Below are 70,178 nucleotides of genomic sequence, written 5' to 3'. Positions count from 1 at the left end.
GTTTAGATTTCGGCAACCGATGTATGCAGCGGCTGAAGGATGTGTTTTACTCAATTGGAGTCAGCTCTGATAAGTTTACACCTTCAGCTGAAAACCTGCCAAGCACCTTTGAATACATTGAGGGCGAAGTTGATGCACTTGATGAAGTTATCGCTGGGCATGCCGATTTCTGCGCCCTGTTAGCTTCTCGAGGCACGACTACTGCTTTCCTGAAGGCTGGCTACACGCACGGGAAAATTGTTAACAGGCCAAACTTCAGTTTGTCGCCAACAGATTTAATTGACATCCCCAGCCTAGCTCGAAGCATAGGAAACAGGTTTATGACCCAGATTTGGATAAACGGCGGGCGAAAAATGGCTGGTGACGAAGCTCGGAGCCACCTTAAGCCAGTGAGAAACTTATACTTGTTACTTTTACCTTCTTCTTGAACTCTGCGCTTTCCTCATTCCGTTTTAATATGTATAGGATGATGAAGCTAAAGAATGACGAGCTGAAGCCTTAACAAATGTTCCGAAATACTTTGCTGCATAAGATTCTAGAGAAAATTTTGTAATATGATTGTAAAGAGACTTATGTAAATTTGTGCGTACCTTGTAATATATCTTTTCGCCTTTGTCCATGTACAATCTACTTTGCTGTGGACGAAATTTTATTTTTGAGCCGAAGGCAAAAAACACCTTCCCTTCTTTTCGTACACAACGAAGCATAAAAATTTCTTCTTTCTGTTTTTCTGTGAAGCTTTATCCTTATAGCCGAAGCATCTGCCTTTTCTGTATGATATGATGATAATGATCCTATGTATGTCTAAATGAATATTTATGAATGCAAATGTCATGATGTGATGTATCGTGCAAATGAATGTCCAAATATATATTCGAAGCCATAATCATAGCCTTCATTCCCTTAGGAATGACTCAAATCTTTTTGCCGCTTATTTTTCGGCTTCACCGTTTATTTTTCGGTGTATCAGCGTTGACTTTTCGCTGTAAGCCTCCCTTAGGAGCTTCTTCGCCTTTTACTTCAGCGGAATCAGCGTTTATTTTTCGCTGTAAGCCTCCCTTAGGAGCTTCTTCGCCTTTTACTTCGGCGGAATCAACGTTTATTTTTTGCTGCAAGCTCTGCATTCCCTTAGGAACGACTTTTGAGCTTCTCCCTGTTTTCTTTTCTTTTTCCTTTGCTCTCGATGGTGCGTTCTCATCTTTTACATTTACATCTTTGGGGGATATTGCTCTTATAGAGTTGAAAAAAGAAAAAGAAAAATTACATGTTGTGGCCCCATTAAAAACCTTTCTCCCCCTTTGGAAAGGAAAAGGGTGCCACAAGAAAGAATAGAAAAAATTACATCAAGCTAAATATAATACCACCGAAGCTCATCCGCATTCCATGATCTAGGAATGTCGTTGCCGTCCATATCCTTCAATCTGTAGGAACCGGGTCTTAACGAAGATACTACCAGAAAAGGTCCTTCCCACTTCAGCTGTAGCTTGCCTACTGTCTCTGGATTGGCTACTCTTCGAAGCACCAAATGTCCTGGCTCAATATTCTTTAGCCGAACCTTTCTATCACGCCATTTTATTGTTTCGGCTTGGTATTTATGGATGTTTTCCACAGCTTGAAGTCTGATCCCTTCTATAGCATCTTTTTCCACAGAGTAATCAGCTTCAGCTTCATCTTCTATCGAAGCTACTATTCTTATTGATCCCGCTTTTGCTTCTTCCGGAGTTATTGCTTCGTCACCAAACAACAATTTGAATGGTGTAAAACCTGTTGATCTTGATATTGTTGTGTTGTGGCTCCACACTACTTTGATTAATTCATCTGGCCACTTTCCTCTGGGCTGATTGAAGATTAACTTCATTATTCTTGTCATTATGATGCCATTAGCCCTTTCAACAAGTCCATTTGACTCCGGATGCCGAACTGATGCAAAATGGATCTTCGTGCCAATTTGTTCACAAAATTCTCTGAAAGCTTCAGAATCAAACTGCGTTTCATTGTCACAGTGATGTCCTTCGGCACTCCGAAGCGACAGACAATATTTTGCCAAAAAAACTTTTGAATAGTAACTGAAGTTATTGTGGCTAAAGGCTTTGCCTCAATCCATTTAGAAAAATATTCCACGGCCACTACAACATATCTTAAGTTCCCTTGTGTTGGTGGTAGCGGACCTAACAAATCAAGGCCCCATCTTTGCAATGCCCAAGTGGGTTGTATTAACTAGGTTAGAGACAAAGGTTGTTTTTGATCTCTTGCACATTTTTGACAGCCTTCGCACTTTTGGACTAACTCCGCTGCATCCGAAGCTGCCTTTGGCCAATAAAATCCTTGACGAAAAACTTTTCCCAGCAAAGGCCTAGATCCAATGTGAGATCCACACAGGCCTGCATGTATTTCCTTCATCAATTCTATACCTTCGGCTCTGGATAAACATTTGAGTAACGGAGAACAGACCCCATGCTTGTATAGCTCCCCTTCTATTATTACATATGGACGAGCTCTTGCCTCTATTCTCTTGTTATAAGCTTCATCATCTGAAAGGAAGTTACCCTGAAGGTAAGAGATGATCTCAGTTCTCCAGTCTTCATTATAAACAGGAGATATATTGAGGACTGCTCTTTCAAGGAGTTCAACTGAAGGTGCTTTTATTGTTTCAAAAAATACTTCCGAAGGTAAGGGCAGCCCCTGTGCTGCTGACTTGGCTAGCAAATCAGCATGTTCATTTTCTCCTCGAGGAATATTTTTTACAGAAAACCCTTCAAAGGAAGCTTCAATCCTTCGGACCATGTCTAAATATTTCTCCAGCTTCGGGTCTCTTGCCTTGCAACTCTTGTCAATATGACCAGAAATAACCTAGGAATCAGTTTTAAGAACCGCCCTTCTAATTCCCATTGCCTTTAACTTCCGAAGACCCAAAAGTAAAGCTTCGTACTCAGCGATGTTATTTGTGCAGCTGAAATCAAGTCTTGCTGCGTAGCAAGTTTTAACTTTGGATGGTGCGACCAACACAACGGCTGCTCCTGCCCCGAAGGTTCCCCAAGAACCATCGCAGAATATTGTCCAAGCTTCAGCATCTTTACTCACTTCTTCTTCCTGAGCCCCTGGCGTCCAGTCAGCAATGAAGTCTGCTAGCGCTTGAGACTGAATCGAAGATCTATGCACATAATCGATGCAAAACTCATTGAGTTCCGCAGCCCATTTTCCAACCCTTCCAGTAGCTTCTCTATTTCTCATAATATCCTTCAATGGTTGTGAAGAAGGGACAATTATATTGTATGCTTGAAAATAGTGCCGAAGCTTCCTGGAAGCCATCAAAACAGCATATAGCACCTTCTCCAATTCTGTATAATTTTTCTTTGATAAACTAAGAACTTCGGATACAAAGTATATTGGGGCTTGCTTTTTGACTTGCCCTTCAAGCTTCTCTTGGACAAGTGCCGCACTTACCGCTGAGTGCGAGGCTGCCACATATAACAACAGAGGAGCCCCTGGCGTTGGTGGAGTTAACATCGTTAAGTCTATCAAATATTGCTTCAGCTCTTCGAAGGCTCTCTACTGAACTGGTCCCCATTAAAAAACTTTGGCTGATTTCAGCACTTCGAAGAATGGTAAATTTCTCTCTGCTGATCTAGATATGAATCTGTTGAGAGATGCCAATCTTCCTGTCAATCGTTGAGCCCCCTTCTTTGTGCTTGGTGGTTCCATTCGAAGAATAGCTTCGATTTTATTTGGATTAGCTTCAATCCCTTTTGTTGAAACTAGGCAACCAAGGAATTTTCCCTTCTTTACTCCGAAAACACACTTTTCTGGATTCAGTTTTAGACCGGACTGTCTAAAATTAGCGAAAGTCTCCTGCAGATCAGCAATGTGATTTTCTTGCTTCGTGCTTTTTACAATGATATCATCGACATAAGTTAGCACATTTCTGCCTATCTGAGAATGAAGAACCTTTGCTGTCATTCTGTTGAAGCTTCCTCCAGCATTTTTAAGCCCTTCAGGCATCCGAAGGTAACAATATGTTCCGCTAGGGGTTATGAAGCTGGTTTTTGGCTCATCCTCCTTCTTCATCCAAATCTGATGATAGCCTGAATAACAGTCCAAGAGACTCATGAGTTCTGATGAAGATGCTGCATCAACTAGGGAGTCTATCCTTGGCAAAGGAAACTCATCCTTCGGACAAGCCTTGTTGAGATCAGTGAAATCAATACACATCCTCCATTTGGCATTGGCCTTTTTTACCATAACAGTGTTAGCCAGCCATTCTGGATACTTCACTTCTCTGATGACTCCGGCACTGAGGAGTCTTTTTACTTCATTTCGAGCACCTTCGGCCTTGTCATCAGACATCTTTCGAAGCCTCTGCTTTCTGGGCCTGAAGGATGGATCAACATTGAGCGAGTGTTCAATAACATCCCTGTTGACACCACAGAGATCGTTAGCCGACCATGCAAAGACATCTTTGTTGTTGAACAAAAACCTTATCAGGGTTTTCTCTTGTTCCTTGGACAATTGAGATCCCAGCAGCACCTTCTGCTCTGCGATATCTTCGCATAAAAGCATGGGTTTCGGCTGATCGGCTGAAGCAGCCTTCTCCCTTCTGTACTTGTACTGCTCACAAGCTTCGACTTCATCTATATTGTGGATTGCCTTTGAATCAGTCCAATTCCCCTTGGCCTTTCTGGCAGCTTCCTGACTCCCATGAATAGCAATAGGTCCCCGATCCGAAGGTATCTTCATGCAAAGATATGCTGGATGAAGAATTGCTTCGAAAGCATTGAGTGTTCCACGACCAATGATAGCATTGTAAGGATACTCCATGTCAACAATGTCAAACACAACTTGCTCAGTCCTTGTATTGTTGACGAATCCGAAGGTCACTGGCATGGTAATCTTGCCAAGCGCTACAATCTGTCTTCCTCCGAAGCCACAAAGAGGGTGCGTAGCATCATGAATCTTGTCTTCGGGCTCTTGCATTTGTCTGAAGGCCTTAGCAAATATAATATCCGCTGCACTGCCTGTATCAACCAAAACATTGTGGACCAGAAATCCTTTGATCACACAAGAGATAACCATAGCATCATTATGTGGGTAATCCTTGAGTTGAAGATCCTCTTGAGAGAAGGTAATTGAGATGTGAGACCATCTTGACTTGATGAAGGGTCCTTGTACCCCTACATGTTGTACTCTTCTTTGCGCCTCCTTCTTCTGTTTCTTGTTAGCCGGCTCTGAGCATGAACCGCCTGTTATCGGGAGAATCAGCTTCGGAGCCGAAGCAGTTCCAGCTTGGTTCTTGAACGAAGCCATCAGCTCAAAAAGTGGAAGTGAGTTCACCGGAGGTGGGCGCCAATGTTGGGGACTTGTTCTCAAACGCTTCGAGTTAAGAACAAGGCAACATAAAAGTGTTAAATGTTAAAGTCCTTCGTCCTTCGAAGCATTATCTCCTTTTGGATATAATGAATTCCGGACGAAGGTCATGAAAGACAAACCTTCATGATCACAATAAATGATGAAGAAGGATTCATACACAAGATATGAAAAAATAATATAAACACTTTAAATGTTATTATAAACTTATTTTTATTTGCGTTATTGTATCCACAATGATAGATTATAAATGTACCTTCGTCTCGAAGGAAAGCAGGGGTACAAGCGCGATGTGAGAATAAATGCCAAGTCAGCGTGAACAGTACGGGAGTACCGTTCACCTATTTATAGGCACAGGACGCAGCCTGTAAGAAATTACAATCATGCCCCTTACAGAAGATCACAATTATAACTCAGACCCTTATGGACTAAAAAGTCATTCCATCTTTAAGTCGGTTCGATCCTTCGTCTTTGGATACGCTATAGTGTCGAAGCTTTTTGAGCGGTAGCTTCGGTATCACGTATAAACAGATTTGTCGAAGATGTTTCTTCCTGCAGGACCTTCGGCGACGAAGCATGATCCCAACAACGGGCTTCACGCCGTTCTTTTTAGTCTATGGAGCCGAGGCCGTCCTCCCCACGGACTTAGAATATGGTTCCCCGAGGACGAAGGCGTACGACGACCGAAGCAACCAGATCAGCAGAGAGGACTTGCTGGACCAGCTCGAAGAAGCTCGGGACGTTGTCTTACTACATTCGGCGCGGTATCAGCAGTCTCTGCGACGTTACCACGCCCGAAGGGTTCGGCCCCGAGGCTTCCAAGTGGGAGACTTGGTGCTTCGGCTACGACAGGACGCCCGAGGGCGCCACAAGATTACTCCCCCCTGGGAAGGGCCATTCATCATCGCTAAGATCTTGAAACCCGGAACATACAAGCTGGCCAACGATTAAGGCGAGGTCTACAGCAACGCTTGGAACATCGAACAGCTACGTCGCTTCTACCCTTAAAATGTTTCAAGTCGTTCATGTTCCTCGTTTTTACGCACTTAAATAAAGTCTAACCGTCAAGGAAGGGTCAGCCTTGCCTCGGCCAAGCCCGACCCTCCCTCGGGGGCTAGAAGGCCCCCCTCTACGTCAAAATTTTCCTCGAAAAAGTTTCCTACAGAAAAACAACTTTCGTGCTTTCGACTATGTCGATAGCAGGGCCCTAAAAACGACGAGAGTACACGTAAGCGGCAAGGCCGACTGAGCCGAGGGACTCCTACGCCTTCGGGATACGAATACCTCACTCATCACCTTCCGCGGGAAGTAACTCTCGCTCGGATAAGCGGTTCTGCTACCGACGAACAAGTCCTGGTACTCGACACAAGAGGAAAGAAAACGCAGCTTTATAACACGACGATAAAATGTTTAGGCCTCGGTGGCCGCGAAAAGCATTCGCATGCTTCGGGCAAATCATTCCTACAAGATTCAGGCATCGGCAGGAGGAGGAGGAGCGCCCTCGACGACGTTTCCACCCTCGGCGGAATCTGGCCTGGCCTCAGACGGCGACTCAGGCGAGAGGATCTCCACCTCAAAGGAGGACGCCAACACCGCGCTTGGGCCAGCGATGGCCGCGTCAAGCCTCTGGACCTCGGCTAAGGCGGCCTCATCCTCGTCGGGTAGGCAGTACCCCTCGCTGACCCGCTCCAGATCCACGTCATAGTGGGAGGCGAGCACGTCGAAGGCCCGCCTAACACCGTGATGTGGCCACCCAAGGCCCGCAGGTGACTCTGGGGGAGCTACTCGAGGGGACGTCATCGAGGTCGAAGGCCCAGCAAAAGGCCGAGATAGTCTTGGACATGGCCGCACGGTCGGTCTCCTTCTGCTCAGCCGCCTGGGCAAGCGCCTTGGCGGACTCGTTGAGAGCCGTCTCGAACTCTGCAGACAGCCGAATAAAATTCTTCAGACACGAGTTGAAGAATGAAGCTGGATCGAAGTCACAAAGCGGGTGAAACATACCTTCGGCTCGGGCACGTTGCTTCGAGGCTAAGGCTTGGGTGGATTCGGCAGACTTGACAGCCATGGCCAGGCCCTCCGCAAGGGCCCCGGCCCTAGCGGACGCGAAAAGCATTCACATGCTTTGGGCAAACCATTCCTACAAGATTCAGGCATCGGCAGGAGGAGGAGCGGCGCCCTCGGCGACGTTTCCACCCTCGGTGGAATCTGGCCTGGCCTCAGACGGCAACTCGGGCGAGAGGATCTCCACCTCAAAGGAGGACGCCAGCACCGAGCTTGGGCCAGCGACGGCCGCGTCAAGCCTCTGGACCTCGGCTAAGGCGGCCTCATCCTCGTCGGGTAGGCAGTACCCCTCGCTGACCTGCTCCAAATCCATGTCATAGTGGGAAGCGAGCACGGCGAAGGCCCGCCTAACGCCATGATGCAGCGCCCCGCGGAGTCTACCGCGCACATGGCCACCCAAGGCCCGCAGGTGACTCTAGGGGGAGCTACCCAAGGGGATGTCATCGAGGTCGAAGGCCCGGCAAAAGGCCAAGATAGCCTCGGACATGGCCGCACGGTTGGCCTCCTTCTGCTCAGCCGCCTGGGCAAGCGCCTTGGCGGACTCATTGAGAGCCGTCTCGAACTCTGCAGATAGCCGAACAAAATTCTTCAGACACGAGTTGAAGAATGAAGCTGGATCGAAGTCACAAAGCAGGCGAAACATACCTCCGGCTCGGGCACGTTGCTCCGAGGCCACGACTTGGGCGGATTCGACAGACTTGACAGCCATGGCCAGGCCCTCCGTAAGGGTCTCGGCCCGAGCGGACGCCTCGGCTAGCCGCTCCGTAGCCTCAGCCAGCTGACCCCTAAGGGCCTCATCTTGGCCCACGGCTTCGGCAGCTTGGCTCCAAAATTGGTCTCGCTCGCCGAAGACCTGGCCGAGTTCCAGCTGCCGCTGCCACACTTTCGTCCATGCCAATGCCGCCTCTGCCCGCGCCACCGCCGCTTCCAACTTTTGCTCATCACAGAACAGCCGAAGGTCTGCCACCTCGGCGCTCCGTTGGGCGAGACGTGCATTAGCCTCGACAAGCGCGGCCCTCTGGGACCGCAGCGAAGCCCAGACGTCGCTCTCACGGCGAATGAACAACGACTTGGCGGTGCTTACATCTGCGAGTTCCTGAGGAAGGAAAACAGGCCATTACAAAGAATGCCCCGGTCACACAGGGTATACGCCTAACATCCTTACCTGGAAGACCCTGGGAATGTCCCTGGAAAGGATCTCCATGGTCGACCCCATCGCCGCCTCAGCATACTCACGGAGCTCATCCCGAGACTGCTCCTCCTGCTCGTCATTAAGAAGGAGGAGGGGTTCCGAGGCGTCGCGGCTCCATAATCGGAGCGCCTGCCCGCACCACTCATTGGGGTTGCGTCGTGCGGGGATAAGGCCGCTACTCCCCGAAACGGGCCGCGGTTCTGCGCGCCCTTCCACCGAGGCGTCAGGTCCCCTGCGGTCGACGCGCCAGGCACCGTCGTCGTCGACATACTGGGCCTCCCTCGGCTGAGGTGATGGGCCTCCGATCACTGATCTCGGCGACGGCGGCAGCCCCCTCCTCATGACCAAGAATGGGGAGGTTGGGGACGACCTCGAGCGGCGACGCCACGACCGTCCCGACGTCGGAAGCGACAGGCGGTTCCGCGGGCGAATCAGTAACGGCCCCGACGGGAGACGACGCCAACGCCGGTAACAAGTCAGGCGGGCTTGTGGCCACGACCGCGTCAACGGCCTCCCCTAGCACGATGACCGTCCCGATAGAAGGGTCAGCCTAGGGGGCTAGCCCCATGGGAGCTCGTGCTGCCTGGGCCCCCCGCTCGGGGGCATCTTGTGCGGAAGCCAGCCAACCGGCATGGCACGCCGCGGCATCAGCGGCGGAGGTCAGCCCCGTCTTAAGGGCCTTCCGGGGGGCCAGACCAGCCGAGCCCTGCCTCCGCTTGCTGAAAAGAAAGAGGGAGAGAGCAAGATCAAGACACGCAGGGAAAAAATCAAAACAGAGGTATTCTCAGATACCTACCCGCTCCGGACCAAGGCCAGTCGGCCCTGCGGGGAGGCCCCTCGGGCCCCAGCCCCCACAGGCGCTACCGAAAGTTGCCTCGACACCGGCTTCGGTGCCGCTTCCGCCTCGGACGCTCGAGGCGCCGAAGGGGAGGCCTGCCCAGGCGTCGCCACGGCCAAAGGGCCGACCTCCTGTACAGCCAGCACGGGCGCTTGCTCGTGGAAGACAGGCGGATCGGCCCGACCCCTCGGCGTCGCCTCGGTTACCTCGGCCAAGGGGTCAAGTACCCCCTCGGTCTGCCCCCGCTCCTCGGGCTGGGATCGTGATGTCCCGGCTCCGAGCACCGATGGTGCCGACCCACTTGGAGGCTGGCTCGGCGACCCCTGGCTCGGCCTCGGGTCCGGGCTGAGGCCGAGACGGGCCGCCATGTCGTCACTCTCGTCGTCATCGTTGTCGGGCGTCTCCGGCGACGGCTCCCTCGGGAGCCCGTCCCTCTCCTGCGTCCGACGATGCTTCTCCAATGCGTCCCGAGCTCGCATCCGTTTGTGAGCCCGGGCCTTCTCCGCGTCCTTTTTCTCCTTCTTCTTCTCTGCGACGACCCTCCGCGTGGCTCGGTCCACCGCATCCTCCGGGACCGGTGGCAGGGCGGGTTTATAAAACCTCAACCCCTAGGGACGGACAAAAATCCCAACAATGAAGATCAAAGACAACTTAGCGCAAAACGGGAGAAGGATCGGACACTCACCAGGGACATGTACCCATGGTCGGGACGCATCGCTGGTTGGGTAAGGGCGCCGGCATCCAGCCTCCCTACCGTACCCACTACCCGCTTGCGGAGGTCGTCGTCGGGGAGGGAGACCGAGGACATCTGCGAGCCCTCCAAGTTAACCCCTGGCCTCAGCTCTGAGAGCTGCAACCACCGCTCTGCCAAGGGAAGCACCCTCCGGCGATGGATGGCGGCAACAACCCCCGCAGCGGTAAGCCCCTCATCTCTTAACTTCTGCAAGGCATGCAGAAGGGGCTGGAGCTTCTCTTGTTTCTCGCGCGTGGCCCCCCAGCGCCAGTTAGCGCCGGCGGCGGTCACCACTCGTTGAGAAAACGACGGAAGCCTCCCGTCGTCGTTCCGAAGATAAAACCACCGGCGCTACCACCCCTTGTTCGAAGACACAAGGGTGGCGGGGATGTATAGCTGCGTGCGCCCCGACCTCAGCTGAAGGGTGCAGCCTCCGGCCCACACCGCCATACAGACCTTCTTCACCTCCGTCATCGAGGCAAAGAGCTCCGCGGAGAAGAGATGGGTCCACAGGTCCCAATGAACGTCGATCCCCAAATAACCCTCACAAACCGCCACGAAGATGGCCGCTTGCGCAATGGAGTTAGGGTTGAAGTTGTGCAGCTCCACCCCGTAATAGTGCAGGAGCGCCCGCATGAAGTGGCTCGCTAGTACTCTAAACCCACGCTCATGGAAGGAGATAAAGCTGACCACATACCCCGGCGGTGGAGTCGGGACGACCTCGCTCGGGGCCATCCACTCCGGCTGCGGTCCATCGGAGAGGGGACAGAGCAAACCATCGGCAACAAGGGCCTCCAGATCCCCCACAACGACAGTGGAGGAAGGCCACGGGTCGCGCAGCAGGACGATGGTCACCTTGTCGGCCATCACCGAACGAAGGTGGTGGAGGCGGAGGGGATAAGGCGTGCGGTTTTCTTTTCCCTGGCTATTCTCTTAGGTTGAGGGAACCAAAGCAGAAGGCAGGCATAGATGGCAGGGTAAAGAACCAACGCCGGCCCCTCTCCCTGGTATATAAAGACCCAGGCAAAGAGCCGTTCAAGACTTCGCCCGAACCCACCGTGAAATTCAAACTCGAAGGTGAAACGCCTGCCCCTCGAATGGCTCGCGCACGCACGACGGCCGCCCCGCGAATCACCCGTCTCGTCGCATTAACTCCCTGGCAGGGCAAGCGACACCGCTGGCGGGCGAAGCGGGCAACGTTTCACCTCCGCCATAAAGGTCGTGTCAAAAAAGGTGTGCCACGATTTTCAAATTCATATCCTTTTCTATTTCCTCTCTCTCTCTTGACACAGGGACCGAGAAAGGGGATATTTTGAAAGGGATCCTTCCCCACGAAGGAGGCGGGCCCCCGAGCCCTCCTACTGATCAGGGGTTCGAAGGCTGGCCCCTCGGAAGGGTTCGACAGCCGCCCTAGAGCACCCAGGCTCCGCGCCCATTACTGATCAGGGGTTTGAAGGCTGACCCCTCGGAAGGGTTCGACAGCCGCCCTAGAGCACTCGGGCTCCACGCCCACTATTGATCAGGGTTTCGTAGGCTGGCCCCTCGAAGGGGTTCGACAGCCACCCCAGAACACGCAGAGTGAGGGATGACCTTGGGTATGTCCGATACATGACCGAGGCTCGGGCTACACCCCCGAGGTACCCTAGGACATTTTCGAGACCAGCGGGAACGACTCGTAATGGAATCCCACCGGAAGGAGGCATCGAGCCCTCGGACCCTATCGAAAAGGGGTCGGGTCCAGTGAATCACCTGCACGTACTTTTGGAGCGCGCCTCTAGGCCACTAGCCGACCCTTAACGAACGGGGCATGGGCGTCCACTCGGATCACCCGTTAGCAGCTCGTCGGAAACACCATGATCGGTGCCCTCCGAGGGTAACATGGCGCTTTCCCCCCTTCCTCCTTGCGGAAAGGCGACGAAGGGGCGTATAATAAAATTCGAGACAATCCTTGATCGTCCTCTCGCTCCGTGCAGAGGCTCGAGGCTGCTCTCGCACCCGGCTACGGCCAAACTGTTGACAGCGTCAACAAACTAGCTCAAAAACTCGGAACCTGATCGTGCACCCGGGCTATGGCCAAGCCGCATGAGGGAACGACAGGACCGGCCAAAACATCCCGAAAAGCGTTAAGACCTCAGAGGAGTCAAACCACTCCTCTGAGGCCTCGGGGGCTACACCCGGCGGTTGCGCTCGCGCGCACCCGTCGGAACAAAGTATAACCGAGAAAGGCTGGTCCCCTCACCAAGAATGCGGCAGAGCCTCGAAGCGAGCATCACCACTCCCCTCGAGGCTCGGGGGCTACTGTCGGGTACCGAAATTAGGGGTACCCCCAACATTCCTAATCACGACTGGTAAACACCTTCAGAGCAAACCATAAAGGCTTACGGCTCAGGTCAAAGTCAAAGCTTTGTCTACCAAGGGACGCGGTCTCACCTCGCCCGAGCCCGGCCTCGGGCGGAACAGTGGTCCTGGACGAGTCCACGCCTCGCCGGAGGGTCTCTTCGGACAGTGAGTGCACCCTTGGTTCCGCCAAAGACAAGCCTTGTCGTGCAAGCGACTTTGGCCAAATCGTCTTACCAGCCGACCGTGTTACATGCGCACTTAATGCTGGGGTCACCTGACACCTTATCCTGACACGCGCACCTCAGTCGGCAAGGTCAAAGTGACCGCAGTCACTTTGCCCTTTCACTGACCGATCTGACAGGAAAACAGCGCCGCCCGCCCTGCTCCGGCTGCTGTGCCAACCACCCGGGCGAAACCGACAAAGGTCAAGTTCAGCCTCGGGCGCAACAAGAAGCTCCGTCTCGCCCGACCCCAGGGCTCGGCCTCGGCCTCGGCCTCGGGAAGAATCAAGTCCTCGCTCGACCCTGGGTCTCGGCCCCAACCTCGGCCTCGGAGGAGTCGCCGCCTCGCCCGACCTCAGGCTCGGATCAACCACGCCACGAGGGATGCATCATTACCCTACTCCTAGCTAGTTCAGGCTACGAAGGAACAAGACTGGTGTCCCATCAAGCTTACCCGGTAACAGGCGATGGTGGTTTCCCGCATGCAACCATGACGTCGGTGGTCCTCAAGCCCCGTACGGAAGCAAGGAGACGTCAGCAAGATCCACGCAGCGCCAACAACTGTACTGCTACAGGGTCCAAGGCACTTCTCCGACGGCCACAATACTACCTCTACAGGACTCGAGACGTCCCCCCGACGGCCACGTTGTAATCTGTACAGGGCTCAGGGCACTTCCCTGCCAGCCACGTTAGCTCCCAGCTACACCCCATTGTACAGCTGGGCATCTCCTTACGTCTATAAAAGGGGGTGTCCAGGGCCCCATGAGGGGGAGGATGTGAGGGGAAAAAGGAGAGAGAGGGATAGAGGGACGAGCATACGAACATACGTACGCACGAGCACGACAAAGGGACGGGAGAAGACGAGTAGGGGCCGGACCCTCTCTCTCGCGCGCGCTCTCGCTCTCTCCTACTCGCTCTCTCTCGCCCTCGCTCTCTCGCAATGCTTGTAACCCCTACTATGAGCACCCCGGTGCAGGATAATACAAGGCCCATTGAAAGGGAATTAGGCTTACACCTATTTACTAAACTAATTTTGGTGGTTGAATTGCCCAACACAAATAATTGGACTAACTAGTTTGCCCAAGTTTATAAGTTCTACAGGTACCAAAGGTTCACAGTAAGCCAATAAAAAGATCAAGAGAAAGGGTTCAAACAAAGGAGCAAAGGGACAACCGGAGGCACCCTGGTCTGGCGCACGGGACAATGTCCGGTGCACCAAGGGAGTCCAACGCAAACTTCGCACCTTCGGGAATTCTCAGAGACGCCGCGCTATAATTCACCTGACTGTCCGGTGTACACCGGACAGTGTCCGGTGCTCCAAGAATGAAGCGACTCTGAACTCGCTAGCTTCGGGAATTCGCTCCGCTATAATTCACCGGACATGTCCGGTGTAACTGCGGAGCAACGGCTACTTCGGCGCCAACGGTCACCTGCAGGCGCATTAAATGCGCGCCAGAGCGCGCAGAAGTCAGGCACGCGCGAAGAGGTGCACCGGACACTCTACAGTACATGTCCGATGCGCCACCAGACATCCAGGCGGGCCCAGCAGTCAGAGCTCCAACGATCGGAACCCTAACGGCCTGGTGACGTGGTTGTCGCACCAGACATGTCCGGTGTGCACCGGACTGTCCGGTGCACCGGACTGTCCGGTGCACCGGACTGTCCGGTGCACCATACGATAGACAGCCTCCACCAAACGACTAGTTTGGTTGTTGGGGCTATAAATACCCCCAACCACCCCACATTCAAGTCATCCAAGTTTTCCACCTCTCAACCACTTACAAGAGCTAGGCATTCAATACAAGACACACCCAAGTAATCAAATCCTCTCCAATTCCACACAAGGCTTTAGTGATTAGCGAGAGAGATTTGTTGTGTTCTTTTGAGCTCTTGCGCTTGGATTGCTTCTTTCTTTCTCATTTGTTCTTGTGATCAAAACTCCATTGTAACCGAGGCAAGAGACACCAATTGTGTGGTGGTCCTTGCGGGGAAGTTTTGTTCCCGGTTTGATTTGAGAAAGCTCACTCGGTCCGAGGGGCCGTTTGAGAGAGGGAAAGGGTTGAGATAAACCTGACCTTTGTGGCCTCCTCAACGGGGAGTAGGTTTGAGAGAACCGAACCTCGGTAAAACAAATCATCGTGTCTCACTCTTTATTTGCTCACGATTTGTTTTGCGCCCTCTCTTTCGGACTCGTTTCTATTTCTAACGCTAACCCGGCTTGTAGTTGTGTTTAAGTTGTTAAATTTCAGATTCGCCCTATTCACCCCCCTCTAGGCGACTTTCACCCATTCCTCCACTTGTGTTCCATCCTGCGCCAACCCATCTGGGCAGGGGCACGCAGCGACAATTTTACTCGTCGGTCCAGGGACCCCCCGGGTCCGAAACGCCGACATATGATCTCATTTTAATGTTTAGATTATTACTGTGTATTTCATTTACATGTTTGGTGTAATGTTAATTTTTGCTATATTATGTATGTATTGTGTTGATGCGAGTAGACGAGCAAGCTACAGAGGATTCTGAGGTTCAGCTGGTAGAGACTGCTGAGCAGGAGCTCGTGGAAGGCAAGTTGTGCCCTTGATCACTTCCTTTTACCCATTCATGTTCTTATTAATCATAATTGTCGGCGTTTCGAAACCCGGGGGGTTCCTGGACCGACGAGTAAATTGTCGCCGCGTGCCCCAGCCCAGATGGGTCAGCGCGAGGCGGAACGCGAAGGGGGGAGAGCAGCCGGAGGGAGACAGGTGTGGGAGGTGGAACCCGCGGCCTTCATGTTAGCCCCGCGCCGAGGTCGGGTGCGCTTGCAGTAGGGGGTTACAAGCGTCCACGCGGGAGAGGGAGCGAGCGGCCTTGCACGAGCGTCGTCCCGTCCTTCCCCGCGCGGCCAACCCTCTGTAAGAGGGCCCTGGACCTCCCTTTTATAGGCGTAAGGAGAGGATCCAGGTGTACAATGGGGGGTGTAGCAGTGTGCTAACGTGTCTAGCGGAGGAGAGCTAGCGCCCTAAGTACATGCCATCGTGGCAGCCGGAGAGGTTTTGGCACCCAGTTCGTGTGGTGTCGTGGCCGTCGGAGGAGCGCTGGAGCCTGGCGGAAGGACAGCTGTCGGGCCTGTCGAGTCCTTGCTGACGTTCTCTTGCTTCCGTAAGGGGGCTGAGAGTCGCCATCGTCACAGGGCATGCGGGGCGCCATCATGACTCGTATAGTGGAGCGAGCCAGATGGGACGCCGGTCTTGTTCCCTGTAGCCTGAGTCAGCTCGGGGTAGGGTAATGATGGCGCCTCCTGTCGACGTGGTCGGTCCGTGCCCTAGGTTGGGCGAGGTGGAGGCTCCTCCGAGGTCGAGGTCGAGTCTGTCTCCCAAGGTCGAGGTTGAGTCCGAGCCCCGAGGTCGGACAAGGCGGAGACCGTCGGCTGAGGCCAGGGCTGAGTCCGAGCCCTGGGGTCGGGCGAAGCGGAGTTCGTCGTCTTCCGGGGTTGAGCCCGAGTCCGAGCCCTGGGGTCGGGCGAAGCGGAGTTTGTCGTCTTCCGGGGCAGAGCCCGAGTCCGAGCCTTGGGGTCGGGCGAAGCGGAGTTCGTTGTCTTCCGGGGCTGAGCCCGAGTCCGAGCCCTAGGGTTAGGCGAAGCGGAGTTCGTCGTCTTCCGGGGCTGAGCCCGAGTCCGAGCCCTGGGGTCGGGCGAAGTGGAGTTCGTCGTCTTCCGGGGCTGAGCCCGAGTCCGAGCCCTGGGGTCGGGCGAAGCGGAGTTCATCGTCTTCCGGGGCTGAGCCCGAGTCCGAGCCCTGGGTCGGGCGAAGCGGAGTTCGTCGTCTTCCGGGGCTGAGCCCAAGTCCGAGCCTTGGGGTCGGGCGAAGCGGAGTTTCCTATGACGCCTGAGGTCGGACTTAGCTGCTGTCGGCCTCACTCTGTCGAGTGGCTCAGCCGTCGGAGCGGCGCAGGCGGCGCTGTCCTCTTGTCAAACCAGTCAGTGGAGCGGCGAGGTGACTGCAGTCACTTTGGCTCTGTCGACTGGAGGGCGTGCGTCAGGATAAAGGTGTCAGGCCACCTTTGCATTAAATGTCACTGCGGTTTGATCGGCTGGCGTGGCGATTTGGCCAAGGTTGCTTCTTGGTGAAGACTGGGCCTCGGGCGAGCCGAAGGTGTGTCCGTTGCTGGAGGGGGTCCTCGGGCGAGACGTAGATCCTCCGGGGTCGGCTTCCCTTGCCTGAGGCTGTGCTCGGGCGAGGCGTGATCGCGTCCCTCGAATGGACCGATCCTTGACTTAATCGCACCCATCAGGCCTTTGCAGCTTTGTGCTGATGGGGATTACCAGCTGAGATTTAGGAGTCTTGAGGATACCCCTAATTATGGTCCCCGACAGTAGCCCCCGAGCCTCGAAGGGAGTGGTAATACTCGCTTGGAGGCTTTTGCCGCACTTTTTTGCAAGGGGACCAGCCTTTTTTGGTTGCATTTTGTTCCGGTGGGTGCGCGCGAGCGCACCCGCCGGGTGTAGCCCCCGAGGCCTCGGAGGAGTAATTTGACTCCTTCGAGGTCTTAGTGTGTTTCGCAACACTTCGGCTGGTCTTGTTGTTCCCTCATGCGAGCTGGCCGTAGCCCGGGTGCACGGTCGGGTCCCAAGTTCTCGGGCTGGTATGTTGACGCTGTCAACGGTTTGGCCGAAGCCGGGTTTGCGAGAGCAGCCCCCGAGCCTCTGCATAGGACGAGAGGACGGTCAAGGACAGACTCGACTTTTTTACATACGCCCCTGCGTCGCCTTTCCGCAAGGAGGAGGGGGGAAAGCGCCATGTTGCCCTCGGAGGGCGCCGAACATGGTGTCTCCGGTGAGATGCTGGCGGGTAATCCGAGTGGACGCCCGTGCCCCATTTGTTAGGGGTCGGCTAGAGGCCCGGAGGCGCGCTCCAAAAGTACCTGCGGATGATCTGCCGGACCCGGTCCCCTTTTGACGGGGTCCAAGGGCTCGATGCCTCCCTCTGATGGGATTCCGTTACAAGATCGTTCCCGCTGGTCTCAGAAATGTCCTAGGGTACCTCGGGAGCGTAGCCCGAGCCTTGGTTATGTATCGAACGTACCCAGGGTCATCCCTCGCTCTGTGTCTGAGGCGACTGTGAACCCTTCGAGGGACAGCCTACGAACCCCTGATCAGTAGTGGGCGCGGAGCCCGAGTGGCCTGAGGCGGCCGTTGAACCCTTCCGAGGGGCCGGCCATCAAACCTCTGACCAGTAGTGGGCGCAGAACCCAAGCGCTCTGAGGCGGCCGTTGAACCCCTCCGAGGGGCCAGCCTTTGAACCTCTTATCAGTAGGGAGGCTCAGGGCCTATTTCCTTCACGGAGAAGGATCCTTTTCGGGGTATCCCCCTTTCCCGGTCCCTGTTGTAAGAGAGAGAAAGAGGAAAAGGAAAAGGATACGAAATCGAATGACGCGGCGTACCTTTTTTGACGCGGTCATTATGGCGAAGGCGAAGCATCGCTTGCTTCTCCTGCCTGAGGCGCCGCCTGTCCCGCCACGGAGTTAATGCGACAGGGCGAGTGGTTCGCGAGGCGACCGTTGCGCGTGTGCGAGCCGTTCGAGGAACGGAACAGGGGCGCGTCGTCTTCACGCCGTGAGAGAGGGTTTTCTCGCTGCCCCTGGATGGGACGTAACCTTGGCTGACGATGTGACCGCTGCTCCTGCCCGCCTGCCACCGCCATTACTGCCGGCCCATTGGTGGCCGCATCGACCGTCGCGCCTTCTCCCGCGGCTGACCGGCCCGTGATTGATGCGCCTGGCTGGCAATGTTGGGTCATGCGCAGGGTTGCCTCGAGTCGCGGTACTGGTTCCGCAGTCGAGGAGGCGCGGTTGTGGCGCGAGGGGAGGTGCAGTTGCTCGCACGTAGCAACCGGCGCGCCGTTTGCATGACGTGTGGGCCTGGGCATCCATGCTGGGTGCGTTGGAAGTCGGAGGGGCGCGCCCACTTGGCACGGTTGCATGCCGCCTGCATGGCTGTCCACCCTTTCACCCGCTGGTCTGGGCGAAAGTGGAGGAATGCTTGTAACCGCTGGGCAGTTGCATGCCCTGCGCGCGGTGGTTTGGCTCCTTCTGCCTTGGACCAGCTTGCATGACACGTGGGACCCAGCCCCCGCGCCGTAGGGGGAGGACCTTGGAGCGTGTTGGAGAAGACTCAGCCCGCAACGGCTGAGGACGCAAGTAGGGAGAGTCGCCTTTAAAAGGAGGGTGACCTCCTTGAAAGGCGACCGTGTCTTCGCGCTCCCTTATGCACCGTGTCTTTCCACCTTCCGAGCCCCCGGATGGGGGACGCCCGCAATCCTTCTGCCTTGTCGTCGGAGGGACGCAACTTCGAGGAAGTTGATACCTTTCAGCCATCGTTCGGCTTCAAGGATTTTCATCAGGCAGTCCGGCCGCATCCCCTCACCGGTGGTCACCCAAGACGGTGACCTCTAGTTTGATGGTGGGAAGAAGCGAACCGGGCTGCGGCCTCCGCCCCGCCCTCAGCTTCAAGGATCTTCATCATCCTTGCTGGGGCGGAGGGTGAGGCGAGCCGGGGGGCTGCCTCCGTGTGGGTCGGTAACCCTTTTCTTCCCCCGGCGTCTGGGGGAGAAAGGCATCTTCTAGCTCCGTGGAGGCTTCCCTCAGCCACACCGGGGAAGGCGGACCGCCGCTGCCCAGCCAGGGTGCAGCATTTCGTACTCCGTCCAGACGATGGTCACGCCGCGTACGGGCCGGCCACGTCCAGGCCTTCCTCGCGCCGACAGCCGTGCCAGAGGGTCGCCCAGCACGTCGTGCGCCGCGAGGGCGGCACTCATGTTCTGGGTGGCCCCGGCGAGGGCGAGGACTTGCCGGTGCGTCTTGAGGCGCCTGGCGCCCGCTGGGGCGGTGTTGAGGTGGTGGCAGCCGGAGAAGGCTTCTCTGCCAACGAGATTGCGAACTCTGCCTGCACCCCCGGGCCTCCGTCCCTCGGCTTGAATGGCTGGTTCTCGTCCTTCGTGGGCGAGAGCCATCCTGCTGCAGCACCCGCCCGGAAGTCGTTGCTGCAGCTGTTTCGCCACCCGGGGCGGAGGTCGTTGTCGCTGCTGTCCGAGTGGGTGGCGGTGAGCCAGCTGGAGCCTTGTCGCCCCGCGGGTCCTCCAGTGTGAGGGGTTGTTCATACCCGCGGGGGCGGAACCGAAGTTCCGTTTGTAATGGCACTTTGAGTGCCGGTCTTTTGTTCATTGTGGCTGTCGGGGCCTGAAGATGTATGTATTTTTGGCGCGGAGCCGTGTTTTTTCCTCATTTTCGAGCACTAATACTCGCCTGTTGGTTATCTGAACCGCTTCACCAAGCGTGAGTCGCCTCGTGCGAAGGTGACGAGTGAGGTATCTGTATCCCGGAGGCGTAGGAGTCCCTCGGCTCGGTCGGCCTTGCTGTCCGAGGCTTCTCTTGCTTAGTTAAAGGAACCCCTCGGCCGCTCTTCGATGAGCCGAAGCCAGAGGTAGCGGTGTCAGCACGGATAGAGGCGGAGTTGGCTCGAAAAGAAGATTTGGTCGGCCGGAGCCTGGCCGGGTCGTCCACTGGCGGGACCGACGCCGGAGTTGAGCTGCCGAGGCCACAAGCCGGGCTGATGTCTTCGGGGGACAGCTGGCCGAGGCCTCGGGGTGGCCGGCCGAGCCGTCTGCTCGAGCCGGATTCCTGGAGAAGACCTTGGCGGCGATGGTCCGGGTGTGGTGCTGATGTCGTCCTTCGGGGTGAAGATCCTCCAACCGTGTCGCCGTCCAAGGCTCGGTCAGACTTCGCCGAAGGTGTAGTTGATGCCGAGGGTGCTGCTGCCCCCTTCGACTGTCGACGTCCGAGCCTGTAGGATCGGGTTGTCATGTAGTGTGTGTATGTTTTTCTGCGGCCGCCAAGGCCCAAACACACTGTCGTCGTGTTGTAAAGCTGCGTCCCTTTTCCTCTTGTTTCGAGTATCTGGACTTACTTGTCGGTAACAAAATTGTTTGTCCGAGCGAGAGTTACTTTTCACGGAAGGTGATGAGTGAGGTATCCGTATCCTGGAGGCGTAGGAATCCCTCGGCTCGGTCGGCCTTGCCGCTTACGTGTACTCTTACTCGTCCATAGGGTTCTGTCACCGACGCAGTCGAGAAGGCCCGAAAAATCGTTCCGGCAGAGGAGCTTTCGAGCGTGAAGACTTGTTCGGTCCGCGGAATCACTTATCCGAGCGCGAGTTACTTATCGCAGAAGGTGATGAGTGAGGTATCCGTATCCTGGAGGCGTAGGAGTCCCTCGGCTCGGTCAGCCTTGCCTGCTTACGTGTACTCCGTCGTTTTCAGGATCCACTTTCAAAGTAGTCGAAAAGCACGAAAGGCATTCTGGCAGAAAAGATTTTTTTTGAGGAAAATTTCGACGCGGAGGGGGTTCCCCCTTCTAGCCCCCGAGGGAGGGTCGGGTTTTGCCGAGGCAAGGCTGACCCTTCCTTGACGACCAGACTTTGTGTGTGAACGGGGTGTATGAATAACTTGGAAACATCTTAAGGATAGAAGCGACGTAGCTGTTGGATGTTCCAAGCATTGCTGTATACCTCGCCTTGACTGTTGGCCAGCTTGTATGTTCTGGGCTTCAGAACCTTGGCGACGACGAACGGCCCTTCCCAGGGAGGCGTCATTTTGTGCCGCCCTCGGGCGTCTTGTCGCAGCCGAAGCACCAGGTCGCCCACCTGGAGGTCTCGGGACCGAACCCCTCGGGCGTGGTAGCGTCGCAGGGACTGCTGGTACCGCGCCGAGTGTAGTAAGGCCATGTCCCGAGCCTCCTCCAGCTGGTCCAGTGAGTCTTCTCGATTAGCTTGATTGCTTTGGTCGGCGTAGGCCCTCGTCCTCGGGGAACCGTATTCTATGTCTGTGGGCAAGATGGCCTCGGCCCCATAGACTAGAAAGAACGGTGTGAAGCCCGTGGCTTGGCTCGGCGTTGTCCTCAGACTCCAGACCACCGAGGGGAGCTCCTTCATCCACCGCTTGCCGAACTTGTTGAGGTTGTTGTAGACCCGAGGCTTAAGTCCTTGCAGGATCATGTCGTTAGCCCGCTCTACTTGCCCATTCGTCATGGGTTGAGCCATGGCGGCCCAGTCCACCCGGATGTGGTGATCCTCGTAGAAGTCCAGGAACTTTCTGTCGGTGAACTGGGTGCCGTTGTCGGTGATGATGGAGTTTGAGACCCCAAAGCGATGGATGATGTTGGTGAAGAAGGCCACCGCCTGTTCGGACCTGATGCTGTTTAGGGGTCGAACCTCGATCCACTTGGAGAATTTGTCGATGGCAACCAACATGTGCGTGTAGCCCCCGAGTGCCTTCTGCAAGGGGCCGACGAGGTCCAGACCCCACACAGCAAATGGCCAGGTGATGGGTATGGTCTGCAGAGCCTGAGCGGGCAGGTGGGTCTGCCTCGCGTAGAACTGACACCCTTCGCAGGTGCGGACAATTCTAGTGGCGTCGGCCACCGCCGTCGGCCAGTAGAAACCTTGTCGGAAGGCGTTTCCAACAAGGGCTCGAGGTGCTGCGTGATGGCCGCAAGCCCCGGAGTGTATCTCTTGTAGGAGCTCCTGACCTTCGGCGATGGAAATGCATCGCTGGAGGATGCCCGAGGGGCTGCGGTGGTAGAACTCCTTCCCATCTCCCAGCAAGACGAACGACTTGGCGCGCCGCGCCAACTGCCGAGCTTCGGCTTGGTCGAGGGGTAGCTCTCCTCGGTGGAGATATTGCAGGTACGAGGTCTGCCAGTTTCGATTAGGCGTGACCTCGCTCCGCTCCCCCTCGACGCGCAGTGCCTCACCCTCGAGGGCCGAGGGTACCTCGGGCTGAGCCGAGGGTGCCTCGGGCCGAGCCTAGGGTGCCTCGGGCCGAGCCGAGGGTACCTCGGACTGTGCCGAGGGTACCTCGGACTGAGCCGAGGGTGCCTCGGGCTGGGCCGAGGCCTTCTCGGGCTCGGGCGTGTCGTCGGTCTTGACGGAGGGTTGATGCAGGTCTCGGGAGAATACTTCCGGGGGAACAGTTGTTCGCCCCGAGGCTATTTTAGCCAGCTCATCTGCAGTCTCGTTGTAGCGTCGGGCGATGTGGTTAAGCTCGAGCCCGTAGAACTTGTCTTCCAGGCGCCGAACCTCATCGCAGTTGGCTTCCATCTTCGGGTCGCGGCAGTGGGAGTTCTTCATGACTTGGTCGATGACGAGCTGCGAGTCACCACGAGCGTCGAGGCGTCGGACCCCTAGCTCGATGGCGATTCGCAACCCGTTTACCAGAGCCTCGTACTCAGCCACGTTGTTGGACGCCGGGAAGTGGAGGCGTAGCACGTAGCGTAGGTGCTTCCCGAGGGGCGAGATGAAGAGCAGGTCCGCGTCTGCCCCCGTCTTCATCAGCGACCCGTCGAAAAACAAGGTCCAGAGTTCCGGTTGGATCAGAGCTGTTGGGAGCTGGGTGTCGACCCATTCGGCCACAAACTCTGCCAAGACCTGGGACTTGATGGCTTTCCGGGGGGGCGAACAAGATCGTCTCGCCCATGATCTCCACCGCCCACTTTGCAATTCTACCCGAGGCCTCTCGGGACTGGATGATCTCCCCCAGGGGGAAGGATGACACCAGTTACCAGATGAGACTCGAAGTAGTGTCGCAACTTCCGCCGCGTCAGGATCACCACGTACAGCAGCTTCTGAATTTGTGGGTAGCGGATCTTGGTCTCGGACAGTACCTCACTGATGAAGTAGACTGGCCTCTGGACAGGCAATGCATGCCCCTCTTCTTGTCTCTCAACCACAATCGCGGCGCTAACCACCTGAGTGGTAGCGGCGATGTAGATCAAGAGGGCTTCTCTGGCAGCGGGGGGCACCAAGATGGGCGCATTCGTGAGGAGCGCCTTCAGGTTCCCGAGGGCTTCCTCGGCCTCAGGGGTCCAAGCGAAGCACTCGGCCTTCCTTAAGAGGCGGTACAGAGGCAGGCCTCTTTCGCCGAGGCGCGAGATGAAACGGCTCAGAGCCGCGAGGCATCCCATGACCCTTTGTACGCCTTTCAAGTCCTTGATGGGCCCCATGCTGGTGATGGCCGCGATCTCCTTCGGGTTGGCCTTGATGCCCCGCTCGGAGACGATGAACCCCAAGAGCATGCCTCGGGGGACCCCGAAGACACACTTTTCGGGATTGAGCTTCACGCCTTTCGCCTTGAGACATCGGAATGTCACTTCAAGGTCGGAAAGGAGGTAGGAGGCTTTCCTCGTCTTGACTATGATGTCATCGACGTAGGCCTCAACCGTTCGGCCAATGTGTTCGCCGAACACATGGTTCATGAACCGTTGGTACGTTGCACCCGCATTCCTCAAGCCGAACGGCATGGTAACATAGCAGTACATGCCGAAGGGTGTGATGAAAGAAGTCGCGAGCTGGTCGGACTCTTTCATCCTGATCTGGTGATACCCTGAGTAGGCATCGAGAAAAGACAGGGTTTCGCACCCAGCAGTGGAATCCATGATTTGATCGATGCGAGGCAGAGGGTAGGGAACTTTCGGACATGCTTTGTTTAGACCAGTGTAGTCTACACACATCCGCCATTTCCCCCCTTTCTTTCTCACAAGCACAGGGTTGGCAAGCCATTCGGGATGGAATACCTCTTTAATGAACCCTGCCGCCATTAGCTTGTGGATCTCCTCGCCTATGGCTCTGCGCTTTTCTTCGTCGAATCGGCGCAGAGGCTGCTTCACGGGTCGGGCTCCAGCTCGGATATCCAGCGAGTGCTCGGCGACTTCCCTCGGTATGCCGGGCATGTCCGAGGGACTCCACGCGAAAACGTCGACGTTTGCGCGGAGAAAGTCGACGAGCACTGCTTCCTATTTGGGGTCGAGCTCGGAGCCGATCCGGATCTGCTTGGAGGCGTCGTTGCAGGGGTCGAGAGGGACAGACTTAACCGTCTCCGCTGGCTCGAAGTTGCCGGCGTGGCGCTTCACGTCTGGCGCCTCCCTAGAGAGGTTCTCCAGGTCGGCGATGAGGGCCTCGGACTCGGCGAGGGCCTCGGCGTACTCCACGCACTCCACGTCGCATTCGTACGCGTGTCGGTACGTGGGCCCGACGGTGATGACCCCGTTGGGGCCCGACATCTTGAGCTTGAGGTAGGTGTAGTTGGGGACGACCATGAACTTGGCGTAGCATGGCCTCCCCAGCACTGCGTGGTAGGTTCCTCGGAACCCGACCACCTCGAACGTGAGGGTCTCCCTTCGGAAGTTGGAGGGCGTCCCAAAGCAGACGGGTAGATCGAGTTGTCCGAGGGGTTGGACGCGCTTCCCGGGGATGATCCTGTGGAAAGGCGCAGCGCCCGTCCGGACCGAGGACAGATTGATCCGCAGGAGCCCGAGGGTCTCGGCGTAGATGATGTTGAGGCTGCTGCCTCCGTCCATGAGGACCTTGGTGAGCCTGACGTTGCCGATGATGGGGTCGACAACGAGCGGGTATTTCCCCGGGCTCGGCACATGGTCGGGATGGTCGCCCTGGTCGAAGGTGATGGGCTTGTCGGACCAGTCTAGGTAGACTGGCGCCGCCACCTTTACCGAGTAGACCTCCCGACGCTCTTGCTTGCAGTGCCGAGCCGAGGCGTTTGCCACTTGCCCACCGTAGATCATGAAGCAGTCGCGGACCTCGGGGAACTCTCCTGCCTTGTGATCTTCCTTTTTAGCGTCGTCGAGAGCCTTGTGAAAGTGGCGTCGAAGCATGGCACACTCCTCAAGGGTGTGCTTGACGGGCCCCTGATGATAGGGGCACGGCTCCTTGAGCATCTTGTCGAAGAGGTTGGCACCTCCGGGAGGTTTCCGAGGGTTCTTGTACTCGGCAGCGGCGACAAGGTCCGCGTCGGCGGCGTCGCGTTTCGCTTGCGACTTCTTCTTGCCTTTCTTCTTGGTGCCGCGCTGAGTTGACGCCTCGGGGACATCTTCCGGTGGGCGGCCCTGGGGCTGCTTGTCCTTCCGAAAGATGGCCTCAACCGCCTCCTGACCAGAGGCGAACTTGGTGGCGATGTCCATCAGCTCGCTCGCCCTGGTGGGGGTCTTGCGACCCAGCTTGCTCACTAGGTCGCGGCAGGTGGTGCCGGTGAGGAACGCGCCGATGACATCTGAATCGGTGACGTTGGGCAGCTCGGTGCGCTGCTTCGAGAATCGCCGGATGTAGTCCCGAAGAGACTCTCCCGGCTGCTGGCGGCAGCTTCGGAGATCCCAAGAGTTTCCAGGGCGCACGTACGTGCCTTGGAAATTGTCGGCGAAGGCTTGGACCAGGTCATCCCAGTTGGAGATCTGCCCCGGAGGCAGGTGCTCCAGCCAGGCTCGAGCGGTGTCGGAGAGGAACAGGGGGAGGTTGCGGATGATGAGATTATCATCGTCCGTTCCACCCAGTTGGCAGGCCAGCGGATAGTCCACGAGCCACAGTTCCGGTCTCGTCTCCCCCGAGTACTTTGTGATAGTAGTCGGGGTTCAGAACCGGGTCGGGAACGGTGCCCGTCGTATGGCGCGGCTGAAAGCCTGTGGACCAGGTGGTTCGGGCGAAGGACTCCGATCCTCCCCGATGTCGTAGCGTCCCCCACGCCTGGGGTGGTAGCCTCGGCGCACCTTCTCGTCGAGGTGGGCCCGACGGCTGTGGTGATGGTGCTCGCTGCCGAGGCGACCCGGGGCCGCAGGCGCTGTGTTGCGTGTGCGCCCGGTGTGGACCGAGGCTTCCCGCATGAATCGGGAAGTCGCGGCGCGATGTTCCGAGGGGTACCCCTGCCTTCGGGAGGCAGAGCTCTCGGCCCGTCGGACCACGGCGTCCTCCAGGAGGTTCTTGAGCTCTCCCTAGATACACCGCCCCTCGGTGGTTGATGGCTCCGGCATCGCGCGGAGAAGTATTGCTGCTGCGGCCAGGTTTTGGCCGACTCCACTGGAAACCGGTGGCGGCCTTACCCTGACGTCGTCGGCGATGCGGTGCTGGATGCCCTAGGGGAGATGACGCGCTTCTCCGGCCGGAGGTTGGCCCGCCCATTCCTGCCCGATGTCCCGGCGGATCGGCTCAAGCGTTCCTGCTCCCTCGTCGAGCCTGGCCTGCATCTCGCGGATTTGCTCGAGCTGTGGGGCATGACCCCCCCGCCGGGACGGGGACCACAGCTAGCTCCCGAAGGGTGTCAACACGAGGCACGGGCCTAGGGGGATCACCGTTCTCCGGTATACCAAGATGGTTGCCTTCGCCGGGACCCCCTAGATCGACGTGGAAACATTCGCGACTTGGGCCGCAGTCCTCGTCGCCGAGGCTGCGACTACCGTTGGAACAGTCGGAAAGGCAGTAGTCGCATGCGGTCATGAAGCCCCGCACGACACTGGGTTACCAAGTCCGGAGAAATCCCAACATAGGTCGGGCTCGCCATCTTCCTCGGACCCCGAGGGCCCGTAGGTCGAGACGGCCGTCAGCCGGTCCCAGGGTGACCGCACACGATACCCCAGAGGGTTTGGACTTGCCTCTATGAGAATGTCACCGAAGCGGAGTCGCTTGGTGGGTCGAGTCCGAATCCAAAAGGCGCGAGATGGGAATCGGTCGGTACCTTTTGGTCGACGGGCGGTGACGAAGTCACGTCAGGGACTGACTGCACCGTCGTCTCAGGTACGAGGGTGACACCCAACAAGTCCTTCGCGAGCGTGCTGGCGTCGTCCGTTTGCTTGAGGTTGATGTGTTGCGGGGAGACGGTGCTCGTCTTCGTCTCAGACGCGAGGCCGAAGCCCGACGCGCTCTCCGTTGGGGCACCGGCGCCGTCGACTCGCTCGACAGCCAACGAGGTGCCGCCTCTTTCTTGGCCTTGGTTGCCCCGCCTCCTCCTCCATCGGCGGGGGAGGGGACGGGACAAGCCCGAATGTCGTCCTTCCACCATTTGGGGAAGGCGTCGTCGATTTCCCCGCCGGCAGGCGGGTTGTCAACCGCCATTATCGCTGTCGTGCGGCGGGGAAAGGAGTATCATGTCGTAGCTGCCGTCGAGGGACATGAACTCAAGACTCCCGAAACGGAGCACCGTCCCGGGCTGGAGAGGTTGCTGCAGACTGCCCATCTGGAGCTTGACGGGAAGCTGTTCGTCAACACGCAGTAGGCCCCTACCTGGCGCGCCAACTGTCGGCGTTTCGAAACCCAGGGGGTCCCTGGACCGACGAGTAAATTTTCACCGCGTGCCCCAGCCCAGATGGGTCGGCGCGAGGCGGAACACGAAGGGGGGAGAGCAGCCGGAGGGAGACAGGCGTGGGAGGTGGAACCCGCGGCCTTCGTGTTAGCCCCGCGCCCAGGTCGGGTGCGCTTGCAGTAGGGGGTTACAAGCGTCCACGTGGGAGAGGGAGCGAGCGGCCTTACGCGAGCGCCGTCCCGTCCTTCCCCACGCGGCCAACCCTCTGTAAGAGGGCCCTAGACCTCCCTTTTATAGGCATAAGGAGAGGATCCAGGTGTACAATGGGGGGTGTAGCAGTGTGCTAACGTGTCTAGCGGAGGAGAGCTAGCGCCCTAAGTACATGCCATCGTGGCAGCTAGAGAGGTTTTGGCACCCAGTTCGTGTGGTGTCGTGGCCGTCGGAGGAGCACTCGAGCCTGGCGGAAGGACAACTGTCGGGGCTGTCGAGTCCTTGCTGACGTCCTCTTGCTTCCGTAAGGGGGCTGAGAGTCGCCATCGTCACAGGGCATGCGGGGCGCCATCATTACTCGTATAGTGGAGCGAGCCAGATGGGACGCCGGTCTTGTTCCCCGTAGCCTGAGTCAGCTCGGGGTAGGGTAATGATGGCGCCTCCTGTCGACATGGTCGGTCCGTGCCCTAGGTTGGGCGAGGTGGAGGCTCCTCCGAGGTCGAGGTCGAGTCTGTCTCCCAAGGTCGAGGTCAAGTCCGAGCCCCCGGGTCGAACAAGGCAGAGACCGTCGGCTGAGACCAGGGCTGAGTCTGAGCCTTGGGGTCGGGCGAAGCGGAGTTCGTCGTCTTCCGGGGTTGAGCCCGAGTCCGAGCCCTGGGGTCGGGCGAAGCGGAGTTCGTCGTCTTCCGGGGCTGAGCCCGAGTCCGAGCCCTGGGGTCGGGCGAAGCGGAGTTCGTCGTCTTCTGGGGCTGAGCCCGAGTCCGAGCCCTGGGGTCGGGCGAAGCGGAGTTCGTCGTCTTCCCGGGCTGAGCCCGAGTCCGAGCCCTGGGGTTTGGCGAAGTGGAGTTTCCTATGACGCCTGAGGCCGGACTTGGCTGCTGTCGGCCTCACTCTGTCGAGTGGCTCAGCCGTCGGAGCGGCGCAGGCGGCGTTGTCCTCTTGTCAGACCGGTCAGTGGAGCGGCGAGGTGACTGCAGTCACTTCGGCTCTGTCGACTAGAGGGCGTGCGTCAGGATAAAGGTGTCAGGCCACCTTTGCATTAAATGCCCCTACGGTTTGGTCGGCTGGCGTGGCGATTTGGCCAAGGTTGCTTCTTGGTGAAGACTGGGCCTCGGGCGAGCCTAAGGTGTGTCCGTTGCTGGAGGGGGTCCTCGGGCGAGACGTAGATCCTCTGGGGTCGGCTTCCCTTGCCTGAGGCTGTGCTCGGGCGAGGCGTGATCGCGTCCCTCGAATGGACCGATCCTTGACTTAATCGCACCCATCAGGCCTTTGCATTTACTGTTCATGATAAGATCATTATGTTAATGGGAACATGAAGAACCACCCGGGAAAACAGTGCTACCACAAGGGTTTAATGGGACGCCCTTGGCTGATTAACTAGGAAAGCTAGTGGATGACTACCTTACCCGAAAGGGGCAAGGGCAGTAGGGGAGTGGTCAGTGTAGGGAGGTCCTTGTGTTGATTTTGCTGCGATGGCGGTCAGGCGAGGGATTCCTGCACTAGAGCTTCCTATAAACTGTAGCGGGTTTTCTGAAGCTAGTGGAACTTTGTAAAGGCCTCGTAGTGGTACCCTGCCTCGCTTCCTTGGTAGAGGTGTATGGGGTCTGATCAACTCCGTGGCAAATGGGTAACACGACTTATGGGTAAAGATGTGCAACCTCTGCAGAGTGTAAAACTGGTATACTAGCCGTGCTCATGGTCATGAGCGGCTCGGACACTCACATGATTAATTTATGGAACTTAAACTTAATCTGTCATTTCATTGCATTTGGGATTATTTTATTATTACTTATATTTATTATTTCTAAGGTTTGGTATTTACTTACACTTAGTAACTGCTAATAAAACTTTGACCAACTTATAAAAGCAATGCTCAGCTTCAGCCTTTATTTCATTGATCAGCCTTACACTTCATGAACTCCCACCTTTGGTGAGTTCATACAACACTATTCCCCACAACTTGTTGAGCGATGAACATATGTGAGCTCACTCTTGCTGTCTCACACCCCCCACAGGAGAAGAACAGGTGGTCGAAGAGGAGTCGCCTAACACCGAGGCTTTCGATTTGATCTAGGTGGCGTCTCCTAGTCAGCTTTCTAGCGCCAAGGATAGATTTAGTTCCTGTTTTATTCATCTTTTATTTTGTAAGACTTCCGCTATGTAATAAGTACTCTGATTTTATTGTGACATTTATCTCTATACACTCTGTTATTATATATGTTGTCTTCTTTGGCGCATGTATGAGATGCACCCGGCTTTATTCCTTAAAGTCCGGGTGTGACACTCTGCTCTTCGCATAATATTTTTTATGAACGCACGGGTACCATAGGCAGCAAATCAGATATCCTCATCCTCCGTCTCCCCTACTTCCAAGGTTTCGTAGAGCACGAGGGAAAGGAAAGAGGCTAACATACCTGTTTGTTGTTGGAGAAGGACACAACGAAGACCTGGGCATATGGAGACGACATAGGTAGTATACCGCTAGATATATAAGGAGAGAGCACGCAACCGGAGAAAGAAGCCTAGCCGGAGCAGCTCCAAACCGAGAGGCACCCACACCAGGCGTCAATCCGAGAAAGGCGAGAGAATGCGAGTGTCTTTCCAGCCCTGGACCCGCCGAAGCGACACAACACCACCACCAACTCCGTAGCATATGCCGACTACTGCCACACTACGGGCCTTGGTTGTCCAATATCTCAGACCTGGACTCCTCATCGCCAAGATAACCTAAGCGTGGCAGACATCACCATGTCCTTCTCGACGGCACGCACGGAGAAAGGCCAGGAGCATGACTGACTCGCGTTGTACCCGCGTTGACGAGTGTCGGTCGGCTCGCGGCTGTGACCGTGGGCGGGTGCAGCAGGTTGGGGAGGAAGAACAGGGCGAAGACCGGGAAGATGAACGGGACGTCCGACGATGGCGAAAACGATGATGCGCGCATGATGTGAAACGCCCTTGTGGACGTGCAATAACCACTGCGCGAGTCAGTGTCGGGGCTAGTGTCAGACGAATACGGGGAGGAGGCGCATGCTCCTACGCCCTCTGCCGAGAATGGGGTGACGCGGAGGTGGAGGCATGAGGGGAGAGAAAAGACGTAGAATGACAAATAAGGTGGTAGCAACTGAGGCGATGACCATCATTATCGTGCGGAGGTATAGATGGTCAAATACTCAAATGGGCCGTGTCTGGCGAGCTGGCCCGAGGCACGACCCATTTAATAGTGTCTGGACCAACCCGACACGAGCGTCGCGCAGTGTTTAGACCGTAGCCTCGACCCGTAGTGCTGGTCCGGCCCGACACGATTTTTTTTATTTTACAAAAATCATATATACATATATACAATTTGTAGTTAATATTATAATCACACGAACATTCCAAGGCCCGGCTTCTAACTCCGTGTTGCTGACAAATACGCAGTAACCCAGCCACAGCTTGGCCTGGACTGGAGCTGCAATCCTGCAAAAACACTACGCAAATCGTTGGACTGGACTGGAGCATTCCAAGGCTGCAACTCAAGTGATCCAAGACTAACACTCACCTGCAAGCCAAGCCAAGCCAAGCAAAGCTTAGCGTAGCATAGAACAGCATAGTAGACAGCACTGCAGAGAAGGCCACTCACCTAGTCACCCACGCAGTGGGAACCTATGATGGGATCCGATCCAATTTCAAAAGCTTCTACCTGTAGGGCTTGTTCGTTTCACCATTAATCCATGTGGATTCAATGGTATTGAGTCGGTTTAAATCCATAATAAATCAAAATTTAACCCAATATATTTCAATACACTCCAATACACATGGATCAGAAATAACCGAACAAAGCCGTACGTGGAGCCAACCAACCGATCACGGGTCGCCTACATAGAAGGAAGGAACCCTCTTCCTTCGGTCGGTCTCGGCTCGGGTCCAATAATTCAGAGAGAGAGAGAGAGAGAGCAAGTACTACTACTACCTGGTGAGGCCCCGCCCCTGGGCCTGGAGGCAGGTCCGCCTGCTATCTAGCACCCTAGCAGGCTACAACCCTAGCTCTTGCTCCCCACATGCGTGCGAGCGCCGAGCGCGGTGGCACCAGTGCCTGCGCCGTGAGCAACTCGGATGCCACAGTGTTGGCTGTACGCAGTGGCCATGATGCATGGTGTCGAGAGGCCAGACGACAGAAGGTCAAAGGCAGACCACACGAGTCCTACGGTACCAACGCATTGTCGTAGTACACGACGTTCGAATGGCTTTTGGCTGGAGGGAAGTGACGGTCAGCAGTGTAAGGGATTCATCCCAAGGATTAGTTGCCAGACAAAAACTCCGAAAAAAAATACAATGAAACGGAAGAACAGAGCGTGTGTGGTTGTTCGTCAGCTTTCAATCAGCAGCAAGATCAGTTGTTATTACTGCTCCTAGGGACAGTGACAATCGTCACCACGCCACGCCAGCAGCCAACAGGCGCACGCACGGGCACACCTGTGTCCCTCCCCCTCTGTACGAACAGGTAGCCCCCACCCTGTCTCGTCACGTCAGATGCCACTGTTGCTGTAGAGCAGGGGGGCATGGGAGGTGGGGGCCACCACCCGCACATCCACGTACTGCAAACGCTGCCTCCCGCGCCCCGCTCAAAAACCATCGACGGCCCCCCAAAATAGCGAAACCCGAGACCGCCACCATCCGGCAGCGGCAGCAGAGCGGGCAGCGCCACTGCGCGGCAGAGCCACACGCGCGGCCATCATGGCGCCGCCGGCACCGTCCTCCAGGACGACCCTCTCCCGCGCGGTTCTGTACCTCCTCCTCCTCCTGTCCCTGCAGGTCGCCGCGCCCGCTGCCGCGGCCATGGACCCCGCCGAGCGGGAGACGCTGCTCCGCGTCATGGAGTCCGTCTCCGCCGACCGCGACTGGCGCGAGGCCGCCGGCGCCGACCCCTGCAGCGCGCCGTGGCCGGGGCTCGAGTGCAGGCCCGGGACCGCGGCGGCGCGGATGCACGTCGCGCGCCTTGACTTCGGCGTGCCGCCCCACCCGACGTGCAGGGACACGGCCACGTTCCCGCTCGCCGCGTTCGCGCTGCCGGAGCTGCGGTCGCTGTTCCTCGTCGGCTGCTTCAGGAACCCCCGCGCCGTCGCCGCCTTCACCTTACCGCCGGCGTCCAACCTCTCGGCGTCGCGCCTGCAGCAGCTCAGCGTGCGCTCCAACCCGTCGCTGGCCGGCGCGCTGCCGCCGCAGCTGGCCCGCCTCCGCTCGCTCCGGGTGCTCACCGTGTCCCAGAACGCGCTCGTCCGCGGCGCCGTCCCGGAGGGCATCGGCGACCTCGCCGGCCTCGTGCACCTCGACCTCAGCTACAACTCCCTCACCGGCCCGATCCCGGCCCGGCTCGGCGGTCTGCGCGGCCTCGTCGGCCTCGACCTCAGCTACAACTCCTTCTCCGGCCCCATCCCGGGCCGCCTCGGCGACCTCGCCCAGCTGCAGAAGCTGGACCTCAGCTCCAACAACCTCACCGGCGGCGTCCCGGCCGCCGTCACCCGCCTCAGGGCTCTCACCTTCCTGGCGCTCGCCAACAACGGGCTGCGCGGCCGCCTCCCCGCCGGCCTCTCCGCCCTCCGCGACCTGCAGTACCTCATCTTGGAGAACAACCCGATGGGCGGCGTCCCGCTGCCGCCCGAGCTGGGCAACATCCCCAGGCTCCAGGAGCTCCGGCTGGCCAACTCCGGCTACTCGGGCCCCATACCGGACACGTTCCGCCTCCTGTCCAGCCTCACCACGCTGTCGCTGGAGAACAACAACCTCACCGGGCGGATCCCGCCGGGGCTCAGCCGTCTCAAGCGCATGTACCACCTCAACCTGAGCAAGAACGGGCTGGACGGCGTCGTCCCTTTCGACGCCGCGTTCCTCAGGCGGCTCGGCCGGAACCTGGACCTGAGCGGCAACCCGGGGCTGTGCGTCACCAACCGGGCCGTCATGCCGGGCGTGGGCGTCGGAGTCTGCGGCGACGACGTCGTCGACTGCGAACGGTCCGCCGCCGCGGAGAGCTCGGTCGTCGGGAGAGTGGTCAGGGGAGAGGTGACGACGGGTCGCTGGCCGGCCGGGCTGCTCAGGCCCGCCGCGGTTGCGCTGTGCAGCTGCCTTTTGCTCTGAGCTCCTCTGATCATCCAGGGTCGGTGCATTGCATGCAATTGTTTGCACCCGTTGATCTCTGATCCTCTGTACGTAGGTGCGTTGCTGTAACTCGCGATGTTGATTGTTTGAGGTGTGTAGTTGGGATTCGTGACAAGTCCAAGTGAAGCGTGAAGACCCGGGAGTTAGGATGACGTTGTTTCTTTTGTGCGTGATTGGCACACGTAGGGTTTGTCGGATCACTTCATTCACATTCGGTTAACCGAGCGCGTGACTTCTGACAATAATACAGTCGTCAAACACGCTGTCCGTGGTTATAATTGCCATAAAACACACGTAGACGGTCGACCGATTAGTAAAACTTTTCCTTCTTACAGGACTTTTTGTTCTTTTAAAGTTAGTTTGAAAACTTTATTTTCTCCAAAGACATTTTTTTCCTAAAAATAAGAAAAATAGAAATCTTATACTGGTTATTTTATATCCACGGGTTAAAGGGTATGAATGATGGTGGAACGGTTCGTTTATCCATTGAATAAAGGTTTTTGACTAATAAAATTTACATATCTAGAATATTTAGCCTATAAATATATCATAACCAAGTAAATATCGGATATTCATGGTATCTCTGGTCGCCAGGCCCCAAGTCCCCAACTCGCCCGCTGAGGACTCGGGAGTGCGGGCGTGCGGCTGTGGGCAGTGGGCACACGGACTGACGGGCCGACTTATAGTTCTGCGTGCCTTTTCATGCGATCGCTGCTCGTCTCCGTGCTTCCTGTGCTGGTTCGGCAACTTTGCAGGGAGATTGACGGCACTTGCTCGCGGGCCACTGTTTGTATGGGTACGGCCGTACCTCCCGAGTCAACAGTGGCTTTCGTTTCCGGCCATCGACTGGCGTGACGAGTACTCAGACCTATAATTTCCCACAGAACCGCTAATGGTCTTTTTACGGGTCAGCCTGCCGGTGTCATTGTGCTGTGGCAGCAGCAACAGTGAACAGCCAATCAGCGATCAAAACTCATGTTCTTGTCAGAGAACAGTACCACTGACCACTCAGCGAAACACAACAGGCAAGCTAGTTTTTCTTTGCTTTTTTTTGATGGATGAAAAAAACACACACAAAGAAGATGCGATCGGACATCGTGAAAGTAGATTGGTTGGGCCTTCAGCGGGACGGGAGCAGTAGATTAGGCTTAGGCCCTGTTTGACACAACTTATTTTTTCAATCTCTACTACTTCTTAAGAGCCTATTGTAGGCGTCCACAGTGGTGGTTCTGCCCTGCCTCCGCCCTCCGCGCGTCTATGCCCCTGCTCCCCAAATTTCGCATCGGCATCGCGCCGCCGGCAATCTCGCTCGGTGACCCTCGCCCCCACTCCTGCCCCTGCGCCCCAAATCTCGCCGACGTGCTCGACCACCTCAAGCCCCACACTATCGCTCTCCTCCATCTTCTCTACAGCCGCTGCCCACCCCTAGCTCCGCCTCCTCTCTATGCGAAATGGGCGCGTGCGCACTGCGGCCCTAGCGAAGGCGTTCCAGATCCGCAGGAGCAGGCGACGCTTGCCTACCTCTGCGCCCCGTTCGAATCCGATAGCATCATCGATCTGTTCGTACGGACGATACCTCAATGGAGATGGTGGATGACGACGGTGGTCCTGTTCGTGGAGCCGGTATGCGACCGCGTTCGAAGTCCAAGGAAGAGAAGGGGAGGCTCGGGCGGTCCTGTTCGTAACATCTGACAATCTCCATGGCGGCTGTTTAGGTCCTGCGCCTGCGACCGCGTGCGAGCTGGCGCACGGGGTGTTCGAGTGCTGGCTCCACCCGTTGCGCTAACGGATCGCAGCCCTGCAAGGACGGCACCGGGTGCCGCCGCCGCGTCTGCTTCTTCGCGCACACGCCGGACCAGCTTCGCGTGCCACAGGCGCAACAGTCCAGCCCGAGGGGCGCGTCCGCGGCGTCGCTGCTGGCCGAGCCGTCGTACGACGGCTCGCCGCTCCGCCGCCAGGCGTTCCAGAGCTACCTCACCAAGAGCGGCGTCATGTCGTCGTCCCCGACCAGCACGCTGGTCTCGCCCCCGAGGTCGCCGCCGTCGGAGTCCCCGCCAATGTCGCCGGACGCCGCCGCCGCGGCGCGTGGCCGGGTGTCGGCGGCTCGCCCGTCAACGAGGTCCTCGCCTCGCTGCGCCAGCTCCGCCTCGGCGGCGGCTCGCCGAGGTCGGCGCCTTCCGGCGGGTCGTTCTTGGCAGGCGGCTACCCGTTCGGGTCCCTGAAGTCGCCGGCCGGTCTGTACAGTCTCCCGTCCACACCACCAACCCGGTCGTGCCCAGTGATGGTGACCACCGCCTCCGGCGCCACCATCATGACCGTGGAACGCCTCAACCTCGGGCTCCTCGTGGACGAGGAGCCGGTCATGGAGCGGGTCGAGTCCGGGAGAGCCCTCCGCGAGAAGGTGTTCGAACGGCTCAGCAAAGAAAGCGCCGTGCCCAACGACACCGTCGCCTCCGCCAACGTAGAGGTAGCGGCTCCGAACGTCAGTTGGGTCTCCGACCTCATCAACTGAGGGAATGAAACTCCTGAAACTATCAGCATCAGCCGTGCCTCCTCTGAACGGTGCTTATCCATGGTAAGTGCGTGAGGGAAGCTTAGAGGCGTCACTGCACAGCAGCAGGAGAAGAAAGTTCGTGGGAAAAACCAAAAAAAAGATTTTTATTTTTCTAGATTTGTACTAAGATGATCCTTGTACATATTTTCCTCCATGTGTGAATATTCTCGGATGGCTGTTGCCTGTTGGAGGGAGGGGAGGCAGGGAAAGGTTGATTTGTTCTGGGGTTTCAGATGATGGCATGCCAGTGGAGGTAGAAGGGGTGGCCAGTAAAACACAAAAGGATCAAAGGAGACATGGTAGGCGACCAGACCATGCATGAGGTGTCTAGATGTACATAGCGTCTGTGCGTACCTGTGTGTTGTGTGTGTGTGGAGGTAGAGCGTGGGAGAGGCGACCATGTCGGCGATCCAAGACAGGAGTAAAGATGACAGGTTTTTTTATATATCTGGCGCCTTGTCATAGCCTTTGTTTTATAATTTTTTAACAACTCTAAGGTAAATATATCGAACATAGTGATGTTCAGTCTTGCTCGATGCTGTGCTAAAGGTTCAAAAATCAGAGCTGAAAGCTGATTCGAATGCCTGAACACTGTGTAGGGGACTTGCTCCTTGGTGACGACATCTTCAACACCGACGGGGAGCTGTGGAGGAAGTAGAGGAAGACGACGTTTTTCAAGTTCACCTCTAAGACCCTGAGGTATTTCAACGCCAATATGTTCAGAGTACTTAGATCAACACACCATGTTTTTTTGTTGCATGCCATTTGTAGTAGTTCAGGAACTCAGATCAGCACACCATGTTCTTCTGTTGCATGCCATGTGAGTAGTTCAGATACTCAGATCAGCAATAGGATGACTTTTAGCAGTTCAAAGTCATTTTGTTTTGTTGCATGCCATGTGTAGTTCTACATATGTGAGTAGTTGACGGCCACAACAAATTTACAAAGTCACCTCCATGGGTGAATTAGGAGGTGAATGTGCTTGCAATACATGCGGGTGTAATCTAGCGTTTTAGCGGATTCCAGGTTTCCATGGAGTAAGATTCCTCTATGCGTTTTATTCGATTTCTTTGTATATTGTTCTTTCTATTTTTTTAATTCAGTAACAAGATCACAAACTGATTTCCCAATTTGCAGGTCCAATTCGCGTGTGGCATAGGAATCCCATCCTAGATTCAATAGAGGGGCTGCACTGCCAGCATTGCCATAGCTGAAATCGAGCGTTGACGGACACCGGGCGCCGAGATGGGCCATTCTGTCCACTGCCGCAAGAACCTCATGCGGTGGAGCCATCCTTACACCTGCTCCTACTTCCACGCTAGCAGCCCAACACGCCGACGACACGAGCTCCTCCCTATAAAAGCAACATCTTTACTGTATAGATAAAGAATGGTTATAATTATTTATTCTTGTGTCCAAGTGGTATTGGATTTTTTTCTAGCTTGGGGTTAAAGAAAAGACAGTCATGTACTTTGCATATTTTTTATTTATATTTTATGCTAAATTGTGGAGTAACACTATATTAGTTGTTAGCAAAGAATTTTTTCTTTGTGAGATATTAAGGTTGATGATAATATATATTGTTATTTCATGTAATCATTGTGTATTAATATTTTATTGAATAATTGGTGTACCGTCGCAACGCACGGGCTCTATACTAGTTTCTTTATAAATTTAAGAAGAAATTTGCCAAATAGATAATTTTTATAGCAGCTTATCAGTTTAGCTGTTTCTCAAAATACAATAAAAACAGTCAACAAGCCGAAGCGGTTTTTCACTGCATCACGCACCAAAACAGGGCCTAAGGCTGTCTCCAGCAACGTCCTCTATATTCATCCTCTATATCCGTCCTTTACAGTCTTCTCTAAAAGATTCCACCCTCTATATCTCCTTCCTCTCTAACAACGTTCTCTAAATCACGTCCTCTATACTCAAATATCTATATTAGAAACATTTTTTATTTTTATTTTTTGTACATACGTATTTGTCATACTCTCAAATGTATTGTACATATTTTAGTTTTGCTAAACCGGTTATTTAAAGTATTGAAATGGATAGAAGATCGTTTAGAGGAACTCTATATATAGAGAATCCAGCAGCGTCCTCTAAATTTAGAGAACCGTTTAGAGGACGCTTCTGGAGGGCGTAGAGGACCATTCGATCCTCTATATTTAGGGTACAGAACCATTTAAGGTCTCTTGTTGGAGCTAGTCTAATCAGGAGCCCGATTACGCCGTCGCGGTGGGGTCCCACGTGAGCGTCGCCTTTCTTTCCTCCCCATTTTTCTCTCTCTGGCGTCACTCATGTGTCAGACTGTCAGGCGCACTCCGCCTCTCCTCTCTCCGTCGCTGGGCAGCTGGGCTTCTCTCCCGACTCCCGAGCAGCCGAGCTCCCCCTGCTCGGCCTCGCCTCCGCCGCGAACCGCGCCTCCGGCTCCGCCTGCTCGGGCGGGCGGCACCCAGCTCCCTGCATCTTCGCTGCGGCGAGGTACGCCCCCCCCCCCCCCCCCCCCCCCCCCCCATCGCCTCATCCCTCCGCGCCTGCCTCTGCGTCTCTGCCTGTCTCTTTGTCCTCCCAGCGTACCAATTGGGATGCGCGCATGTCTGGGTCTTTGCGCTGTGAAGAAGCTGCGGTCTGTGGCTCGTGTCCCGTTGCTAGCGGAGAGGGATTTCGTGGCTCCGGCTAGCTCCGCCAGATCCGAGGCCTCGCGTCGTGGGATAGCGCGCTTAGCGGTTCGGCTGTGCAGGGGTTGGGGATTTGGGGTCGGGGCGCTTCAGCTTCAGCTTCAGCTTCGTTTTCTACAGCCCAAGGCCAACCGGGTGCGGATAGATTCTGAAAGATAGCTTGAGGATTTTGGTAACGGCATTCTGGTTCGCAACTCCCGCCTCTCCGCGAAGTAGATTGAGGCGTGCTGTTTTGGCCACATGCTGCCTCATGCCGCTCATCCCTATGTGATCAGAAACATGGTTGCGGGCTGTAGTGTTAGTTTGCTGTTTTGTTTTTTTTAATCTGTCTTATCTTGTAATTTTGTTGCTGGAGTAATGAAGTTCGGTTTTACCGTTGTGGAAAAAAAATGTTTGAGGTGTGTTGTGTCTTTGCTTAGCCTGAATCGGTATTACTTGTCTCGGTCGTCTAGGTCCAGCCTTCGAATTGTATCAGAGCGCGCATAGTTTTAGGTCTGCTTGCACAATAGTCGTTACCTGGTTTTAGCTCTTGTTTTCCCTTTCCCCTCAAATTAGTATGATATGCTTTGGTTTTGATTCAGGGTACACGATGGAGGGAGCTGGAAGAGATGCCAACCCTTTGGGCGGTTACCGAATTGGCAAAACCCTAGGAATCGGGTCGTTCGGTAAAGTGAAGATCGCGGAACATATATTGACTGGCCATAAGGTGGCAATCAAGATCCTCAATCGCCGTAAGATCAGAAGCATGGAAATGGAAGAGAAAGGTCAGTGCTTATTCCTTCCGTACAGAACATTGGCTTGTGGCGCTTAAGCTTGGCATGTGATGTATGGATTATGTACCTTATGTACACGCAGCAGAGCTCCTTATTATGTCTTGACAATTTTTTATCTGAAGTACTCAACTTAATTCTCTCTTACTATGTACCTGCAGTGAAGAGAGAAATCAAGATACTGAGATTATTTATGCATCCTCATATCATACGCCTTTATGAGGTGATAGATACACCTGCTGATATTTATGTTGTTATGGAGTATGTTAAATCTGGAGAGTTGTTTGATTACATTGTTGAGAAGGGAAGACTACATGAAGAAGAAGCCCGGCGCTTTTTTCAGCAGGTGGCTTTCTTGCATATTGTTCATTCCAAAGATTGCACAATGCATTGCAATCACTGTTTTGAAGAACTGTAGTATGGTACTATGGTTGGCATAACCTTTTTTGTGGCTGATAAATAATTGAAATCTGTTAACCGTCATGCTTCTGTCATATATATATCTGTGTCAGTAAATTGATTGTTTGTGTTTATTTGGTTCATTGAGTTTAGTTTGATAATTTTCTTCTTATTACTTTTTATGCAGATCATATCTGGTGTTGAATATTGCCATAGGAACATGGTTGCTCACCGTGATTTAAAGCCAGAGAATCTTCTTTTGGATTCGAAATGCAACATTAAGATTGCTGATTTTGGCTTAAGTAATGTTATGCGTGATGGTCACTTTCTTAAGACGAGTTGTGGTAGCCCGAATTATGCAGCACCTGAGGTATACATATGACATTATTTACAATTAGCATTCTTCATGGTCACATTTACATATATAACTTGCTATGACATGATTCTTGATTTCTTGTTTATTTTCTTAGGTCATATCTGGTAAACTATATGCTGGTCCTGAAGTTGATGTCTGGAGCTGCGGCGTTATTCTTTATGCTCTTCTTTGTGGCACTCTTCCATTTGACGATGAGAATATTCCAAACCTTTTTAAGAAAATAAAGGTGAGTTATCATCTCCTTGATTTATCGAGCATCTTCTAATAAAAATGATGAGGATCTCTATGAACCAATTTGGTTTCATGTCCAAAAGATTAACCATGGAAGCTATTTTCTTAATAAGACAAGTTATGGAGTAGTATAGAGAGCAGAAGAAGAACCTACACATGGTTTTCATTGAGTTGGAGAAGATTTTTGACAAAATACCAATAAATGTTGTGCGGCGGGCTTTGAACAAACATAAAGTTCCAACAAAATACATTAGAGCCATTAAGTACATGTACAACTATATTGTGGCTAGTGTTAGAACAAGTGATGGAGACACGAATGACTGGCCGATGAGAATAGGACTACACCAAGGGTTAGCCTTGAGCCCTTACCTTTTTGTCTTGGTGATGGATAAAATCACAAGCGACATATAAGGGGATATATGCTTTTGCGAATAATGTTGTACTAGTTGATGAATGGCAGGCATGATTAAATAGGAAACTTGAGTTGTGGTTGAAGACTATAGAGTGCAGGCTCAATAGAACTAAAACCGAATATATGAGATATGACTTTGACACTACATATGAGAAAGAAGATATTAGTTTGGAAGGTCAAGTAGTGCCCAGGAAGGACACTTTTCGGTATTTGTGATCAATACTATAGAAAGACGGGGATATCGATGAAGATGTTAGTCATAGAATAAAAACAGGGTGGATCAAGTGACATCAACCAGCGTTCTATGTGACAAGAAGGGTAGCACATAAGCTAAAAGGAGAGTTTTATAGGATGACGATTATACCTGCTATGTTGTATGGTGCAGAATGTTGGCTAATAAAAGACGATATGTTCAACAGTTAAGTAGCGGAAATGCATATGTTGTGTTGAATTTATGGCATAAAAAAAGGATCAAGTCCAGAATGAAGGTATATGTGATAAGCTAGGGGTAGCACAAATTTAAGAAAAGCTTGTCTAACACCGGTTGAGATGGTTTAGACATGTCCAACGGAGACATCCAAAAGGCGGTTTAAAAGGAAAGACTGAAATTGGCATGGGAAGAGGCAGTAAAAGGTGATTTAAAAGGATGAAATGTACATAAAGATTTAGCCTTGAATACGAGTGCATGGAAAACGGCTATCGACATGCCTGAACCTTGAATTGTGTCTTTTGTTAGGTTTTAACTATAGCCTACCCCAACTTGCTAGGGATTAAAAGGCTTTCTTGTTGCTGCTGCTGCTGTATCATCTCATTGATTTACCTGAAAAAAAGATTCCTTTATATTTTACTCTTAATATGCTCGTTAAATTCTTATATCTAATTGTAGGGTGGAATATATACCCTTCCTAGTCATTTGTCACCTTCAGCGAGGGACTTGATTCCTAGAATGCTGGTTGTTGATCCGATGAAAAGGATTACAATACGTGAAATCCGTGAACATATGTGGTTCAAAATTCAACTTCCGCGCTATTTGGCTGTACCGCCTCCAGACACTGCCCAACAAGTTAAGAAGGTATAATGATATTGTGTGTATGGATGGCGCTATTCTGTAAAATTCTTATTCCACGTTTTCTACTTCAGAAAATGAATTGACATTGTTTTGAATTTTGTAGCTGGACGAGGAAACCCTTAATGATGTTATTAAGATGGGTTTTGACAAGAATCAGCTAATTGAATCTCTGCACAACAGATTGCAGAATGAGGTATCTGCTTCACTCTCAGTTTCCTTTGGTCGTTTTATGGAATCATGATGGTTTGGCTGTGCAGGCAACAGTTGCCTATTATTTACTCATGGACAATAGGCTTCGTACAACCAGTGGTTATCTTGGATCTGAGTTTCAAGAATCTATGGTGAGTGGCTTTCTTATCTCTTGCATTTCCAAATGTTGGTTGAGTTATTCAGTACTTGTGATGCTATAAATTTCTTGCTAATTTTCTGTTTGCGTTTTGTGATCTCTAGGACCCATCTTTCTCTCAAGTACATGCTGAAACACCAACTTCAGCAACTGAACATCGGCAGCATGTGTTTACAGAATCTCCGGGGTCTGGTTTGAGGCAGCATTTTGCATCTGAAAGGAAATGGGCCCTTGGTCTTCAGGTAATTTTCATGTTAAGTACATCGTATGATGTCTTTCCTGCATTATTATGATTCAATTATCTGTAATTGTCTAACAGTCTCGAGCACATCCACGAGAAATAATAAGTGAAGTGCTTAAAGCACTGCAAGAACTGAATGTTTACTGGAAAAAGATTGGACACTACAACATGAAATGCAGATGGAGTCCTGGCTGCCTTGAGAGTATGATGCATAACTGTGATGGCTTTAGTGCAGAGTCTGCTATAATTGAAACTGATGATCTCATAGCGAAATCAACCCGTATAGTGAAGTTTGAGATTCAGGTATCATTTGGAATCTTAATCATGCACGCTTAAATAAATGTTATGTAACCTAGTTTTTGAAAGGGAAATGTGCCTTTGGGCCATTTCTAAGTATTTTGGTGATTAAGTGCCAACACAAGTGCTTAAATGTAAATCAATGCCCATGGATGAACAAAGTGCAAATCTTCAACAAAGGTATGTTTCTAAGTCTTAGTACATTGGTTTTGTGTACTAATATATTTGTCTAAGTGTTAGAAACAGAAAGAAGAAGAGAAGAGAAGACTTGGCTGTGTGCAGCCAAGGGGCTGCTTCGGTCTAGGGCACCGGACTGTCCGGTGGTGCACCGGACAGTGTCCGATGGTGCACCGGACAGTGTCCGGTGCGCCAGGCCGCCTTGGCCGAAGAGGCCGCTCTCGGGTTTTTCTCCGGCGACTTCGGCTAAAATTCACCGGACTGTCCGGTGTGCACCGGACTGTCCGGTGAGCCAACGGTCGGCCGGGCCAACGGTCGGCCGCGTGATCGGCGCGCGACACGTGGCCGAGCCAACGGTCGGAGGGAAGCACCGGACTGTCCGGTGTGCACCGGACTGGCCGGTGCGCCAGATCTGCAACGGTCGGCAACGGTCGGCTTCGCCAATTAAGGAAAGGAATCGGGCACCGGACACTGTCCGGTGTGCACCGGACTGTCCGGTGCGCCCGACGACAGAAGGCAAGAATAGCCTTCCAGATGTGCTCTCAACGGCTCCTAGGTGCCTTGGGGCTATAAAAGGGACCCCTTGGCGCATGGAGGAGTACAACCAAGCATTCCTACAACCTTTCTAAGCACCAAGACATTGATCTAGCGCATTCGATTCATTGTGATAGCATATAGAGCTCTTGTGGAGTTGTGTACTCTTTGAGTTGTGTTGCGAGCTCTTATTGCTGCTTGTGTGCGTGTTGCTCTGATCTTTTGAAGTCTTGTGTGCGTCGCTCATTCCCTCCCCTGCTCCGTGATTCTCTGTGAACATCTTTTGTAAGGGCGAGAGGCTCCAAATTGTGGAGATTCCTCGCAAGCGGGATTGAGAAAAGAAAAGCAAGAACACCGTGGTATTCAAGTTGATCATTGGATCACTTGAGAGGAGTTGAGTGCAACTCTCGTCCGTTGGGACGCCACAACGTGGAAGTAGGCAAGTTTTGTACTTGGCCGAACCACGGGATAACCACCGTGTCATCTCTGTGATTGATTTCTTGTGGTTATTGTGTTTTGACTCCTCTCTAGCCACTTGGCCATAATTGTGCTAACACTTAACAAGTTTTTGTGGCTTAAGTTTTGAAGTTATTCAGGATCACCTATTCACCCCCCCCTCTAGGTGCTCTCAATTGGTATCAGAGCCGTTCTCTTCAAGAAAGGGACTAACCGCCCGAAAAGATGGATCCTAAGGGGAAGGGAATTGTGATCAACGACAAGGAGAAGGAGTCCTTCGTCAACGAGCCAAGGGATGACAAGTCCAACGACTCGGGCTCGGGCCACAGGCGCAAAGATGGGAAGAAGAAGAAGACAAGGCGCATCAAGGAGATCATCTACTACGACGATAGTGATGAATCTACTTCTTCCCAAAAGGATGGTGACAACGACTACAAAAAGACGGTCAATTCGAACTTTTCATTTGATTATTCTCGTATTCAACATAGTTCGAATTCGCATTTGCTTTCCATTCCTCTTGGCAAACCCCCACACTTTGATGGGGAGGACTACGGATTTTGGAGTCACAAAATGCGTAGTCACTTATTCTCTCTCCATCCAAGCATATGGGAGATTGTGGAGAATGGAATGAAATTTGATAGCTCGGATAGTCCTATGCTTATAAATGAACAAATTCATAGAAATGCACAAGCTACTACTGTTCTCTTAGCATCTTTGTGCAGGGAAGAATACAATAAGGTGAGCGGCTTGGACAATGCCAAGCAGATATGGGACACCCTCAAGATCTCTCACGAGGGGAACGACATCACCATGCTCACCAAGATGGAGTTGGTGGAGGGCGAGCTTGGACGATTCGCCATGATAAGGGGAGAGGAGCCAACTCAAACTTACAACCGGCTCAAGACCCTTATCAACAAAATAAGGAGCTACGGAAGCACGCGTTGGACGGACCACGACGTCGTCCGCCTACTACTCAGGTCCTTTACCGTTCTTGATCCTCATCTCGTGAACAATATTCGTGAGAATTCCAGGTACACGATGATGACGCCCGAGGAAGTACTTGGAAAATTCGTGAGCGGGCGAATGATGATCAAGGAGGCAAGGTACGTCGATGACGCGTTGAACGGTCCAATCCACGAGCCTCTTGCTCTCAAGGCATCGAGAAGCAAGGAGGCACTACCAAGCAAGGTGGCGCAAATTGAGGCGGCCGGGCTTAATGATGAAGAAATGGCTCTCATCATTAAGCGCTTCAAGACGGCGTTAAGGGGTCGCAAGGAGCATCCCAACAAGACCAAGACGAAGGGGAAGCGCTCATGCTTCAAGTGTGGTAAGATTGGTCACTTTATCGCTAATTGTCCCGATAATGATAGTGACCAGGAAAAGAAGAGTGGAAAATGGGAAAAGAAGAAGAATTACAAGAAGGCAAAGGGCGAGGCTCATATTGGAAAAGAGTGGGATTCGGATTGCTCCTCGTCCGACTCCGACAACGAAGGACTCGCCGCCACCGCCTTCAACAAGTCATCCCTCTTTCCCAACGAACATCACACTTGCCTCATGGCAAGGGAAAAGAAGGTAATCACTCGTAATGCTAATACTTATGATTCTTCTAGTGATGATGAATCTAGTGAGGATGAAGTAGATTATTCATGTTTATTCAAGGGCTTAGATAGATCTAAGATAGACAAAATTAATGAATTAATTGATGCCTTGAATGAAAAGAATATACTTTTAGAAAAGCAAGAGGATTTGTTGTATGAAGAACATGATAAGTTTGTAGAGGCTCAAAAATCCCTTGCATTAGAAATTAAGAGGAATGAAATGCTTGCTTGTGAAGTGTCATCATGCCATGATTCTATTTCTAACTTAAAGAGCATAAATGATGATTTAAATGCTAAACTCGTAGAAGCAAATAAATCCAACTCCTGTGGTGAAACTGTTGTTATTTGCAATAGATGTAAAGACTTTGATATTGATGCTTGTAGTGAACACATAGCTTCTATTGCAAAGTTAAATAATGAAGTGGCTAGTCTTAATGCCCAACTTAAGACTAGCAAAAGTGAATTTGATAAACTAAAATTTGCAAGGGATGCCTACACTATTGGTAGACACCCCTCAATTAAGGATGGACTTGGCTTCAAGAGGGAAGTCAAGAACTTAACAAGCCATAAGACTCCCATTCCCACTAAGGAGAAAGGGAAGGCTCCTATGGCTACTAGTGCTAAAAAGAACCATGCCTTTTTATATCATGATAGGAGATATTCTAGAAATGCTTTTAAAGGTCATGATGTTTTTGGTTCACATGCTTATGACTCTTATGCTATGACTGCTTCTAGTTCTCATGTTATGCCTGGTAGAAATGTGCTTAGAAGAAATGTTGTTCATCAAATGCCTAGGAGAAATGATGCTCATAGTGCTCCTAGGAAAGTAGTAAATGAATCTTCTACAATTTATTGTGCTTTAAATGCTTCCTTTGCTATTTATAGAAAGGATAAGAAAATTGTTGCTAGGAAGATAGGGGCAAAATGCAAGGGAGACAAAACTTGCATTTGGGTCCCTAAGGATATTTGCACTAACCTTGTAGGACCCAACATGAGTTGGGTACCTAAGTCCCAAGCCTAAATTTGCCTTGCAGGTTTATGCATCCGGGGGTTCAAGCTGGATTATAGACAGCGGATGCACAAACCATATGACGGGGGAGAAGAAGATGTTCACCTCCTACGTCAAGAAAAAGGATTCCCAAGATTCAATTATATTCGGTGATGGGAATCAAGGCAAGGTAAAAGGGCTAGGTAAAATTGCAATTTCTAATGAGCACTCTATATCTAATGTGTTTTTAGTAGAGTCTCTTGGTTATAATTTGCTTTCTGTTAGTCAATTATGCAACATGGGGTATAACTGTCTATTTACAAATGTAGATGTGTCTGTCTTTAGAAGAAGTGATGGTTCACTAGCTTTTAAGGGTGTATTAGACGGCAAACTTTATTTAGTTGATTTTGCAAAAGAAGAGGCCGATCTAGATGCATGCTTAATAGCTAAGACTAGCATGGGCTGGCTGTGGCATCGCCGCTTAGCACATGTGGGGATGAAGAACCTTCACAAGCTTAAGGGAGAACACGTGATAGGTCTAACTAATGTTCAATTCGAAAAAGATAGACCTTGTGCAGCTTGTCAAGCAGGGAAACAGGTGGGAGGCTCTCATCACACCAAAAATGTGATGACGACATCAAGACCCTTGGAGATGCTGCATATGGACCTTTTTGGACCCGTCGCCTATCTGAGCATAGGAGGAAGTAAGTATGGTTTAGTTATTGTTGATGACTTTTCCCGCTTCACTTGGGTGTTCTTTTTGCAGGAAAAGTCCGAAACCCAAGGGACCCTCAAACGCTTCCTCAGGAGATCTCAAAATGAGTTTGAGCTCAAAGTGAAGAAGATAAGGAGCGACAACGGGTCCGAGTTCAAGAATCTTCAAGTGGAGGAATTCCTTGAAGAAGAAGGGATCAAGCATGAGTTCTCCGCTCCCTACACACCACAGCAAAATGGTGTGGTAGAGAGGAAGAACAGGACGCTCATCGACATGGCGAGGACTATGCTTGGAGAGTTCAAGACCCCCGAGCGTTTTTGGTCGGAAGCCGTGAACACGGCTTGCCACGCCATCAACAGGGTCTACCTTCATCGCCTCATCAAGAAGACGTCGTATGAGCCACTAACCGGTAACAAACCCAATGTATCTTACTTTCGTGTATTTGGGAGCAAGTGCTACATTCTAGTGAAGAAGGGTAGAAATTCTAAGTTTGCTCCCAAAGCTGTAGAAGGGTTTTTGTTAGGTTATGACTCAAATACAAAGGCGTATAGAGTCTTCAACAAATCATCGGGTTTGGTTGAAGTCTCTAGCGACGTTGTATTTGATGAGACTAATGGCTCTCCAAGAGAGCAAGTTGTTGATTGTGATGATGTAGATGAAGAAGATGTTCCAACGGCCGCTATGCGCACCATGGCGATTGGTGATGTGCGACCACAGGAACACTTGGAGCAAGATCAGCCTTCTTCCTCAACCATAGTGCATCCCCCAACCCAAGATGACGAACAGGTACCTCAAGTGGAGGCGGGCGATCAAGGGGGAGCACAAGATGATCATGTGATGAAGGAAAAAGCGCAACCGGCACCTCCAACCCAAGTTCGAGCAATGATTCAAAGGGATCATCCCGTCGACCAAATTCTGGGTGACATCAGCAAGGGAGTAACTACTCGTTCTCGATTAGTTAATTTTTGTGAGCATTACTCTTTTGTCTCCTCTATTGAGCCTTTCAGGGTAGAGGAGGCCTTGCTAGATCCGGACTGGGTGTTGGCCATGCAGGAGGAGCTCAACAACTTCAAGAGAAATGAAGTTTGGACGCTGGTGCCTCGTCCGAAGCAAAATGTTGTGGGAACCAAGTGGGTGTTCCGCAACAAACAGGACGAGCACGGGGTGGTGACGAGAAACAAGGCTCGACTTGTGGCAAAAGGTTATGCCCAAGTCGCAGGTTTGGATTTTGAGGAGACTTTTGCTCCTGTGGCTAGGCTAGAGTCAATTCGAATCTTGCTAGCATATGCCGCTCACCATTCTTTCAGGTTGTACCAAATGGATGTGAAGAGCGCTTTCCTCAACGGGCCAATCAAGGAGGAGGTGTACGTGGAGCAACCCCCTGGCTTCGAGGATGAACGGTACCCCGACCACGTGTGTAAGCTCTCTAAGGCGCTCTATGGACTTAAGCAAGCCCCAAGAGCATGGTATGAATGCCTTAGAGATTTCTTAATTGCTAATGCTTTCAAGGTTGGGAAAGCCGATCCAACTCTTTTCACTAAGACATGTGATGGTGATTTGTTCGTGTGCCAAATTTATGTCGATGACATAATATTTGGTTCTACTAACCAAAAGTCTTGTGAAGAGTTTAGCAGGGTGATGACGCAAAAATTCGAGATGTCGATGATGGGCGAGTTGAACTACTTCCTTGGGTTCCAAGTGAAGCAACTCAAGGACGGCACCTTCATCTCCCAAACGAAGTACACGCAAGATCTGCTAAAGCGGTTTGGGATGAAGGACGCCAAGCCCGCAAAGACTCCGATGGGGACCGACGGACACACCGACCTCAACAAAGGAGGTAAGTCCGTTGATCAAAAAGCATACCGGTCAATGATAGGGTCATTACTTTATTTATGTGCTAGTAGACCGGATATTATGCTTAGCGTATGCATGTGTGCTAGATTTCAATCCGATCCTAAGGAATGTCACTTAGTGGCGGTGAAGCGGATTCTTAGATATTTGGTTGCTACGCCTTGCTTCGGGCTCTGGTATCCAAAGGGGTCTACCTTTGACTTGGTTGGATACTCAGACTCCGACTATGCTGGATGTAAGGTCGATAGGAAGAGTACATCGGGGACGTGCCAGTTCTTAGGAAGGTCCCTGGTGTCATGGAATTCTAAGAAACAAACTTTCGTTGCCCTATCCACCGCTGAGGCCGAGTATGTTGCCGCAGGACAGTGTTGCGCGCAACTACTTTGGATGAGGCAAACCCTCAGGGACTTTGGCTACAATCTGAGCAAAGTCCCACTCCTATGTGATAATGAGAGTGCTATCCGCATGGCGGAAAATCCTGTTGAACACAGCCGCACAAAGCACATAGACATCCGACATCACTTTTTGAGAGACCACCAGCAAAAGGGAGATATCGAAGTGTTTCATGTTAGCACCGAGAACCAGCTAGCCGATATCTTTACCAAGCCTCTAGATGAGAAGACCTTTTGCAGGTTGCGTAGTGAGCTAAATGTCATAGATTCGCGGAACCTGGATTGAATTGTAGCATACATGTACTTATGCTTTTGATCATGTTCCTTTTTGCATTTTGTTGCTTATTATGGTGCTCAAGTTGTACCAACACTCCCTGGACCTCACAAATCCGTTGCAAAGTGATGCACATGTTTAGGGGGAGATGTGTTACAACTTGACCCTTTGAGACTAACCATTTGCTTGAGTTTGCTTGATTGAGTCTCGAAGGAGGATTGAAAGGGAAAAGGTGGACTTGGACCATGAAAGACTTCCACTGCACTCCGATGAGAGGCTAACTAATTCCAAGTTCATCTCATGAAATCTTATTGCCATTTGCTCTTAATTGAAGACTTTGGTGAGGCAATGGGGTTAAGAGGCCAAGATTAATCCCGTTTTGGTGCTTGATGCCAAAGGGGGAGAAAATAAAGGCCAAAGTGATAAATGGATCAGCTACCACTTGAGAGATTTTGAAAATAGTAGAATAGAGTTTTTGTTTTGTCAAAAGCTTTTATTGTCTCTTATTGTCTCTATTGTCAAAAGTTGGCTTCTTGTGGGGAGAAGTGTTGATTATGGGAAATAGGGGGAGTTTTTGAAATCCTTGATCAATCTCTTTTGGAATGACTCTCTTTATGCTTCAACATGTGTGTTTGACTTAGAGATAGAGATTTGAGTTTGATTTGCAAAAACAAACCAAGTGGTGGCAAAGGATGATCCATATATGCCAAAATTGAATCAAAACCAATTTGAGTTTTTATTTGAAGTGATTTTGCACTTGTTCTAGTTGCTTTATGTGGTGTTGGCATAAATCACCAAAAAGGGGGAGATTGAAAGGGAAATGTGCCTTTGGGCCATTTCTAAGTATTTTGGTGATTAAGTGCCAACACAAGTGCTTAAATGTAAATCAATGCCCATGGATGAACAAACTGCAAATCTTCAACAAAGGTATGTTTCTAAGTCTTAGTACATTGGTTTTGTGTACTAATATATTTGTCTAAGTGTTAGAAACAGAAAGAAGAAGAGAAGAGAAGACTTGGCTGTGTGCAGCCAAGGGGCTGCTTCGGTCTAGGGCACCGGACTGTCCGGTGGTGCACCGGACAGTGTCCGATGGTGCACCGGACAGTGTCCGGTGCGCCAAGCCGCCTTGGCCGAAGAGGCCGCTCTCGGGTTTTTCTCCGGCGACTTCGGCTAAAATTCACCGGACTGTCCGGTGTGCACCGGACTGTCCGGTGAGCCAACGGTCGGCCGGGCCAACAGTCGGCCGCGTGATCGGCGCGCGACACGTGGCCGAGCCAACGGTCGGAGGGAAGCACCGGACTGTCCGGTGTGCACCGGACTGGCCGGTGCGCCAGATCTGCAACGGTCGGCAACGGTCGGCTTCGCCAATTAAGGAAAGGAATCGGGCACCGGACACTGTCCGGTGTGCACCGGACTGTCCGGTGCGCCCGACGACAGAAGGCAAGAATAGCCTTCCAGATGTGCTCTCAACGGCTCCTAGGTGCCTTGGGGCTATAAAAGGGACCCCTTGGCGCATGGAGGAGTACAACCAAGCATTCCTACAACCTTTCTAAGCACCAAGACATTGATCTAGCGCATTCGATTCATTGTGATAGCATATAGAGCTCTTGTGGAGTTGTGTACTCTTTGAGTTGTGTTGCGAGCTCTTATTGCTGCTTGTGTGCGTGTTGCTCTGATCTTTTGAAGTCTTGTGTGCGTCGCTCATTCCCTCCCCTGCTCCGTGATTCTCTGTGAACATCTTTTGTAAGGGCGAGAGGCTCCAAATTGTGGAGATTCCTCGCAAGCGGGATTGAGAAAAGAAAAGCAAGAACACCGTGGTATTCAAGTTGATCATTGGATCACTTGAGAGGAGTTGAGTGCAACTCTCGTCCGTTGGGACGCCACAACGTGGAAGTAGGCAAGTTTTGTACTTGGCCGAACCACGGGATAACCACCGTGTCATCTCTGTGATTGATTTCTTGTGGTTATTGTGTTTTGACTCCTCTCTAGCCACTTGGCCATAATTGTGCTAACACTTAACAAGTTTTTGTGGCTTAAGTTTTGAAGTTATTCAGGATCACCTATTCACCCCCCCCTCTAGGTGCTCTCAGTTTTGAGAAGACTTGCTGTGCAGGCTATGAACCACACTATGCATAACTCTTTAACATATGTCCTTGACTTCTTTATGTGCTATGTTTATGCAACAAACATAATTTTGTTAGGATTACATTTGCATGCCAGATTATTTCTGAATTGTTTCAATGTTCACAATCCCTTAGGACCAAGTATATTTGTGATTAAAATTAGCATACTCCATAATTTGTACTTCCGTTCATACCTATAGATTAGACGCTCCCTTTTTGTTAGCATAAAGTCTACTTGGAAAATGTACCCAATTCTAATACACTTCCACTGATTGCAGCTTTACAAAACGAGGGATGAGAAGTACCTTCTTGACCTGCAAAGGGTCAGTGGACCACAACTCCTCTTTCTGGACTTGTGTTCCGCCTTTCTAACGCAGCTGAGAGTTCTTTGAGCCTGATGACATGATTGGCTTCCCAAGCACAATCCTTGATGCACCCCATGGACTTTCAAATTACATTCGTGCTGTACATAATGGCCATATATAATCCTCCGGTAGATTATATTTTCTGGAGCATGTGGACCGTACAGGTATGTCCTGGTTGCCGAGATGATTGTCACCTAAGGTCCTAAACAAGAGGCCACATGCGAGCCCCAGGCCTTCTTCCTCAATTAGATTATGCGAGTTTTGTTCGGCCTTTCTTTAGTCCTTGGACATGTTTTTTTCTTTGCCTTGTTTGGTTGTGTTTGGATCAAAGGAGATTGAGAGCTGGTTTGATGACCAGGGAAATGGAGGGGATTAATGGGGAGAAATCTCCTTCCTATTTGAAATTGAATAGCAAGTGGATATCTCTCCCATGCATCCTCTCTATTTCCCGTATCACCAAATTAGCCCTGAGGCTTTGTTTGGATACTCTAGTATTTATCTCAGTACATATGGATTGGGATAGATTAAAATGTAAATTAAACTAACTTACACCTCAATCCATGTGCATAGATGTAAATACTAGATTATTCAAACAAAGCTTGAGGGGGATTAAATCCCCTTATATTCAATTTTGACTAGTGAGAGATTTAATCACTCCAATCCCATTTGATCCCGATGCCCTAAGGTGATCGTGCTAGCATGGTACCTAAGGCTGAAAATGTTCCATTGAAAACTGAAAAGAAAGTTTACCCGTTGATGTACCAGTGTCAACTCTGACATAACAGGAGAGACAGTAATTAGATGTCACAGCAAGTGCACAATCATCACTTCATCAGATAAAATTACTATTTTAGGTATTGTAAGATGCATCTCCAGAGGATTTATGAGAAAGGGCACACGTGCAAGCACAACAACGGAAGAGATTAGGGCAGCAAATAACTGAATCTGTGCTCTAGCTCAACAGCACGAGGACATACGTAATGTACATGGGTCAGCATATGATTTTACTTTTTACAGTAGGAAATGCTAGAAAAGACTTAGCTAGCCTAAACTATAATGTACAGCGGCAACACCGATGGTGTGGTATCAGTAATTCTCGGGTGCATAAGAAGCTGAATCAAGCTGCCCCATCTGCTCAGTGATCTGATCAACATTGTCCTGGAGACGAGGACAGCAGCGGTCTACGGCAGTCTTCACATCCTCTTTTGCTTCTATTGCCTCGCTTTTACCCTCGGCGGCGTCTGTGAGAAACCGCTCCCAGAATACATCGTTCACTTTGGCCGGCACATGGGAACCTCCAGTTTCACTGGTGGTATCATCTTGCGAGGTGTCGCCGGTTGTGGTGTCAGAGTTCATATCGACTCCAGCAGCTGTCCTATGGGCATGTTCATGGAGCTGTGCCATCGGCAGCATCGGGCTCTGGGCGTAGTAGCTCGGGGGTTCTGCCAACGGAGAAGACGACTGGTCTTGCCCTGAGGTCGAAGCGAAGGGGTTCTGGCAAGCTGATGGCTGCAGATCGATCTCGGTATCCATTGGTGCCGAGAGCATCTCGCCTAGAGCCAGAGCAGGGCTGGGTTCAGCAACACCAGCGGCGTACAACATGCCTTGAGCAGCAGACGTATGCGCTGTTGCCCTCTGCAAGAAACTCTCCAGCGACACCAGGGCCAGCTCCATCTTCTCAAACGGCTCGGCGCTCAGAAGGCGGATCGGAGACATGCCTGGCGTCTCCGCGCCCACCGTCTGCAGGAACGGCACCTGCTGTTCTTCGACCTTGGGTTCGTCGACGAAGAAGTCCATCTTCGGAACCCTCCTCTTCTTGCTGAAGTGGTCCGCCCCCGTCGCCGACCCCCACGAAACGACCCCGTGTCCGACCGGCAGCAGGATGTCGCGCAGGGAGGCCACGATGTTCCTCTGGCGCTCCTCCATCTGCGCCAGCCTGCGTTCCAGCGACTGCATCTGCCAGCTGATCCCGCACCGCTGCTGGCTCTGCCTCTGGAGGTCCGTCAGGAGCAGGCTCTTCTCGTACTTGAGCCTGCTGATCTCGTCCTCGAGCTCGCGCCTCTCCGACTCCGCCAGTGGGCCGTTCACCTGGGTCTGCGGCGAGTGGCTGTGCACCGGCTTGCGCCGGTGGATGTTCTTCAGGAGGTGCGTGTGCCCCCTAACGAAGTCGTCGTTGGCGAACTCCCATCTCTCGGGATCGATCTTTCGGAAACCCTGGAAGTGAAGAACCAAGTTAGCAGCAGGCGGAAAGTGAGGACAGACATGAGGAGTGAGGACCAGCTGTTAAAAACAGCCGCCACTTTTAAAACATGGGCTTCCTACTATACAGAATAGGAACAGAGCAGAGAGCACACAGAATCCCGTGCAAAAAAAATCAAGAACCAACTTTGAATTGAATGCCCGTAATGCTCCTGTTGCTATTTGGGTTATGAGACAAATACGTCTCTCTTCATGAATAGACGACTCCACGATCAGGTGCGCTGGTGCCAACTGAACATGCGAAAAATGCCGAGGAAAAAGGCACATCGTCTTGAGGAAGATAGCAGACAGGAAATGGCAAGAAATAGACGCGCAACAGCAACATGTCACACGCACACAGAGAGAGAGATTGAGAGAGGGAGATTTAGAGGCACTCACGTATGTGTTGAGCTGCCTGATGAAGCTGGAGAAGTTGTTGTGCTTGAAGTACTTGGGCAGCAGGTCCCGTGAGAAGTCCGGCGGGTTCCACACCACGAAGCTTGCGCCGCCGGGGCCCCACGACACGACGTGGTTGGTCGCCGGGTCCTCCACCATCTCGTAGGTCTTGATGAGGAACGGCGGCGGCTGCGAGCTGGAATTGGAACCCTCCATGCCGGCCATGCACCTCCTCCTGTCTCTCCTCCGACTGATGATGGGCGAAGAATTAACTAACCGACGCTCCCCCAACTCTGTCTTACCCACCGGAATGGCTCGCACTCAACCGCAGCGAGAAAAATTCTCGCCAAGCTGCCGCAAGGACGACGAAAGCAAGGGCTACGGCTACTGAAGGGGAAGAAACCTGAGCGGTTGCTAGGATTTTTGCTCCTCGCGTTGGCGTCAGCTCGGGCGCGGCAGATGAGCGAGCCGAGGCAGCCCAAGGGGCAGAGGAGAAAACGAGGGGGAGTGGCGTCGCGCGGCGGTTTTATAAAGGGGGTCGGGTCGCGCGTCGTGTCGTGTCGTGTGTCCGGGTGCGCGGCGGGCCACCGGGACTCGGACGACGACGCGGACGGTGACTGGGCTGAGCAGCTCGCGCTGGCTCGCTGGCGCCCGCATCCTGGGCTGGGTATACATCGGCTGGCGGCTGGTCGTTGCATGGGGGCGTCTGAGGTTTGACTGGCCAATGCGTTGGCGGACCGGGACCCAGGTCGCTTCTAGAAGAAGGCGCGCGGAAACGGGTCCCGGCGGCGGGCCGTCAAAGTTCGCCGCCCAGCGCGCACGGGCAAAGGCTCGGTGCTGCCGGTCAGCAGGGCAAGCGAGCCAGCCGCCAGCGTTCGATAGCTGTCGGTCGTCTGGGTGACTGGAACAACAGCAGCAGCAGGCCAGTTTTGGGGCCGAGACGTCCCGACCTCTGTGCGCGTCCCGTCACATACTCGCATGTGCTGCTGCTCCGACACTTCCCTTCCCTAAGCTGGCGACCGTTGCTCTCCAGTGACGTCGGTCACCTCCAGGAGCCAGGAATCTTCCCAACGCCCCTCGCCCTGCCCCTGCGGCACCCCGCGCGGCCGGTTGGAGGGTCGAGCGAGACGCCTTTCCATCGCCCGTCGGGTCGTCGCGGGCAGGATGTGAACGGTCTCGGCGGGCGACCATTCCTGCCGAGAATTTTCAGCGGTGCGCCGGTGCCCGCCCGCGCGCCGTGGAAAAAGAGGGCCGCGGATCGCCAGGCGAGTGGATGCTAGCGCACGCACGAGCAGATTCGTTGGGCAGAAGAACCACGCGCCGACACGACGGCGACGGCAGGCTTGAACTATGTCCGCGCCGCGGGCGCTGCGTGTGTGTGTGTGTGCCACCTTTTCTTCCTTAACTTTGTCCCCAAGAATGAACGAACTGAAGGAAAAAAAGTCTAGTGTTTTAATCGATCTGCAAGTGTGTCACGCAGTCTCAGATCAAGAGTCAATTTCCATGCTGATACCGAGAGGCAAGGTTAATTTGGGTCATTGAATACCAGTCGGTAGTATTTGGTCATTTGCATGTCGTTGTTGTTCTTGCCACAGATCAAGTTGTGAGGTTTGTGGTGCTGCTAGAGATGTCCAAACGGGCCGCCCGGCCCGGTCCGGCCTGGGCCCGGTGAAGCCCGGCCCGCTAGGCACGATTAAAAAACCGGGTCGGACCGGCTAAGCACGCGGGCTCAATTTCTTGTCCGAGTCCGGTCCGCAACGGGCCTAAATGGGTCGGGCCAGCACAAAAAAAGCGGGCCGGAAAGCGGGCTATGCGGACCGAAAAACACATTTTAGTGTAAAAAAAGCGGGCTTAACGGGCTTAGAGCTAAACGGACCGTGCCGGGCTAGCCTACCGTGTCTAATTTCCTGTCCGAGCCCGGCCCGCTTATTCGTGCCGGGCCGACCCGGGCCCGCATATAACCGGGCCGTGCCGGGCTCGGACCGAGCCCCAAAAGCGGGCTTCGTGCCGGGCTCGCGGGCCTCGTGCCTATAGGTGCTGCTACGTTCCCATCAAGTGCATGTGCATGTGAATTGAGGAAGCAATCAAGTTCCTCTTGCCTTGCTCCCTTTTGATCGGTAACGAAGAGAAAAAAGAAAAGAGATCAGATTTCAACATATTTGCCACACACGCCTGAGCAGATTAGCGCAAGGTTTTAAGTTTATTACTAAATATACACAGGTTATGTAATAGCCATCATTTTTTTTTTGCTAGCTGGACGTCAGCGAACTGAGGCCTGAGAAGCACGGCAATAATAATCCTGTGCGACGGAGCGAGCCGCTAGCTGGACGTCAGCTATGGTGTCACCGCGCGGAAGGGGGGCATGCAAGGGGCGGGGTTGACCTCGGCGTCAGGTTGTTGCTGAATGTTTCTGGGGGTTCCTATCATTGCTTCTTCTAGACTAGATGAGCATGGACTTGTGGTGTGGTGGCATGGGCATGCAACATGCATGCAGGATCAGGCCAGGCTACCAGGGTTTTTTTTTGATCTATCTGCACGAGCTGATATATTAGTGTACCCAGTTTCTTCTTCTAGATTGTTCAACTTGTGCTTACCCTGCCGCGTCCGCGTGTCTACCAACCTGCGACTTGTACCGGTAATCGATCTAGAAGGGCGGCGAGTGTCATGGCGTCGTATGAACCCCTCTGGGGAATGGTTCAACTCGTGACGCAAAGACTGGCTGTTCTCACTTCTCAGTTCTCACACTAAATATACACATGCATGTGATGGACCGACTGATGGGCAGTAACTGTAATAATCTGATGTCATGGGAGAAGCTGCAAATGGTTACTAGAACGAAAGAAAAGGGGATAAATTATTTCTTCTCTTTTACTTCTCGGTGCCCTTTTTTTTAATACAAAAGACACGAGACTTTTTATACGGCACACGCATGTGTAGATTAGAGTGGGTCTCTACCACTGTCAAGTAGCTAGCTAGTACGACTCTCGAGCTGGATGAAGTTGGCCACGAGATGATGAGACAAAACATTTTTCTGTTCAGTAAACATTTGCTCATCAAGAACTAGATATAAATAAATAAACCCAAGATTCTGGAAGCAACTTTTGCGGAGTCAATGTCCGAGTTCACTTCACTAAAAAAAACCCCCGATCGAGGACCGTGTTTTCAAACCTCACTATCACGTGCGGAGATGGAGTTGAACAAAAGGGATATGGCTGATCTTAGAACCTATATAATACATGATGGAGAAAGTATGTAACTAAAGAAATCTTGATACCAATATGCATCATACCAATTGAACTTTATACAAGTATATTATGACTAGGTGAGTGCTCGTGCGTTGCAACGGAAACATATAATATCACGAAAATTATGTACAAATATGTATTATACTGTTATAAAAAAGGTTTCGTAATCTATTTGTGATCCTATCCATACATAAATTTTGTCAATCAGCATGGAGGATGCTTTTGAGCATGAAATTGTAACACTCAAGACAGATACCGAGCAACATGCTTGAGGCGCATGTACTCCTACAAATAGTCATGACGATAGGGAACTATCGATTTGTAGAGATGGCCAAACGGGCCGCCCGGCCCGGCCCGAGCCCGGTGAAGCCCGGCCCGTTTTGGGCCCGGCCTGCCAGGCACGGTTAGGAAACCGGGCCGGACCTTCTAAGTCCGCGGGCTTGATTCTCTGTCCGAGCCCGGCCCGCAGCGGGCCTAAACGGGCCGTAGCACGAAAAAAGCAGGCCGAAAGCGGGCTAAACGGACCGAAAAGCACGTTTTAGTGCAAAAAAAGCGGGCTTAACGTGCTTAGAGGTAAACGGGCTGTGCCGGGCTAGCCCACCGTGCCTAGTTTCCTGTCCAAGCCCGGCCCACTTATTCGTGTCGGGCCGGCCCGGGCCCGCATAAAACCGGGTCGTGTCGTGCTCGGACCGGGCCCAAACAGCGGGCTTCGTGCCGGGCTCGCGGGCCTCATGCTTATTGGCCATCTATATCGATCTGTGACAACTCTAGTCAGGTCATTTCCAAGAATGCTAAGCAGATATCTATCAAATGACACTTAGGTAATACATACAGTACATCTTGGATGACACTTAGGTCATTTCCCAGAGAAGACATCTAGGCAATACGTACATCTAAGATGACACTTTTTACCATCTTATGTGTCCATCCAAATACGATACAAGACACACAAAAGGACATCATGATACAAGCTAGACCAAACCTAAACAACAGGAACATGCTTCTACACAAATAAGGACGATGATTCCTGATCCACAATGTACACGAAACATTTAGAGTTCTTGTTTAGATGAACATGTTAGCACAGATGGGCCTCACACCACAACATCAGCCACCAACGACTGATTTGATGCATCCCTGCAATATCTGTATCATAAAAAGGTAAATAAACCCTCGTATATGAATTCGCGGATCAAACAGTATGCTTGATTGAAATTTTGACTTTTCATGTCCTTTACGCTATACATGGACTTCTCTGTGTGTAATTTCATATTTATCTATTACATACAACAAGACATGGACACTCATTGGGGGAATTTTCATTCCCAGTTCCAAATCAGAAAAGCATTCAGCCAACAGGTGCAACACCTCAAGTTTTCTAGGCAGGCGAAGTCTCCTGATCAACGTCCTATTCCCACCATGTAGCATTCTGCAGCACAGAAACTCGATTATTGTAACTCGTGATGTCTCCATCATGTGCTATAGTGAAATGTAATTTATGAGCAGACACTTTGAAGTTGCAACCAACTGTTTAGCTAGGATGAGACAAATCTTGTGTCCTCTTAGAAATTCAAGGGAGCTTCCCTCTTCTTGTAAACCAATAACTCTCGATAGTTCTTTCGCCTAAATGAAGATAAATTGCATGGCAGACCCAACAAGTTCAACGAAGTTAGTATCTCTTCCCCACAAACACACAAGTGAGCAAAAAAAGTAGAGCAAATGTATTCAAGTAGCTTATGGTATGACCTGTCCCAAAGTGATCCAAGATTCACTATCTGCGAAACATGCATATGAACCATCAACTTGCTTCAGCATGATAGGGCCTTTACAAACAGTAACTCAGTAGATCAGTAGCTATCGGTGTTGATAAATAGGGATGACATTACCAGCCAAATGACTTTGCATAATTCTTTAGTTTGATCTTCTATTCCATGCCCATTGCTATAATCTTTTCAATTGAAGAAATTCAAATAAACCTCTCCAATATTTACCTGAATATTGGCAGAATACAACTCCAGTGTAATTCACGATGTATGGATCAACTGGGATTGTCTACACGGTTGAGAAGGGAAAGTAGTCACATATGGTATAAGAAGCAATAAACGCAAGCATGTGTCTAGATGGATAAAAATAAGACAAATGAATACCTTGAAGTAGTCACATCGTCTGATACAAAATACTGGGATGAACTAAGAAAGAAACCGGTAGTGCAAACCTTTTGGGGGAAACCCCATGAGCCCCCGACCAAAACTGCATTGTGAATTGCATAAGTCACTGCCTCATAAAGCAATAGGCAATGGTTTGGAATATATGAGACATACCGCAATGTATCTAGATCAAGATTGAATAGAGGACTGGAACAAATGTGGCAAACTTTTCCTGAAATTAGCAAAAGCGCGAAGACAGAATCAACTGAATGTGCATATGACACATACAAGCACATCACCAACAAATGAAGCATATTCTAGACATACCACATACTTCTCTATAGAAGCAAGGTGATGCATGCTGCTGTTCATGAAGATATATAACGATGGTGGTTCATCGAATTTCCATCTATCTATATCCACACCAGGCAGCCGGTCCACGACAAGACATTCTGGTGCGGCATACCGTCGAACAACTCAATAAGAGTTTTCATGCAGATGGTATACAAAATGAAATGTGTTAGTTGTACAAAAAATACATTTAAGCTTGCAATCACAATATTTCATTTTGAAAGAATATATGATAGGATCCAACAGTAAATGAAACTATGTGACACATACATAGTACTACAGGTTAGCAACATATCATTTAACATCTGACACTCTATTTATCATGTCATCTATTCATAGTTATTTTTATTCCATTAATATGGCAAGAAGTGATCCAGAGGAATGCTTTAACAACTTACCCCGGGAGAAGAATACATTCCACAACTAAGGGCAAACATCAAAAGTGGCTCAGCTGTCGCAATGCAGAATTTTTTCTGCTCCTCAGATACCTTAATCTTCTAAAGGGCAAGAAGCAGAGCCTTGAACCAATGGTGTGTGCAGCCAAGATAGAAAACAAGTAATGCGATATGATTCTCCGGAAAGAAAAGTGTGTTACACAGCAAGCAACAAAGAGAAAAATGAAAAATTTGAACCGCTGGCATGTTATTTACTACCAGCAAACATAGTATCGAATCTAATGTACAAGAGTTCTTTCAGCAAACCATTTGCATCAATGAAAACGGTTTTATGTCACTTCGTGGAACACCATAAGCTAGGTAAGCCTGTAAATGGATGGAGAAATGTTCAACATGTGCTCTCCTATACATCACGAAAAAAAGAGAAATATTTCCAGACATTCAGCTACCCTAATAAGAACTAAATTTTTCAAAACCACGTACGTGCATCATAAGCGTGTTGTATAAGCCGATCCAAAATTCCAACCTTGCATCATCATATAGCATAATTGAAAATCTCAAAAACACCAAACAATGAAGAATCTCAGACTAAGTGTCTGTATATTTCACCATTCAGATTTCCTCAAGTGTTTCCTTGTACGAAATACAAAAGCTATTTCGATGGATCATCGCTATCTGGGACGGACAAATTTGTGTTTTACCTCGCGGATGGAGCAATCCATTTCCATCAATAATGAGCAACTGCAGCAGGGCAGAATGGCAAAACCTTAGAAAGGGCATGGGTAAATACATAGAAGATGCTGGTGATTATGCAAGACATCTCATAAACTAAAATGATTCATAGTCAAGAAAAGTAATAGATTGAGCAGTAAAATTCTTCAAACATGTAGCTCCAGTGGTCATTAAGTGTATTTACATGACAATAAAGAATAGCATATGTCTTGTTTCCTATGACTGCTTATGCAACCTGAACATTTAGAAAGTGATGGTATCACTTGCAATTGAAGCACACATGATTTTTTCCACTAAGTTTCTTGTTGCAGTAACCAGAAGCATTACATTACGCCTTACAGATGTGCTCTCCCGACCCAGTAGGAAAGACCAGTTCATTTTTTATTCATCAACCAGAGCAAAGTAGCAGAAGCTACATGCAAAGCACAAACACAATGCAGATCTATTGGAAGCGTATGTGATATGGTGTCGACGGAGCGGTGTGGATGTTCTATAACCACCAATGAGGTAGATCCTACCACCTACTACCCAAAAATGATGTGATATGTGTCAGCCGAGCTCCCAAGGAACATGCCCACGTAGTAGCCGCGGGTGGCGTGGGTGGGCAGCTCGTGCAACGACAGACTGTGCCTCCTACTGATGAACTCGCTCACCTTGCTGTCGCTGTCGCAGGTGAGGTTCGAGAGGACCTCGTCCACGCCGAGTCGCTCCTACAATCGTTGGATCGAGATGATGGGGAACTGCTGCCGATGGCCCACATGTCCGGTAGGGAGGTGGACACGGACATGTTGATGTGGTAGGTATGCGGCAGCTCGGGCGCGCCCATGCCACGGTCGACGAGCTCGCAGATCCACAATATATGAGTTATTTTAAATATTTTCATGCATTGGATTATTCTTGGTGGACCCTTGTAACAATTTGACATGGTGCAAAATCATGATCCTCTACTGATATGGTACAAATTGGGTCCAAATTTCATACCTTCTAGGGCAGCAAGGTCGAGATCCACAATATGAGTTATTTTAAATATTTTCATGCATTGGATTATTCTTGGTGGACCCTTGTAACAATTTGACATGGTACAAAATCATGATCCTCTACTGATATGGTACAAATTGGGTCCAAATTTCATACCTTCTAGGGCAGCAAGGTCGATCCTGTCAGATCGATTGGTACGATCCAAATTTTGTGGTATGAGGTCCCTGAAGAAACTTGGGTAGTTCCATAGTTCAAGTGTACCACAAGCTTGATATCCCATTGACAATATTTTCTTTTCAAACCCTATTTTTGATAGTTGTTCTTCCCCCTTGAGACCAACCAACTCTCCAATATCAATGCTATGTTTCGACACAAGAAAGAATTTGAGTCAGTGTTTATGTTAGTTATACTAAAAATGTGCTAATCGAGCAGAAAACTTATACATTCTAGCTACATTTTTAAAAGTAGCTGTTTGTTGTGTCAAGTTCAGTGTCTAAAGTCTGGTTCAGTAATGCATTATGTAAGAGTCGATATCTAATAGAAGAATGTCTTAACTTTTTTTTTGTTCAATTCTTTATAATCTGTATCACTCTTTTCTGTCTGATTTAATTCTACATAAAAATGAGAGGAATGGATGTCAAACATATATAAATTGTCTACTCACTCTTTCAGGTACGGTGGGGAATTATTTGCATCGGGTTGGCCGGTCGGATCCCTGAGCTTAAGAGTGCATTCTGTAAACACCGGTAAACTCTTCAGTCAAAGAATAAGGTACGCCATGGTTGATCGGCTTCTTCAACCCCACGAGCCCACCTAATGTCGGTCCTCCTATGTGACCAAATGTATCTTTTATTTTCTTACCCAATAAACCATACCTTCACAAAAGAATTAGAATGAGGTAAATTTGTACACAATCTCACTAATTAATTAATTTGAATATGCAGATGTAAATAAAATTTCCACTTGGAAAAGTAATACCAGCGTTAATTGTTTTCTTTCAACAAATATGAGAAAATGAGATAATATATCCTCACCAATTTGCGTGCATTCCAGCTCTCATGGTCTTAGTCTTGAGAAGCTCGACAGCCCAATCAACAGTGTGAACCTTTGCAATGACAGCAGAAGTGACCAATCTAGCATACCGATATAATTCTTCGTCTGATAGGTTGGGATGTTCTTCCTGAGATATCAAAATAACATTTTAAATTGTTTCTTCATATTTTAGCATAAAAAAATTAATGTCTTGGTAATTAATAAACAACAACTTTATCGGTACGGTGGAAAGAAATCAAGAACATCAAATTCTTCATATAAACTAAACAAATAGATAATAATAGTGATGCTTCTCTTACCTTTATTGCATCACACACTGCATTGCGTTCCTTAACAAAAAGAGCTTGTAAGATCGAAACCCCAACCCAACTATTGCGAACATCGCCCAATAATGCCACACCATTCTCCTCATGCAAAAGAAGACCATCATCAAATTGTTACGGGATCGGACGTCGGGATCGGACAACTGAGATTATTTACAGGATAGAATGGACGGCTGAGATCGCAGAATGGCAGAACGACAGACTACCCTTACCGTCTTAATAAGTAGTAGAGATATAATACACCACTGTGGCACTAACGGCAATTCAAAACAGTAAGTATCCACATCAAAATGCATCCAAATTCCGGCTTTCAGGAGATCTTAGAAATGCATAATTTGCAACCCCAATTACCAACAACATTGAAAACTGTGTGTTCGTTGTTTTATACAAGATTGTTTTTTAACATAAACCCAAACAAATTAAAAAAAGTACCAGGAACAAAGTCATAGTATGGGATGATATATTATGGATTTGTGGTTAAGGGAGAAAATTTTAAACTACGAACTGAAGCATACCATTTAACAGCTAAACCAAAAACATTTCCCGAAGCATCCTCAAGTTGTTGAACAATAATCGTTAACTTTGGATCAAGGTCTTGATCAGCTTTGAAGCTTTCTTTATTCAATTCACTAAGCAGATCTGATGTTGCCATATATCTGTAGTCTTTATCTTTCCCTATCATCTGTGCAGGCATTTAACAAAGTGCTTTAAAAGTCAAAACGGCATTTAACAAAGTGCTTTAAAAGTCAAAACGATGCATAGTTGAACCCAATTTCATGTAAATTAGTTTAGGGGTTACCTTCTCCAAGATGTTGGTTATGTTTAAATTTGCCATTTTAGCAAGCCTTTACAAGAGCACACACTTCAGAGAAGTCAACAATGTCCTGCTGGAAAACAAAATAGGGAACGGGATTAGTTTAATAGCACACCGTCTAAACGAACAGATCTGCATGTTGAGTTTTCAGTTGCTGATATTGTCGGTGTTTTGGGTCCAACCGCACACCCGGGGTTGCCCCTCAAGGTGTTTTTAGGAGTAGGACGGTGTCGACGACTGTAGCAAAATGGTTCGTGCCGGTCGCACGAGGAACAGTAGACAAGATTTGCAGGTTCGGGCCGCTTAGAAGTGCGTAACACCCTACGTCCTGGTGAGTATATGAGCGTGGTTACAAGAGGGTCCTCCGTAGAGAGTTTATGTGTATGGCTAAGTAGAACCGGAGCGATCGTTCTGAAGGGGTGCCCCCTAGGCCTTATATAATCGACCGTGGGGCAGTACATGTGGATATGATAACAACAAGTAGCTAAAAGATAGTGAACCTCTTGAGTTTATCCCTACGTAACCCTCGCCGACTTATCCTCGCATGGCTCTGTTGCATGGGGGCTTCAGCGCGGGAAAGTCGGGTCTCTGTTGCGATTCATTCGTTCGACGTTTGTGGGCCGTCTGGGTTTGCACTGATCAGTCTCACGTCTTCTTTTCTTTGCTGGCTGTCCTTCCCTAGGCCCACGAAAGAATGACCTTACGAATTATTGGGCCCCTGGGCCTTTCGTGAGGCCTTTTACTTCTTTGGTGGACCCAGGGGATATCTATCCCCCACAAGCCCCCGATCTTTGGGTTGATTTAGAAGTAATCAACTTAAAGATCCAAGGCCCAAAAAATGACTTCCTGCTGTCTTCTCTAGCTCTGATCACTCGTTCGACCAAAGCTTGGTTTTGTGCTTGTGCCTTAGAGGTCGGCATTTTTGGATTGTAAGACTTTGGACTTCATTGGGTGCACCGGAGGTGCACCCAATGGGTGTAGCCCCCGACTTTTGAGTAGATTTTAGAAGATAATCTACTCGAAGGTCTTCTTCCCAAGGTTATCTCCATTCGCGCTCCTGCATCTCGGTTGAAGATCGGTCTTTTCAGTCTTGCTCTACGCCTTAGAAGTCGGCGCTATATCGGCTTAGAATAATACTCCATGGGGTGCACCGGAGGTGCACCCAATGGGTGTAGCCCCCGACCTTCAAATGGATTTTTTAAGGATAATCCATTCGAAGGTCTTCCTTTCGCTTGTGGAAACTGGCACGAGGCTATTTTGCATTATGCTTTGGAGGTCAGCATTATGTCATCAATATTTTGCTGCAGAGGTCAGCGTATATTTTGTCTTGAGCAGCCGAGTTTGCAATCCATCCATATCTTGCTAGGTAGTGCAATTTATTTGCTTCTGTGATTGATTAGACGTTTGACAGACGTTCTCTGTCTAGTCTTCACGTCGCTTCTGTCGGCCATATCTTGTACTTTGCTGGCTATATTTGGCTTTCCACTAATCCTTACTGATATCTCATTTTTGTCTTGAGGTATTCACTGCGTGCCCTGCACGGATGTGACCGTTTTGAAAAATATACTGATAATTCCTGGGCGTCCCCCCCAATGGGTGTGGGCAAGGGACGGCTTGGTACGCTGAGTGTTTTAGCCGGTTGCCTCTGAGTAGTAATGCGATGGGACGGCTAGTGTAATCATATCCTTTGCGCTGTTGACTGGAGTCCCAATGGGTGTAGTGTTGCATGAAACGGCGTCCGCCGTCTGACGTGTCTTCAGATGGGTGGAAGTGCTTATTGAATGCCTTGCGACTGTTCAGTGACCGCGGTTAGAAGTGAGCGGTTGCCTTTCCCTTCTATAAATAACCCCTTTGCTTCTCTGGTTTCTCCACATCTCTTCGCTGCTCCTTACTGCCTTCTTTTCCTCCCCTCTGTCTGCTTCCGCCATGGGCAAGAACAACAAGCGCAAGCGCGAGCCGACTCCTCCATCGGAGGATTTCGGTGACTCGGAATACTCGGAGGAGGAGTTCTCCTCCGAGTCCGAGGGGTCTCCGGCTCCCGTCTCTCCCCCGGCGTCGTCCGATGACTCGGACGACTCCCAGGGGATAGCCGCGGAGGTCTGGACGTACATCCGGGCCGTCGAGCGCTCCGGGCTCGAAGGCTCGGATGAGTCGGAGTACTCCTCTGATGAGGAGGACTCGGACGGCGGCGACGAGGGTGAAGGCGACGACGACGATGACGACGACGACGACGACGGCGACGGTGACGGCAGCGGCAGTGGCAGGGGCGGCGGCGACGGCAGCAGGGACAGCACCAAGGGTGGCAGCAGCAAGGGCAGCACCAAGGGCGGCGACAGCGGCAGGGGCAGGGCCAGTGGCTAGACGCCACTGGTCTTCTTAGATGTTAGTATAGTTTAGTATAGTTAGAATAATGTAGTAGTAATTAGTGTAGTTTAGTAGTAGTAATAATGTAGAGTAGAAGTAGGGAAGTACCAACTCGTGAAGAGTTGGTTTGTAAACTCGTTAACTTCCCTTTAATGAAGAACTATCGTTGATCCCCCCTTTTCGATGACTTGTCGTTGCTTTTCCTGAACGTTGAACTGATTCTTTTAATGTAGTAGAAACAACGCCGAGCGATGTGTAGGTTGTCATCAGCGTTTTAGAAGTAACACCAAGCAATCGAACACAAGATCCGCGTTTTAGAGGCAATGCCGAATGATAGAAGGTCGGTATCGGCATTTTAGAAGTAATGTCGAGCGACAGAATACAGGGTCGGCGTTTTAGAAACAACGCCGAGTGATTGAAGGTCGGCGTCGGTATTTTTAGAAGTAATGCCGAGCGATTGAACACGTGGTCGGCGCGTTAGAGGACACGCCGAGTGATTGAAGGTCGGCATCGGCATTTTAGAAGTAATGCCGAACGATTGAACACGTGGTCGGCGTTTTAGAAGCAACGCCGAGTGATTGAAGGTCGGCATCGGCATTTTAGAAGTAATGCCGAGCGATTGAACACGTGGTCGGCGTTTTAGAGGTAACGCCGAGTGATTGAAGGTCGGCATCGGCATTTTAGAAGTAATGCCGAGCGATTGAACACGTGGTCGGCGTTTTAGAAGCAACGCCGAGTGATTGAAGGTCAGCATCGGCATTTTAGAAGTAATGCCGAGCGATTGAACACGTGGTCGGCGTTTTAGAGGTAACGCCGAGTGATTGAAGGTCGGCATCGGCATTTTAGAAGTAATGCCGAGCGATTGAACACGTGGTTGGCGTTTTAGAGGTAACGCCGAATGATAGCCAGCTTTATAAGTTATTTTGAGGAAAATAACCGAGTGATGAGATGGCACGTCGGCTCTCTTGGAAATAACTGTCGGATATCCACGTGGCATGCTGGAATTTCGGAGATGACCGCCGGGTGATGACTGGACACTTTTTTGAAAGGGTATCTGGCTCAAGAATATTCCCTAAGAGTCACGCTTTTAGCCGCCTTTGCTTTCCGTGCCCTAGTTCTTGCATTTCCGCATCTGAATCTTCTCTGCCACCCGCTTCCTACTCTGTTTCGCCAGTGAGAAGCAAGATGGCGCCCAAGAGAAAAACTGCGAACTCGTCTGCTGCAGTGATCCCCGCAATCGACCCCAACAGCCAGTTACCCTTCGCAGGTAACCACATGTCTGTAATTTCTGAAGCTGAGCTTCTCCGCCTTGTCTCCATCGGGGTTCTTCCTCCGCGGGAACTCTGTTCTTGGCGGGCTTGCCACGGGACTACTGTTCCAACCGAAGATACCCACGAGTCAGTAGTTTACACTCCTTTCCTTCTTCGCGGCCTCGGCCTTCCCATATCTCCTTTTTTCCGTGGCATCCTTGATTTTTATCACATCAACCTGACTCATTTGAACCCTAATTCCATTCTCCAAATCTCTATTTTCGTTCATCTTTGCGAAGCTTATCTCGGCGTGCTGCCGCATTTTGGCTTATGGAAATATCTGTATCACTGTCGTCCTGGGATGGCCGGGGGGCAACATCAGTTGGTCGGAGGTGCCAGTTTGGAGATGCGCCGTGGGCGGAAGACCGAGTATCTCGAGATACCCCTCAAGGACAGCATTAAAGGTTGGCGTCTGGAGTGGTTTATAATTGATAATTATGGAAATTCTCTCCCTCCCCGCTCAGGAAGACAGCCAGATGTTCGTACTCTGAGTTGGACTGAGTCTCCCACGGATCAAGAAGTGGCCGAGGCGGGTGTGCTGCTTACTGAAATCGGATTACTGAAAGAGAGAGGTCTGACTGCCGAAGCGGTGGTCACAGATTTCGTTTTCAAAAACATTCAGCCGCTGAAAGACAGGGCTTATCCGGCATATCTTTACCGAGGGCTGGCCGACTCAACCCGAGTTACCAATAGGAGAATTCCTTCTGTTGATTTGGTAAGTCGACTCGAACTGATCCTCAGGGGTAAAGTTTCAAATGTTGGTGCTCCAGTGGCTTACTCGG

General features: G+C 51.6%; 3 protein-coding genes and 1 pseudogene across 12 annotated transcripts; 3 read left to right on the top strand and 1 right to left on the bottom strand.

The window, feature by feature from the left end:
* Positions 1-32,689: 32,689 nt before the first annotated feature.
* Positions 32,690-34,532, top strand: LOC103635874 (receptor like protein 29). The gene has a single exon (XM_008658256.4). The coding sequence runs from the start codon at positions 32,780-32,782 to the stop codon at positions 34,175-34,177; it is 1,398 nt and encodes a 465-aa protein (XP_008656478.1). The 5' UTR covers positions 32,690-32,779; the 3' UTR covers positions 34,178-34,532.
* Positions 35,426-36,967, top strand: LOC109941869 (zinc finger CCCH protein pseudogene; annotated as a pseudogene).
* Positions 39,002-58,548, top strand: LOC100192108 (uncharacterized). Of its 10 annotated transcripts, none has more exons than XR_002263905.3 (12): positions 39,002-39,239; positions 40,018-40,200; positions 40,368-40,552; positions 40,793-40,975; positions 41,076-41,207; positions 42,511-42,696; positions 42,797-42,886; positions 42,951-43,034; positions 43,144-43,281; positions 43,359-43,583; positions 52,964-53,214; positions 57,938-58,548. XR_002263905.3 is itself a non-coding variant. In XM_020541856.3 (11 exons), the coding sequence occupies exons 1-11, from the start codon at positions 39,056-39,058 to the stop codon at positions 58,121-58,123; spliced, it is 1,776 nt and encodes a 591-aa protein (XP_020397445.1). In that variant the 5' UTR covers positions 39,002-39,055; the 3' UTR covers positions 58,124-58,548. The 10 variants fall into 10 exon arrangements, 5 of the variants coding, with proteins under 5 accessions (XP_020397445.1, XP_020397447.1, XP_020397448.1 ...); XR_004851733.1 differs by lacking the exon at positions 57,938-58,548 and adding an exon at positions 53,905-56,050 and having other exon boundaries at positions 43,516-43,583; XR_004851731.1 differs by lacking the exon at positions 57,938-58,548 and adding an exon at positions 53,905-56,050.
* Positions 53,879-57,204, bottom strand: LOC103635873 (heat stress transcription factor A-4d). Its single transcript, XM_008658255.4, has 2 exons — positions 55,688-57,204; positions 53,879-55,264 (listed from the first exon to the last, which is right to left on the bottom strand). The coding sequence occupies exons 1-2, from the start codon at positions 55,907-55,909 to the stop codon at positions 54,137-54,139; spliced, it is 1,350 nt and encodes a 449-aa protein (XP_008656477.1). The 5' UTR covers positions 55,910-57,204; the 3' UTR covers positions 53,879-54,136.
* Positions 58,549-70,178: the final 11,630 nt, after the last annotated feature.

The sequence above is a fragment of the Zea mays genome, chromosome 8, assembly GCF_902167145.1.
Source record: "Zea mays cultivar B73 chromosome 8, Zm-B73-REFERENCE-NAM-5.0, whole genome shotgun sequence".
Lineage (NCBI taxonomy): Eukaryota > Viridiplantae > Streptophyta > Magnoliopsida > Poales > Poaceae > Zea > Zea mays.
This window is presented reverse-complemented; position numbering and strand designations above follow the sequence as displayed.

Excerpts from the sequence above, each read along its gene's own strand:
- LOC103635874 (XM_008658256.4), top strand. The coding sequence starts at position 32,780 with ATGGCGCCGCCGGCACCGTCCTCCAGGACGACCCTCTCCCGCGCGGTT.
- LOC100192108 (XM_020541856.3), top strand. The coding sequence starts at position 39,056 with ATGTGTCAGACTGTCAGGCGCACTCCGCCTCTCCTCTCTCCGTCGCTG. Across the intron at positions 40,976-41,075 it reads CGAATTATGCAGCACCTGAG|GTCATATCTGGTAAACTATA; the intron begins GTATACATATGA and ends TTATTTTCTTAG. Across the intron at positions 43,035-43,143 it reads CTGAGTTTCAAGAATCTATG|GACCCATCTTTCTCTCAAGT; the intron begins GTGAGTGGCTTT and ends TGTGATCTCTAG.
- LOC103635873 (XM_008658255.4), bottom strand. The coding sequence starts at position 55,909 with ATGGCCGGCATGGAGGGTTCCAATTCCAGCTCGCAGCCGCCGCCGTTC. Across the intron at positions 55,265-55,687 it reads TCAGGCAGCTCAACACATAC|GGTTTCCGAAAGATCGATCC; the intron begins GTGAGTGCCTCT and ends CTTCACTTCCAG.